A 71221-nucleotide genomic window follows, 5' to 3' on the forward strand; every position below is an offset into this window, starting at 1 on the left:
ACCCCGTAGAGGTCTAGTAGTCGTCTACTTTTAGACCTAGCCCTAAAGTCTCAACTTATCCCTGGGTTAGACGTCTATTATCCCACCATGTGCTACATGGGCAGTAACCGAAAGCCACGTTGTTCTCGAAGGTCATGTCAATCCGTAGTACGCGCGCTAGTGAACGCCATGTCAGGAACCCTCTTATTTTGTACCGAATCCCAAGAAAAGGAAGAATTGTTAATCCTCAACTTCGTAAAGTGTAGAGATACCTTGTCTCCCTTGCGTTTATTATCAATAGCACTCCTCCACAGCTTCTTCCGAATAAACCTCACTTTCTTTGAATAATCTTCGGATACAGAAATGTGAGAACCTTTAAGTGTGGAGCAGTTCCTTAATACACCAGATTTTTCACAGTAATTAAAAAGTTTAAGAATCACTGGGCGATTTTCAGACTCTCTACGTCGGCCAAGCCTGTGTATGCGTTTAATAGACGTCAGGTTCACACCAGTCGATCCGACAACATGCCAGTGACCGTCTTCTTCAAGCCTTGTACTGCTTCGTCAGCGTTCTCCGAAATCTCGTAGATGACAAGATTATTCCTGCGGGAACTTTGGGTCACCGATAAAGGAATGCGGGATTTTACTTGACCTGCCGCTTTAGTGATACTCTTGCCTATGACTTTCACCTATCACAGTTATTGTTTTGTCTAATGTAGTGCACTTGTTTTCATCAACGAGATTTATCGCGTATTTTCCGTGATGGCAGCGCGTGGGCTTTGTGTGCGTCTGCCCATCTCGAATTTCGTGTAACAAACACAGTTGAGTCACGGTTGCACAGGAGTGTAACCTGCTTTTATCTTCCATTTTCGACATTAAACTGTTCGTAGTCCAGCGTGTGTGTCGTCACTCACTCCTCGTCCGTGTCTTTTCACCGCTGGTTTATATCGATAACACCATGTACCAACAGGATTAAGTCCATTCCATTCTGTAATATAATATCTGGAATGCCCCTTATGATGTAGTCATGATCATTATCTGGGACTGCACATAAATCAGTGCAATACCAGTCAATTTTGGAGCGAGTTGATATGGATGCCTTTTGCATCCAAAGTTAGTAAACATTCAGTTCTGAAATCATTTTCTCTTACTGTCCTTCCTGCCTCCACAGAAAGTCTAAGGTATTGCGGTGTGGCCTCAACAAGAAAATGACTGCCGGAAGGAAGACAGGTGTCTCGAGCACTCAACCAAATGTGAACGCTTAATTTTTGAGTGTACCAAGTTTGTTAAACCTTGTAACATTTCAGGTTTTGTTACAAGGAACATTCTTGTTTCCTTGGACAAGCTCCTTATCAGTGAACACAGTAACTGTATGTCATGCTTTTACCTGGTGGCGGCGACAAATAAAAGCGTACTCAGTGTTGGCATGCATTGCCCAACAATTACTCAGTGCAAGAGGAAAATTTTTGCAAAGCTCGTCTACTTTAAATTGAATACACTGCAACTTTACTGCAAGTGAAATGACTTAAGAATACATGTCTAAGCAACAAATATGTATGTTCACAGAGTAATTGATACACTTTTCTAGTTTGCCACCTGTCACTATGTACTTTACTAGAAGCGTTTCGTGGATAATTTTGCATATTAATTTCGCTTGAAAGATTTGTGGCACGTCATGTTAGGGTTGACATTTTGATAGACATAGTTCATTGCATCACGTACACGTTGTATTACACACTAGAGTATTGAGGAAAAAATATGTTTCTACTTGGTCATACTTGGCGAAATTAAGCCCTTGAATACATGTACCCATCGGCTCTGATATCAAAGCTTTAGTCATTACCATTGATAGTCAGTAAGCGCGCATCTCACTGGCGGGATCCGGACAAAATGTCCCCGGACAAAACGTCCCCGGACGAAATGTCCCCGGACAAATGGTCCCCGGACAAAACGTCCCCGAAAATGTCCCCGGACAAAATGTCCCCAGATGCCGTCAGGTTGCACAGCCGTTGGTACCTCAAATGTGACAAATGTTTTTCATGCTATTATGTGCAGGGTTGATTGATTTAAATCAGCCAGATTTCAATCACCGATTTTAATCGCGATTTAAGTCATGAATATTAATCAAGATTTAAATCACCTCTTTCATGCTTGAATTCGAATAGTAACATAAAACTGGAGACGCTGGGGAAGATGAGACTGAGCCTGGAAATGAACCACAGCCTGAAATATATTATACTTCAGTGACTTTTAGCGCAAACACCGTCACGTGACCCCTTCAGTGGCTCTCCGGCACACTGGCAAACAATTTGGTTACACATGGCGGGTGGTCATTCCACGAGCGTAGAACTTTTCCAGTTATTTCTTTTTCCTATTACTATTCGGTGTAATTCATAATATATAGTTTTCAAATAGATCTCCATTTGCATTAGCTAGTAACTGTTAGCCGCACTGTGAGAAGTCTAGACACCCTTCTTTGTATGTGCTCAAAAAGTGATTTCGCTACTACGAGGTGGCACACGGAAGCCATGAGGTGAAGATCTGTCTTAGAAGACAAAAATCAACTCAGTGATTTAATAAATATTCATCATATTTAAATGAAAAAAACCTGAATAATTTGACTTTTTAATCACGATTTTTTACAACCCTGATCGTGTGAAGGTTGCGCATCCCATAGGCCGTCAGGGCAATTTGACTTCTTATTTACGACGTACTGCTCTACGTGCGGTTGGGCCCATGTAGTTAAAGCTCCCTCTAAAGCCAGCCTGGGGACTCAAGCAATGAAGCGTATGTCAAAAGTAGGAGCTTACCAGTTATTGCGACAATGAGTTTGGAACTGAACTAACCAAAGCATTTATTTACAAGTATTTACATCGCTAAACGAATCTCTCCAAAGTGGGGATGCTGGCTAGGGACCCATACAATGGAGCATCTCTCAAAAGTAGGACCTTAGCAATTATTTACAGTTATTTACAATACCGAACGTCTCGAATTACTCAGCTTGCGATCTAGAAACGGATCGTCCGGGCAACACCTCGTAGAAATTCAATGGTTTTTTCATTGTTGACGGCTGCAAAGGTTCCGCAGCCGTGCTTGCAGCTCTACGGTTGCTGGTTTCAGTGACGGCAGCTGGGGACATTTTGTCCGGGGCCTTTTCGGGGGACATTTTGTCCGGGGACGTTTCGTCCGGGGACATTTTGTCCGGGGACATTTCGTCCGGGGACATTTTGTCCTACACCCCTCACTGGCAGAAGCGCTTACTTTGAGTCGTTTACGGCAGGGTCGTCCAAAAGTGGGGGAAGAAGGGGCGGACGCCCCTGTCATGTTCAATGTGGACACGTGTGCGTAATATTCCCCCGCTAAAATCTATAGCTTTGTGGTTCTGCTTTGCCTTTGTTGGGGCTGTTTGCGTGGCTTTCTGGCACGGCGATGGCCCGCGGCTACGAAGCAGCAGTTCCAGGAAGAGCGACGGTCACAAAGAGGCACGTTGAAGGTCGCCACCGGATTTCGTCCAGTTGGGAAACAAAGCCCAAAGTAATCCCCCTCTGGACAGAAAAGCGAAAGGGCTGAAATCGAGGGCAGCTGGCCTTGGAAAGTGGAACGGAGACACCGTGAATAGAGAGGACTGCGTGGGAGCGTCGTCGCTTCTCACGTAGGGAAAAAGGGACGCATCCTTTAAAAGCGGCGCGTGACCTGGATAAGGGAGAGCGTCTGGAGGAGTGAAAGTCGACGGTTCTGCGACAGGGGAGACGGACAGCGGTGACCAAGCCTCACCCTGCAGCCCAGCCTCGGAGACCGACCGGCAGCTCCCGCATCCTGAACCTCCCGAGCCCGACCAGACAGTGTACCTGAATCAGCGTACCACCGGCAGCGGACCCACCTCAGTGAAAGCAGCGTGCGGAACGGCCCCGACACAGTTCAAGAGCCACTCTACGATCACCATCGTGGGACGTCGCCCGCTGGATGTAAGTCCAAACGCACGCAGTTCCCAACATAAGGTTAGGTAGTACCGTAAGGCTAGACAGTGTTTGTAGAAATAAATTGTTGTCAACCCTGTACCTCTCGTCTGGACTCTTCGTCTCACTCAAAAGCGAACCCGATTTTGTGCGACTACCTCTCCGGAGGCCGCGGTCGTCACATTGGTGGCAGCGGTGGGATCCTCGCTTTTGAGTAGTGGTAGAGACAACTATTTCCCTCTACTGCGAGAGACGGGAGTAAGGCGTGCGGCCCTCGGTGACGAGCTTAGCGACTGAGCGAAACAGTGTACCAGACATGGCAGAGTCTAGCGGGCCTCCCCCTCAGGGAGCGAGCCACAGTATTTTGGCACTGAGCAACCTAATCCCGCAGTTCTCCGGTGATGGACAGGGCCCTAAGATCGGTGATGTTCTAGAAATGATAGAACAGGTCTCCAAAATGGGGGGTTGGAAAGACACAGAAGTACTGTGCATGACAAAATTTAAAATGGCAGGCGCTGCGCAGGAATTTGTGTGGCATGATGAGACGGCGAAGGCAGCCGACACCTTTGCGAGACTGAAGGAAATACTTCTGAAGCGGTTTGACGTTGAGCCGTTCAGCTCAAAAATGCAAAAATTCATGAATGCTAGGCAAAACGCTGATGAAGATGTGCGATCATACGCAACGAGAGTGCAGATGTTGGCGCACGCAACACTTAGTGACATTAATGGCGACACGAGTGTAGAAAAACAGGCAATGAGGAAAGAGCTACTACAGGATCAGATGTGCTCACAATTCATAAATGGCTTGAGAGATCCTGTTCGCAGATTCGTCTTGTCCCGCTGCCCTAAAGACTTTGCCGGAGCGGTTGATGTCGCCGCGCAAGAAGAAGCCAACGAGGCTTTGAGCTCGGCCGTAGCCCGCGTCCGAATCGTTGAGGATCGCAGAGTAAACGAGGTCAATGAAATAGAAGGTCTAAAAGCGAGGCTGGTCGAGCTAGAAAGGCTATTGGTAGCGCAAGAGCGACCGACACAGTATCGTCCGCGTAGGTATCGAGAATCAGACAGCCGGAGATGCTTCAGGTGTGGGCGGTCGGCCATATAGGCAGCGCGCGCTAAAACTTGTCCCGACACTATCGCCCCCGCTCGACGGAATGCGCCAAAACGGCGTGGTACTATCTATGCCGTAGGCAGTGCAGGAGTGCCGGGCCTCGCTTCGCTTGCTTGCATGGAATCGCAAAGACCACGAAAAAACGGCAGCTATTGCTGCGTGGTAGGGTGCCACAACAGTAAGGTGAACGTGAGGGGTAAACAGCCTCGTGTGAAGTTTTATAAATTTCCGAACAAGTGGTTCGAACAAGGGCGTCGGCGACAATGGATAGCGGCTGTACGAAGAGTGAAGTAAGTCTAAAACTGTTGTGGTTGAGTTTTTCCGTTCTAAGATGGTTTGTACTTTTTTGTGATTGCTTCGTGTAGCCCGGATGGCACTCCTTGGGAGCCAAGCCAGACGACTGTCATCTGCAGTTGCCACTTCGTCGGCAACGAAAAAAGCGCTGACCAGACGCATCCTTCCTACGTCCCCTCAGTATTTCCAGCGATGTACAAAGCCAAATCCGTCGTGGGATTGGCGCCTGTTGAGCGTTATGAAAGGTAAGCAACCTTCGACATTTCCATTAGCACATTAGCGATGACACAACGCACGAAGTTGTTCGCATTTGTGTGTTTGCTGCTACATCCGCTAACGGTAGCTTTACCTGGCTTTACGGACACAGACTCAAGCGGCGATCTCAACGTAATGGCAACACCACGGCTTCAGTGACACTTTGTGTTAGTAAGGAAGATGGTGTGCCTGGACTGCATAGAGATTTGCAAGATGAGGAATTCCAGGATGAAACATACAATGAGCCTCCTTCCTCAGATTCTAGTGGAGCGTTGGAACCACCTTCATCATCATCTGTGGTAGGCATTGTACTTGCAGAAGCAATATTGTGTATTACTTAAGTGCGCATGTAAAATTGCCATTTATTCTTTTTGTTTATTTATATTTTATTTTTTGACAGGGCACACAGACAGATGCAGCCAATGAAGGTAGTGGCAGACCGTTCTCCGTCTTCATGTGTACCATTCTGGAAACGACCGGCAGCACCCAGATTACTCACACACCTTGTGTTGAAAGTGAAGTGCAGGCTGTGCCCGAGACACAATCACGCTACTCTGGACGTTCTTCACGTACGTGCATATTTCAGGGTTACGAGACTCTTCGTGATCAGACTGCTACCCTGCATGATTTATGTGGCACCACGCCAGAAGTGTTTGCACTTCTACTCAGCCTCCTTACAAACTTCCGCGTAAGAGAGGTCGACGTCACTATCCCTAACAAGCTCTTGATATTTCTGATGAAGTTGAAGCTGGGAATTACTTTCACCGGCCTTGGCGCTCTGTTTGGAATTCATCGTTCCACTGCTAGCAGAATATTTTTCTGTATGTTAACAAACTTGGTTCAGGCCACAAGCAAGTGGTTGTTCACACCATCAAGAGAGACAATCCGAGCGACTCTTCCAGAATGCTTCAGAGAGCACTATCATTCATGCAGATACATAATCGACTGCACTGAAGTGAGGACGGAAACTCCAGCTCCTGTTGAAAGGCAACGAAATCTGTACTCAAACTATAAAGGCGGCATGACTGTGAAGTTCCTGGTTGCAATTGTCCCCAATGGACAGATTGCTTTTGTGTCAAAAGCGTACGGGGGAAGAGAAAGCGACACAGCAATAACAACGGATTCTGGATTCCTAGACCTTGTCGAGGCAGGTGATTTAATTCTGGCTGACAAGGGATTCCCTGGCATCAGCTCCCACCTCGGACAGAAAGGTGCACTACTAGTGATGCCCCCATTCTCATCAGGAAATGCACAGTTCACCAGCAGTGAAATGGACACAACGTATTACATCGCACAAGTTAGGGTGCATGTAGAGAGAGTGATTCAGCGGATCAAGACCTTCGACATCCTGAATTCCACCGTACCAGCTGAGCTTGTGCCATACATGACTGACATTTTTCATATGTGCGCAGTACTTGCAAATCTTCAGCCACCCATTTTCAAGACGCAGCAATGATTTCAGCGTACTTCATTTTGGCATTTGGCCTGCTGTGTTGAAGTGCAATGGGGACCAGTGTGAAAATTAAATATGTTGAGTGCTAATGCAGTTGCTAAAAAAAAGTGTCCTGTTGCAAAATGGCTGTCACACTGTTTCTCATTTATTGCTTCAACACGATTTGAAATATCATACAGAGCACCAGGTCCCAACTTACAGAAATTGAACTGACTAGAATACGTGGACTAACCAAAAAAATTGAACCAGAAAACTTAAGGTCTAATTACATATTCATTTAGACCTGGGAGCCATTCTTGGCAGCATGTGAGTAAAATAGAATGTCTCTAGTTTTGGAACAAGTTCACTAAGCAGATCATCGTCACGCTCTACCATCACATTCACTGACTGCGCATCAGAATATACAAAAAAGAATGCCTCTGTTACATTCATGACATACATTGCAATTTGCACTTGTGTATAGTATTGATGCGACTTTTTAAGCACCAGCTTCCCTCCTTCATACTGTAGGTACTGAACGTAGCTTGTTTCAGATTTGCAATCAATGATTGGCTGTCCTTTCCGGCCAAATGGGCATTTGATTTCAAGCAAATAAAGGCCATCAGCCAGCCGCACTACCCCATCCGGGCTTGCACATAGCCATCTTTGTTCAGGGTGCACCAAGAGCCCAGCCTGAAAAATTTGGAAAAGGCATGAGATTAACCGTTTGAAAGTAACAGTTCTGATTCTAGTACCTGATACACTATTGTTGGGAACTTCCTCTGGAACTCCTTTGCAGCAACTCCCTCCATCTGCGTGCCTTTCAGCGAATGTGCATTTTGTGTTAAATCACAAAAACACACTAATGTTTGATGAAGATCACTGATAGGAATACTCACCGTATGCTGTGGCCGCTGTTCTCAGTGGCCTGGTGGTTTTCAGTGCTTCAGCAAGTTTTTCGAAGTCTGCTACCCTTGTTCTGACTCTGTGGCACTCTGTGCTTGTTAGACGTAATGCCCTTTCCTGGAACCACCTGTGCACATGTACACGTTCTTTGCAGGTGGCAGGTGGCAAGTGAACATGTAGACAAATGGCACTCACAGCAAATGCATACTAAAACACAAGCCAGCTTGATTTCGGCCTCGAAGAAGCATGCAGCATGCTCAACTGAAGCGGTGTGTTTTATGCACTTTACCTCACATTTGTTCGTTGCCCACGTGTTTCCATGCCAATGTCAATTGGACAGCGGGAGCCAATAGCAAATTTGTAAAAGCTTGCGGTGTCATGGCCCACTTCCTTTAACCAGTCTTTCCTTGTGAACCGATGCCCCATTAGCAGATCGACCCTCACAACACTCATTGTGTGAAATACTGATCTCCTTGAGCTACTGCTCAGAAGCAGCTCAGCTACTAGCTCCTGATCATGCATGTTAGCTGCAGCATCAACAAGTGATGCTAAAACACTCCTGCACCCCTTTTCAACTGGGTCCTGATATTCATATTTCAAGTTGTGGACTAAAGGAGAGCCAATGCCTGGGAAGTGGTCAAAGATGTAGGACGGTGAGACTGACTGGCAGCTTGGCTTGGGTGCATTGCATGGCTCTTGAAGGGTAGAAGAATGGATGGTGGATGTTAGGGCACTATAAGCGAAGCTACTTATATCTACGGTACGCAAAACGCACATACTAACCTCAATTCTAAAGTAGATATCGAACACTGGCGATCAACATGCCACATTATCGTCACAGCTGACAGAGTTTCGGCTGATTACTTACTTGGATAAAGCTCTTCGAAAGGAAGCCGGACGTAGCTGCCTGACGCTTGACTTCCAGGCCTGCCCCACGCTTGGGGCACACTAGTGCAGGAGTCGTCTTCGGGGTTGTTTATGGCAGTAACAACGGCGGCTACATGTTTACAACGGCCAGCCACACCTCCCTTACAAGTACAATGTGCTTCGAGAATTGCACGTGGTCTAGGTGACTGAAGCTGCAAATGTGTCAAACGAACGTTAACAGCACGTCATCAACAACAAGTTAACAGACTTACCTGAACAGTTACGTTGTACGTGCGTGTGCTCGTTTGGGCAAGGCACTGCGCACTTATCTTTGACGTCCCGTCCGTGAAAACATCTTCGCGAACGCATTTCACATGTTTCGCCTTCTGAAGAAGGTGCCCTTTCTTCAGATTACCGCCTCGAAAGTGGTCTCGCGTGTCAACAGGCGCGAAGCCGGCGTATAAAACACGTGAAATCGTCATACTAGCATGCGTCGTACACAAAAAGTGACAGGCAATGCATATGCGAACGCCCCGCTGGTACCACGCCGTTTTGCGGCCGATTGCCACGGGGGTCGCTTTCAGCGGATCGATCGCAGCTCCCTCAAACAAGCGCGCGCTGCCTATAGCTCGGAACTGTGTGGTTCGTGAAGAAACCGAGAATACAGGAGCAAACGTGTTTCCAAAAAACGCGTAAAGCCCCCCTCGGGCGCTTTGCGAGAGGGGGAGAAACAAGCGGGAAGGCAAAAAGGGAAGCATCGAAAGAGACGCCGTAGGCGGAAGACCCAAAAAGAGGCCATGCCGGGAGACAGTGGTATTGCCATTATCCGTTATTCGACAGAGAGTAGCCCTGTTGTACCTGCGAAAATTGAGGGACACTGCTTTAAACTTTTAGTGGACACAGGATCTAGAGTCAGTTTGTTGCGAGAAAGTGCACTAGGCCAAATGAAAGATGCTGAGGGCAACATTACCCTGCAGTCGGGAAAGCCGAAGTATCACAAATTTGTTGGCGTGACGGGGCATGACATAGATGTAAGAGGGTGTTTTGTGATGACTGTTTCGTTGGGGTCATTTAGATTTCGACACCCTTTCTACGTCGTTGCGGATAATCAGTACCTCCCCGTCGACGGAATTCTAGGTCAGGATATCCTTTCGAGCAAGAATATAGATGTTCTGACGACAAAGGGTATTCTCAGGGCAGACAATGAGGATATCCCGATCCTAAATTGGAGTAATCGTCAAGTCACTGAGTCGCAAAATGAAGCTGGAGAGGAAACCGTTATCGCGACCGTGCGGCTGGATGCGATGTGCAAGATTCCGCCCTTGTCGCAAGCAGTTTGCTGGGCTAAATTAACAACGCCAGTTAAGGAAGGAGACATGGGTGTAATCGAAACATCAAATCTTAGTGTGCACGGCCTCCACGGTGTTGATGTTTTGGTCAGGGTTTCTGCAAATTCCCGTGTGCCCGTCTGCTTTACAAACTTCACGTTACAAGAGTTAACGTTACCTCGGAACAAGAACGTGGCTACCTACACGAAGGCGCGAGATGACATAGTGCGGAGGTCAGGACGGTGGGAGAAAGTCCACCGTGTATGACAGATGAAACGATAGATTCCTTGTTCTCAATGTCCCACATTTTCGGCCAGGAACTAGTGCGCCTGCGTGAACTGATCCGAAAACATAGCTCAGCCTTTGCAAAGCACGACCTCGACTTGGGAAAATGCGATACCATCAAGCATAGGATAGATACCAGTAGCGCCTCCCCAATATACCAACGAGCTTATAGAATTCCATATTCCCAGCGTGGAGAAATGGACAAACAAGTGAACGAGATGTTGAAGAACGGCATCATAGAGAATTCAAAGTCGCCATGGGGAGCGCCTGCTCTTTTAGTTGAAAAGCCTGACGGATCATTTCGATTTGTTGTTGATTACCGTAAGTTAAACAGCGCGACCAAAATAGATCCCTATCCACTGCCGAATATACAGGAAACCTTATCGCAGCTCGGAGCAGCTAAGTATTTCTCGGTAGTGGATATGGCATCGGGGTTCTGGCAAATCGAAATGGATCCACGCGATAAAGAAAAGACGGCGTTCAATACCACGAGTGGACACTACCAATGGACTCGCATGCCTATGGGCCTGGTGAACAGCCCATCCGTATGGCAGCGGACAGCCGATGTCGTATTGGATGGGTTAATGGGCCAACTTTGCCATGTGTACATGGATGACATTATTATCTACAGTCCTACTTTCGAACAGCACTTAGAAGACGTCGAGCGGGTATTGCGACGGCTATCGGGTGCCGGTCTAAAACTGAAGCCAAAGAAGTGCCAGTTCCTAAAAGCGGAGGTTAAATATCTGGGACACGTCGTTTCCGCCGACGGCGTACGCCCAGATCCCGAGAAAGAGAAAGCAGTAAAGGAGTTTCCGGTGCCCCAGAGTATTAGGGAAGTGAGAGAATTTTTGGGCCTGATTGGGTATTACCGTAGGCACATTGAAAACTTTGCTAAAATTGCTAAGCCGCTCACTCGGCTTACATCGAAAAACACGAAATTCGAGTGGAGCAAAGAGGCTCAATCTGCATTTGAGGATCTAAAGGAACGACTCGTTCTTGCACCATTGCTAAAATATCCAGACTTTACGAAGCCGTTCATTCTTGCAACAGATGCTTCTCAGTATGCGTTAGGAGCAGTGCTCTCTCAGCGACACGGCAATATGGAACACCCAGTAGCATTCGCGAGTCGCCAGCTAAATAAAGCAGAGCAGAACTACAGCGCCACTGAAAAAGAGTGTTTGGCTGCGATTTGGGGAGTGAAACATTTCAGGTGTTACCTGTACGGGAGAAAGTTCAAAATAGTTACAGATTGTCGGCCATTGAACTGGTTAATGAATATTCGTGATCCAAACTCGCGGTTGGCAAGGTGGAACCTACAAATGCAGGAGTACGATTTTGAAATAGAACATAAGTCAGGAAAATTGCACTGTAACGCTGATGCCCTAAGTCGTGCCCATACGGCTAATGTGAATTTAGTGAACGATTATGTACCTGTGATTGAATCATTTAGGGTCAAGGAGGAACAAAGGAAGGATACCAGTCTTAACGACATCATTCGTGAACTTGAGCGCGACCCTTCCCTGTCCGAAAATTACTTGATTGATGACAGCGGTTTGCTACATAGAAAAGGGAGGCAAAACGGGACGTTCTATCGGAAGAGAGATGAATGCCAGGTAGTGGTCCCCAGCGCTATGGTGCCAGACGTACTAAAGGCTTTTCACAGTGCACCATATTCAGGGCACTTTGGAACAAAGAAAACGCGCCAAAGAATCGAGCGGAGATATTGGTGGGCGGGTATGAGAAAAGACATTGGAAATTATTGTTCTACTTGCCAGGAGTGTCAACTCAGGAAAACACCGAAGAATCGAAAAAAGGCTCCCCTTCAGATCTTTGGGGAGGTCAGTAAGCCATTTGAAAGAAGTGGAATGGATATTGTGGGACCACTACCCGTGACCACTGAAGGGAACCGGTACATTTTGGTCTTCGTTGACCATCTGACGAGGTTCGCAGAGGCTTACCCAATGAGGGACCAGAAGGCACCTACAGTAGCTAGGATATTCGTAGAGAATATCGTTATGAGGCATGGCACCCCGCGACAGCTTTTGACAGATCAAGGAACCAATTTCACGTCCAAATTACTCAATGAGGTGTACCATTTACTTAAAATTGAGAAGCTACAAACAACTGCATACCATCCAGAAACGAACGGTGCTGTTGAACGTCTCAATCAAACGATTAAGGGGCTTTTAACTCAAATGGTGTCGCATGACCAACGTGATTGGGATCTATGGCTCCCATACGCCATTTTTGCGTACAACACCGCGGTTCACGAAACCACGAACGAGACCCCCTTTTTCCTGTTCTATGGCCGAGACCCTGATTTACCCCACGAATTGTTAGCATCTCCCCCAGTCTCCCATTATGGAGCTCTGGATGACTATAGGACTGAGCTAGCGCTTCGTATGCAGAAGTCTCATGAGATTGCCAAAGAAGCCCTCGCAAAATCCGCTAAGACACAAAAGAAAACGTTCGACCGAAAGGCTTCCAGTTGCGCATTCAAAGTAGGAGATCGTGTCTACCTACAAGTAGCAAGTGCGACACCCGGCCTTTCGCGAAAGCTACAACCTCGTTGGAAGGGACCATACCGAGTTGTGGAAGCCTTGTCACCCGTCACCTTCCGAATACGCGAGCTCTGCAACGGTAGCATGCAAGTAGTGCACGCAAACAGGTTAAAAATTGGTCAGCAGGAAGACCCGTATCCTGTTTGCAGTGGCTCCGACATCCGCAGCCAGAGCAACGTCATGCCAAATCCACCAGTGTCGTTGTCGCGAGTAGTTACTGATTCTCAGCGGAGAAGTCGATCAGCTTCAGACTTTGTCGCGTGGGAGGAGGCTGAGCGCCTTCGATCATTGCCACATGAGCTGCGCGAGCACAAGCACAGCGGCTGCTTCAGAGATAGCGGCTATACCGACCGCTAGCAATGACATACCTGAGGAAGTAGCTAATAACTGCGAAGTTATTGAATCTTCGTCATCAGAACCGATTGAGGGTGTCTCGTCTAGATATCCGCTGAGAAGCAGAGGGATTAAGGTTGACGGCGACGTGTGGAAATTCTCGTACCCAGAGAATGGGACAAAATCTAATACCCCCAGGTAAATCGGCCTGGCGTATTATGGATTCCACGTGATGTAAAAAGAGAGATGTTATAGCGTTGATTCTGTACATAGACTTCGTTATGGGATGGTACCTGTTTCTACAAACAGCTAGCATATTGAGGCCGTTTTGGCATTGTACATACTTACGTGCGTTTGGACTGAAAGTCTGTGATGTGTATATAGAATTACGACGGACCTCATCGAAGTGACGTGTTATTGTGAAAGAAAACTACTGAACGAAACTTTTGTCTAGCAGCGACAAAACCTCCGCTGGACCCGGACTTCGTTGAACAGAACATGCTTGTAAGATAGAATAGGTTTTGTTTTTTTCTTTGTTAAAGCAAAAACAAAACAAAAAAATGGTTGGCGAATGTCATGTTCAATGTGGACACGTGTGCGTAATATTCCCCCGCTAAAATCTATAGCTTTGTGGTTCTGCTTGGCCTTTGTTGGGGCTGTTTGCGGGGCTTTCTGGCACGGCGATGGCCCGCGGCTACGAAGCAGCAGTTCCAGGAAGAGCGACGGTCACAAAGAGGCACGTTGAAGGTCGCCACCGGATTTCGTCCAGTTGGGAAACAAAGCCCAAAGTAATCCCCCTCTGGACAGAAAAGCGAAAGGGCTGAAATCGAGGGCAGCTGGCCTTGGAAAGTGGAACGGAGACACCGTGAATAGAGAGGACTGCGTGGGAGCGTCGTCGCTTCTCACGTAGGGAAAAAGGGACGCATCCTTTAAAAGCGGCGCGTGACCTGGATAAGGGAGAGCGTCTGGAGGAGTGAAAGTCGACGGTTCTGCGACAGGGGAGACGGACAGCGGTGACCAAGCCTCACCCTGCAGCCCAGCCTCGGAGACCGACCGGCAGCTCCCGCATCCTGAACCTCCCGAGCCCGACCAGACAGTGTACCTGAATCAGCGTACCACCGGCAGCGGACCCACCTCAGTGAAAGCAGCGTGCGGAACGGCCCCGACACAGTTCAAGAGCCACTCTACGATCACCATCGTGGGACGTCGCCCGCTGGATGTAAGTCCAAACGCACGCAGTTCCCAACATAAGGTTAGGTAGTACCGTAAGGCTAGACAGTGTTTGTAGAAATAAATTGTTGTCAACCCTGTACCTCTCGTCTGGACTCTTCGTCTCACTCAAAAGCGAACCCGATTTTGTGCGACTACCTCTCCGGAGGCCGCGGTCGTCACACCCCCCTGAACTTTAGTTCTGAGGGTCCTGGCACCCCATTTTTCGAGTGTATGCGTCGTCCGAGACAGACTCGCTTTCAGCTCTGTTACTTGTAGGATGATTTTAGTCGGCTCATTCATATTCCCTCAGAACCGCTACCCTCCTGCTCGGCTGGACCACAAGGAAATTCTGACACAACGATGCTTCTTGCACTCTTCGAGCGTCAACAAGGTTGGTTCGCTGAACAGCAACAAGTCCTCGTCGAATTGGTCCGTAACATATCCGGCCGAGAGACACCGTGTCTCCCTTCGGTGAGGCATGATGAGTACGATGGTAGCGGTAGCGCAGAGTCATGGATGACCTTCTATGAATATGCCTGCCAACACAACTCGTGGTCCACGGATAACGCAAAAGTTGACAATTTAAGGCCCTTCCTCATTGGTGCTGCCAGGAAATGGTACGACTTACGCCTACTTAGTCACCGCCAAGCGCCATGGAACTCATGGAAACAAAGCTTCATTCTGTCATTCTGTGAGGACAAGGTTGCTCGCTGGGATGACGCAATAACGTATGTTGGTGGCTCGTTCATCGATTACCACCTCGAAAAGCTACGCCTCCTATAACTTGCTGTCTCCCTGACTCTTCGGTTGTCGCATTGCTGATACACGGTCTTCCTACGCATATACGGCAAATTGTGAAAATTAGAGGACCAACAGACTCAGACGCTCTCCTACAGTGTCTGCGGGATATCGGCGGAAGTAGAAGCGAACGTGGCGAACAACAAGCCCAACCTGCGCGTTATAACCCGCCAGCTTTCCACCCCGGCGCACCTCTCCATTGCACGTACCGCAAACGCAACACGGTAAACCGAGAACCGCGAGAACATCAGCCACAGTGGAGGACTACGTCGACGATATAACTACAAAAAACGAGTAAAAGAGGGTGTCAGTTTCCACCCGCAGAAAGAATTTGAAACTGTCTATCTCGTATCTATAGCAAACTGATCTACATTGATGTCATTCTAAACAACTCGCCTACCCGCGCACTAGTAGACAGCGGTTCGTCAGTTACGTTCGTGAAGAGCCGGCTTCTGAGTCCAGCGGCCATCCGCAGGGGAAAGCCCATACAAGTCAAGGAATTTGACGGTAGCTCGCAAATTTTCGATCACTGGACTCAAGCCACAGTAAGTGTATCAAATGAAACAATCACCACCAATGCTCTAGTGATCAGTGGAGTAGATTACGATGTTCTACTATCAAGGCCAGACATGAGGCGTCTGAAGCTCAACATCTATTGGGACGATACTGTGTCTGTCGCCGACGACCGCCTTGAGACTTCACTGCCAAAGTTACAAGCTACCGCTCCTCGTATTGATACGGCCATTGACATACCCAAACTGTACCCGGAATTGATCTCCTTGTCTGGATTTCCTTCCCCAACCTCCGCGCTGGAAGTCCCCTTCACTCTTCGGGACACAACACCTATCAGACGAAAGCCTTACAATTTGCCTCTTGGAAAAAAGAACTGTTTAAGACAGGAGCTCCAATCTATGCTAGACGCCGGTGTCATTCGTCCGTCAACCTCACCATTTGCCTCGCCCATCACAATCGCTTCCAAGGCTGACGGTTCCTTTCGTCTGTGCACCGACTACAGACTCCTCAATCGCCAGACAGATATATTCCCATTTCCCATGCCCAATGTCGATGACATCGGCAACGAAACTGATGGGAGCACTGTATTTTCGTGCATAGATCTCTGCAAGGGATTTTGGCAAATGCCATTAACGGAGGACACAAAAAATGCACGGCGTTTGTCACACCATTCGACTTGTATGAAATAGATACAATCGTCTTCCGTTCGGTTGGAAAAACTCGTCTGCCTGGTTTCAAAAGATGACAGCCGTACTCCAACCGTTCATTGGGAAATTTGTACATGTCTACATCGATGACATCCTCATTTACTCTAGGTCCATGGAAGAATACTGTCAACATCTTCACCTAGTCCTACAAGCGCTACGCGAGGCAAACCTCAAGATCAACGTGAAAAAAAAAAGCGTTTGTTTCCAGTCTTCCTAGGACGGCGCATTAACGGGAAGACAAAAACTACAAAAGAGGAGTCAGTAGACAAAATCAAACGTATGAAGACTCAGCACGATGTCCACTCATTGAGGGTATTTCTAGGACTCGCAGGCCACTTCCGTGCCTTTATACAAGGTTATGCTGCGAGAACAAAATGTTTAACAGCCCTACTTCGGAAAGAAACTCACTTCGTTTGGACACCAGAGTGCGAAAATGCTTACCAAGACATCTTGAACACAATTTCCTCCAACCCTGTTTTGGACCTGCCAGACTTCCGCTTACGCTTTGAGTTACATACTGATGCCTCCCAGTACGGTGCGGGTGCTGTCCTCTACCAGCGAGACATCACGAGACCAACACCTCAACAACTCACCGTTATTTGGTACCACTCGTATACCTTCAACAATACGGAGCTTAATTACAGCACTACGGAAAAAGAACTACTTGCCGTAATCAAGGCAACTAGATATTTCTGCACCTTCCTGGATGGAAGAACATTCAAGCTGTTCACAGACCATCAGCCCATTACTCACATCCTCGGATCTGCTGACCTCAAGGGCCGCCTTGCTAGATGGACTTCTGAATTACAGCACTTCAATATGCAAGTACATGACAAGCCAGGAACAGCTCTCCCAGACGCAGACGCCATGTCCCGACTGGGTCTCAAAGACCTCGCTGCTGCTTCCTTTTGTGATTCGTAGTTATGGGAAGGTACGCAACCCCTAACACAGGAAGACAGCAGATACAAAGTACCTCCCACCATGACACGAAGAATCCTCCAGCTCTACCACGACAGCCAGAGTCAGGTGGGCATCATGGCATATTAAGAACACACCGCAAGCTATGTAAGCGCTTCACGTGGCCACACATGAAACAACATGTCAAAGATTACATCAATTCCTGTGACGTGTGTCAAAGAACCAAGCTCAAGTATCGTCAAACGGCAGACCGAATGATATTGCCACAACACTCCTCAGTGCCCCTCGAGGTTATTCACCTCGGCTTCGCCGAACTTCAGAAGAAGTCTGGAAGAATACGAAAAACTCAGTCATTTCTGTTAGCTATCGACGAGCACACACGCATGGTCAACACACGCCCAAGTGGTGAAGATGCCACAAGCATAATTTCAATGCTCGAGCGGAATATCTTTAAAAATACCAAGACAATCGTCTGCGAAAATGGCCAAGGATTTACCAGCAAACGCTTAGCCACATGGGCCCAGAGCAAGAACATACGGCTCAAGTTTACAGCCCCATATCATCCCGCGGTAAACCGAATGGCTGAATGCGCTATTCGCGACATGAAACAATACATATACATGTACCCGGACTTCCCTGGAGGCTGGAAATCCTGCTTAGAAGCAGCCACGCACCATCACAATCGTTCCCACAACAAAGCCATAGGATGTACACCATACTTTTCTCTGCATGGTACACCACCCATTCTCCATGCCGACCAGTACCTCAACATTGCTGATCACATCACCTTACAAGAACAACGCAACACCACTGTTGAAATAGAAAAGTATAGGATGGCCATGAAGAAAGACTTTGACCGCCTTCACAGTCGCCAGATCCCAGACATCGCTATAGGAGATCTTATTCTCGTGCACAAACCTCTGTCTGGTACGCGAGGATACGCGAGGTCCTTACACCGTCATACAAACGGCATCAAAGAACGGTATCTTTAAGACTGTCGGATACGTTACACCAGACAATCATATGCACATCGCCGCTATAAGGAATGTCTCAAAATATCATCTCAGGAGGGATGAGCTTCGAAACCCGGGTCCTATGTAGGGTACCAGGGAAGACAATAAACAAGCCGAGGAACGGGGCACGAGCCTCATTCTGTTCGTAACCAAGGAACAGTGTACATTAGTGACCAAGGTGAAAACACAAATTTAAAAAGTAGAAGACGAAATTCGCTCGAATAGGTGTTATCCACCCGGTTACGCTATATATGGTACTGCATGTGCGGGCCTACTGCACAAAGAGCAGCGACACGGCATTCAGTTGCCTCGCTCAGACGATGGCAAGCCGGAGCAATGGGCAAGGCATGTAAACAACACAACGGGCTTACCTATCATGGAGTTTATCCACCAGTTAGCCTGCATCTACGACATTCTATCTAGGAAAACGCAGATTTCGCTCCAGCAAAGGACGTCTACTTGTTTTTTATCAACACAGGGAAATATTTGATGCTAGAGAGGGAAACTCTTATCATGTGGCGAAGAGCCTTTAGCCTATTTACTGGTGAGCTTGATGACACGTGTAGCATACCTGTGCTGTCTTTGTCCAAGCAAGGGGCCAGAACACTTGGCAGAACCTTTTTAGTGCAACATTGCACTTGCCGAGAACGAAAAGAAAAAATAAAGCAACACGTTACCGCTTGCTTACTTCTATTTATCTTATCGCACTTAATGGAACAATAAACCAAAATTTCACTTTGTGCTGCTCAAACGGCAATTTCCTTTTCACCTCACGTTAATCAAGAACGCGAGGTGGCCTTCCCATATGTGCTACGGCCTCCACAATCATTGGATTGCACTGGTCAAGTCGTTCAGCACATTAGTGGCTCCTCTAAGTCAGGTGAGGTCCCCCCCTCCCTTGCTACGAGGAACATCCGATGCCCCTGCCATGACCCGTCCGAAGAGCCAACATAGAACCTGTGTCCGAACCATGGTAGCTCAGTCCGGTCGCTTTTGTGTGAACTAGTACCGTCTAAATATGGTGCTGGCAGTGAATATCGAAACTGCTTGGGTTTCTATATTCTTGATGCCAGTGTCTGCGCGTGGATTACCCATGTAAGATTCCTGACAGCAAATTATCTCGAGCGTCCGTTCTCTTCACGGGCCATCCTGTCGAATACCACGTTATAGAGTGTAAAACTGTCAGTAGCAGTCTTAGAAATGCCAGTGATTGTGCCTCGTAGTCCCAGCGGCACAGTAATCCCTTCACGAACGTTAACCACACGGTTCCAACGTTAACCAGGCCTCAACGTAGGAGACTTGGTGCTCGTGAGGTATGGCTTGCCGGGTAACAAGAATTCATACCAAGGACCCTTCCGCATTACGCGACTCACGAAGTACGAACGAAGACACCAGAAAGGCCGTCGCCTACCGTGGTCCCAGGGGGCACGAAGAAAGGGCATCCATTGGAAATGTCATCAAATACCATCCGCGGGAGGATGGGTCCGAAAGGGAGGGGAGAATGTAGACGACGACGAGGAGGGCACGAGAGGAAGGAGAGGAAAATAAAGCAGTTTTGAAGGTGGCCCGTGAAGAGAACGGGATAATTTGCAGTCACGAATCTTACAACCCACTTTGCAGTAAAATTTGGAATACAGGATCACATTGGTACAAATAACTGCATCTTACAATTATCCGTAACAGCTTGAGATGAAGTGTTGCTACGTGTTTGGTATTTATTTCTGTCTTTGTACTTCAATGCTGCTTTACATTGCTGCAAAATCAGCTGTGACTGTAAAAATCAGAAATAATAGTACCATGCTCTTAAATATGTGTCTATGGCTGACGATAAGTGGGCTACAGAAGTGGAACCACCCCAAGAACACATTGATATCCTCAGGTCATCCCAAGGACGTTCCATTGGGACAGGAATAACATCCCTCGGATATCCCCGTATGGTCCTCAGTTTGTCAGAAAAGTGTTAAAATGCAACGCCTCGGGCCATCCCCAAAGACTCCCCAGGAAGTGTCCCAAAAACACCACCAGTAAGGTTTTAGGAGCAAAAGAGGATATCTTATAGTGATGATTTATTTATTATTTATTTATTTTGAGAAAGGTAGCCCATTTTGAGTACAAGGTCGTTTTTCTCATTCCGGCACTTGTTCAACCTTAGTCACCAGCTTTTTGTTTGCTCCTTTTTATTTGTTTAGCGTATTTCTCATAACGGACAAAGAGCGCGGCGGTTTAAAAAGCAAACAGAAAGAAATATCAAAGATTGTGAAAAAGTAGTTCCAGGAGCATTATGTCCGAGAAACTCACTTCGAAAGGTACTGGACTTTCCCTCCGAACAGAAACAGATACTATTTATTGCTTGTTACGCGTCCTCCCATAAATTCGAGAGCCTTTGTCGCTTCAGAATTAAAAACGAAGGGTGGACTCCTCAGTTTAATTCGATTATGCAAACAAATAATAAAACAAACGAGGAATTGCTTAGAGTATTAACTCCCCATCGATGCATATCCTGTGTTTCTTACTCCATTTGGTTTGAGACATTCGGTAGGACCTTGGGAGGTCAAAGATAGTGCAACAGAATCGCGCATTTCTGTCTTTTTCGCGGTAAATGCTCCATGTGTCATAGACAGTCACCTTTTTTTGGGAAGAGGGGGAATTCATTGGCAGAAAAATCTGACACAGGACCACACTTTGTTTACGACACATATGACATTCAGCCCGAGAGATCGACCCAAAAACAAAACAAATGTATCACTCATTATTTGGGGAATCTTGGCAGGTGAACTGTACAAAATAATATTTCTCATCCCGTCAGTTGCCCACAGGGACACGCACAGGACGTACTTGGATGACTCTTCGCGGACAGTCCGCGAGTATCGTCCTCAGGACGCTCTGCGGATTCATATCGAAGGACGAGGACACGATGACACTTTGGGGACATCCTCAGGGCCGCGTGTGTTCTTTGGGCACTTGCAAGTGGTTTTCCAAAGTGGAAATCTTTTCACAAACCACTTTGCAAGTGGGTGATTTCCAAGTGGTTCTTCAAAGTAGAAATCTTTTCATAAACCACTTGCAAGTGGTTCCGCTTGCAAAAATGTTCCGCCTGGGACGATTCTCCAAATCGTCAACTTTTGCTTCTAGGAAGTTTATTGTTGTCTTTAGGGACGAAATCTCATTTATGCATTCATCGACCTGCCCTGGCAACAGGAGTTATCTCTTCCAATTTTGTTTCGATAGCAGATAACCTCCCCTGGATGTCCCCTAACGCTCTGTCGGTACTTTCTCTGGCAGAGTTGATGCACTGAATATGCACTGAATATCAATTTGCTTGAGGGGATCATTTGAGGGACCAGGGTTTGATGCGACATCCCCAGATAAATATAGCAGCATGCGTACAACTTCTACAACTCCCAGCGACATAACAAATAACATGTGTGGGCGAGGCACAACAAACAGTGTAACATCATCGCATTTAACAGACTGTGAATATTTTTCACAAACCTGTACGGCAAACAGCAGTACTGTTAGGTGTCATCGTGCATTCCGAGCTCTCGCCTTAAGGACTGGAAGCTGGCAGACGCTGATATAGGGAATGGTGTCGACGTAGACCATTGATTCCGTTTCCGGTATCCCGGTGAGGCCAATGGTGATATGCTCAGACGTGGATCCAAGATAAGGCGGATGACATACGTGTCTTTCCGATGTTCTATGACAATAGGGCAGCTTGTAGTAGCTAGTACGCTCTTGACTCATGGAATGAGTATTCATCTGAGAACGACAATTCCGCTCTACTGGAGGCAGGTTGCGCGCACATTCTTCGTGACTACGTATTTCATGCATATTTGTATTTCTACTCTAAAGGAGAACAGAAGGGGGACGGATTCGAAACGTCAGCATGCTTGAACCGACGTGTAGTCGCCCATGCATCCACCGCTTCCAGTTGCCATGACTAAGTAGCAGCATATATCCCCGAGTGTGGGAAGAAAACAAGGGAACGAACAAAGAAACGTACAACACTAATCCTTTTAAGTTATGGGGCCTTCCAGCGTATATAGGAATGACATTATTTCACTAGCTCAACTCAGGAATGCGTGTGTTACTTTTGTATTCATACGAGTCGTCATCCAACTCTCAAACTGGATATTTCCATTTCCTCAACTATTACTGGAATAAATATAGTTAATTATGGAACAAATATGAATAGAGAAGTCAATATTGTGGATTTCGTGGAACAGAACGTAGTATCGCCGATAGACAAACGTACGGCAGATTTCCCCGCTAGGCCTAACTATAATTTATTTTGAAAGTGTTGATTTTAAGAGCGTGGTTTCTTTCAGCAGATGAATTTTGACGGGTGGAATATTAAGCGTGGATTTTTTAATGCTTTATTTTGAAGTGTTTATTTTAGCATACACCCCCTGTTACACCCACAATGACTTCGTCGCTCAGTTCTTCCCCCACCTCAGGTTCCTCGTCAGCATCCAGGGGCTGCTCAGCACCCGTTCCAGGGTCTGTCACTCTGGCGTCTCGTAAGTGCACTCTTGAAGTCATGCAATGGGAGGCGTACACAGAGGTGTTACAAATGGCTTAAAATGAAAACTTACGCGGCCGAAAGCACATATTCAGCGCTGCAAGCAAACAACCCTGAAATTTAGAGATTGCTCGCTTGAGGGTACCTTCGAAATCATGAAGTACCCTTTGATCATAAACACATTTTCACAGAAAATGAAAGTAACTCTTGCACAATACATGGCATTACATCGGACATCTCAAATAGAAATATAGAAACTAGTGGAAGTCTGAATATTTAAAAAAAATCAGGTCTCTTCGCAGCCCACGTGCGAAGAAGTAACAGCGATAGCTGTATCGTGAACGCGCAATAAGGGCTAGATGGGGCTCACGGCTGTACACTCTGAAAAAAAAAAAAAAAGGAGTCGTACCGACTCCTTTACAGGGGTAAAACGTCCTAACTCCGGGGTGCAAAATAACACCCCTTTTGAAGAGTATCTGCAACTCCGGGAACTACGGAGTAAAGTTTACTCCTATGGTACAGAGTAAAAGTTACTCCAATACAGCTCCCTATTTACTCCAGCATATCGGGTGTAAAAGTAACTCCGTTCATGAGGCTAGCGTAACTCCATTGGGGAGTTCTTGTTATGCTACATAAGGCATAAAAGTTATGCCCTTCACCTGGAGTGCACATTACTCTAGTCGTCGCCTCACCTTGAAGATCATGCAAATAAGTGTTGCAAAACAGTATCTCTAAATAACAAACATTTATTGTGTCTCTGATACAAATTGGTAAGAACAGAAAAAAGAAGCTTTCAGTGCTTAATATGATCCTATGAAAACAACTGGTAAGATGCCACAGTTACAAGTACATTCTTGCATTATAAGGTTGCCACACACCCAATGCAACTATCACCTGGCATATAAGTAGTAAGTACTGACCACGTTTATCCGGAAACGCACATCTGGCCTGGACGCCATTAATTAGCAATTAGAGCTAATTGGGACCCCCCACATTAATCAGCACCCTCCAGGGAGCCATCACACTAATTGGGGAATGTCTATCTTGCGTCCAGACCAAGATGTGCGTTTCCGGATAATCGTGGTCATAAAAATAAAAAAAAAATAGGCAGAAAATAAAATAAAAAGATAGAAATAGAGTGGAGAGAAACAATTTATTCGAAAATCAACGATGCCGCGGCGAAGAAGCCGCTCCGCAACACCCGAGTGACCAGCGTCCGCCATGTTGGTAGTTTGCACCCAGCAGTTGCAGAGATCGACGACAGGTGGCCACTTAGTTGCAAGGCATCACACCAGATGGCGCCACCATCATAGCTCTAGACGAGAAAGACAGAACAAGATACTAGCGGCGGGTAAAAATGACAGCACTGCTAAGCAAGTCTAGGCATGCGAGAGAAAAGGTCTAACCGCTACTGCTAAAACAGAAAACAGTACACATCGGGGAAAAAGGCTTACGGGAACGATCGCTTAGGCCCAACACTACGCAGCTAACACAAGGCGGGAACCACACATCGCTAAACATGCGAGAAAAGGCTTAACACGAGCGCGGTCACCGCTAAACACGGCAAACATACGAGGAAAGAGGCTTACGGGGGCGATCGCTTAGCCCTAACCACAACACTATGCAGCTAACACAAGGCGGGAACCACACATCGCTAAACATGCGTCAACAGGCTTGGACACCGCAAAACAAGTCTAAACATGCGAGAAAAGGCTTAACACGAGCGCGGTCACCGCTAAACACGGCAAACATACGAGAAAAGGAGCGCGTCAAATCACTCACTCACCTTTTCCCCCGCGGCAACTTCCAGGCAGAAACTGAGCGAGCGCGGAGAACATACGTCTGCTCCCTACGAGATCCAGCCAGCAACTGAGCGAGCGCGCGGAGCGCACGTCCGTCTTCCGCGACGGTCCGAGAGAAACTGAGAGAGGCGACGCGCGCGCGCCCTCTGCTCCACCCGTCCGCGCATGCGCGCGCGCGCGCTCCTAGCGCCCCCTGCGCCGGCCGCGGGTGTTTTCGGTTTCGGCTCTCTGCTGCTGCGCGCGCGCTCCTAGCGGCGACGGGTGGCTTTTCAGTTTCGCTTTCATTCTCCGTTCTTTGCGCGCGCGCGTTTATCTCTATAAAGGCAGCGCGCACCGCGCTCGCGTCATCATTCTGACCGATACGTGGAAAACGCCATGTGTGGTTTATTCTCCTGCGTTTCTCGTCGTCGCAAGGAAAAGACAAAAAACGAAGAACTTCGCGAATTTATACGCGGCATCGTGGAGGAAGCCTTTCAAGTCCACCGTCTGGAATGGTTGCAAGCACGTCAAGAAATGTGTCAGGACAAGATGAAGACGCTCGACCGCATCTTAGCGGCGGACAGACTGACGAAAAAGAAGTCCAACTTTAGCCTGGACAATCTGTATTGGGAACGCAGTTCCGATGTAGAGGACGACGACGACGAGGATGTGTAAATAAAAAGCGATGCATTTCTCTTCGAGTCTCAGTCTCTTCTTTCTCTTCGTGCAACGTGTACGCACGCAACATGTCTTCCCCCGAACCTTTTCGTTTCCGTCATCCCTTTCGCTGTATCTTAAGCGGCCCCTCCATGTGCGGCAAATCTACGTTCGTTGCTAACGTGTTGAGGAACCTGAACGACGTGGTGGACAAGCCCCCGTCACAAATATTCTACGTGCAGAAATATGCTTCGCCGAGCATGCAGGACGAATTCGGGGACTCCGTAAAATTTACCAAGGAGCTACCGCGAGAGTGGGACACGTCGCGCGCTACGCTGATCGTCGTCGACGATCACATGACCGACGCCGGTTCCTTGAAGGAGGTGACCGATCTTTTCATTCGGGGTTCTCACCACGCCAACGCGTCGATCTTCTTACTCGTTCAAAACATCTTTTTCGACAGTAGCCATTTTAGAACAATATCCTACAACGCCAGTTACGTCGTCCTGTGGCGCACCGTGCGCAGCGTGCACCAGATGGAACATTTCGGCCAACAGCTATTTGGCAGAAAAAGATTGGAGTATTTTCTGGACGCATATAAACAAGCAATGTCGTCGCCCCACGCATATTTACTCGTGGATCTTCACAACTATACGCACGAGGATCACAGGTTGCGTAGCAATATCTTCCCGGGAGAACGTCAATATATCTACGCTCCGAAATGAATCTCCGCCCTCACCTCACTTTACTCAAAGTACTCTCCACTCTACCCCCTCCACGCCGCCGCGACGTCTTGAGACGTTCGTCCTCGTCCGACATGAAACACCTCTCCGAAATTTGCCTCAATGTATTGAACGGAAAGGTGGCTCTAGCTCCAGATACGTTCGCGCGTTTGAAGAAGCACAAACGCTTTTTACGACGGCTCGCCTACAAAAAGATTCACAAGAATCCGCAACGTTTGAAGCGCTATCTGTCTCAGCAGCGAGGACAGGGCGTTCTTTCGTCGGTGGTTCCTCTCCTGCTTTCCGCCGTGTTGAACCTTTTCGCCAATGGCCAAGAGAATTGAAGTGACCACCTCCTCCATCGGAAACATTCTTTCCTCGAAGGAGAGTGACGACGTCAAAGTGAAACTCATACTGCAAGCACTGTATCGCATACTCAAGCAGTACGGATTTGACCCCTACGACAATAAAAACAAGGCGTCCGACGCTACAAATGACTTTGACTATTCGCTCCTCTCTCCAGAGGTGGACGAAGAGGAAGCGGAAAGGGTCGTCTCGGAATTAAAGAAGGTTCTTTCCTGGGATCGCGAGGGTTGTGTCTCCGTGTCGGGCAAGCCCATCAGACACTCCTCAGTTTACGAACTCGTCAATTATTTGTTGCAACGTAAGACGGGAAAGAAACCTTCCTGGTTCCCCAAAGTCTCGAAACTATTGCGTCTGATTTCTCTACCCAAATCTCGCGAGCCTCAACAGCAGCAGCAGCAGCAGCAGGCCTCCATTGCGTGGACGACTTATGGAGGGATATGAGAAACCAGAGGGTGGTTTGGGGGGTGTGGAACGCTATAGAAAAGCGCATCACTTGAGCAAAAAGAAGGCTCTCGCCATTCTCAGAAAGCTGGATGCCTACACGCTTCACCATCCGGTCAGAAGAAAGTTTAATAGGAGACACATCATCGCGCTCAAGATCAACGACGTGTGGCAAATGGACCTCGCCGATTTTTCAAAATACAAGAGATTCAACGGTGGCTACCGCTACATTCTCGTGGCAATCGATTCCCTCTCCCGCTTTCTGCGCACCCTCCCGCTAAAGACGAAGCGCCCCGCCGAAATGAAAAGGGCCATGATAAGACTTTTTCGGGGAGGTAACGTACCTACACACATCTTTTGCGACAGAGGCGGGGAATTCTACAACAAGACCGTCAAGGAGTATCTCCAAAACCATGTCGAACAGCACGTTCGGTAAGTCGATACAAAATGTGAGACGGATGAAAAAGTATGCCCTAGCCTACGACAAAGAAAGCGCGCTCCGAAAAGCTAGCTCCGTCGACTGTCAGCATTTTCACATTCTGAGTGATAAGTGCATCTTGTACGAGATGAAACAACGCCGCATCAAATGCACGCACCCCCTTTACGTGGGCTTTGCCATTCTTGAAATATCCAAAGTCCGAATGTACAGCTTCATCTACGAGTCGCTCTTTTCTCGCTTGACATGTCCAGTGCAATTGATCTATAGCGACACGGACAGCGTAATTTTTTCTCTCACGTGTGAAAGCCTGGAAGAGCAGCTGATGAAGATTGAGAGTGAGTTAGATCTGTCTTCCTATCCGACGGACCACCCACTTTTCAACGACGAGCACGCGAATCAGATGGGGTACTTCAAAGACGAGACGGGGGGCGGAGTTATTCAGGAAGTCGTAGCCATCCGAGCGAAAATGTACAGCATTCTCTTGGCTGGGACACACAAACAGATCGCGAGAGCCAAAGGAGTTAAGAAAGACGTGGTGAGGAAACATTTATTGCACGAAGTGTACCGAGATTCTCTGTTCAATGAAAAGGCGGTCTCTCAGAAGCAGTGCACCATCCAGAGTATAAAGCAAACGATGTACACCATTTCGAGACTCAAGAAGAGCTTGGTCCCCTACGACGACAAACGCTATCTCGTGGATGCCGTACACTCCTTCCCTTATGGGAGCTGCGAATACGGTAAGCTTTCCTAGTATTTTGACGCGTATAGGATTACGATAGTACTCCCTCTTTGTGCAGCACCGGAAAACCCGGAAGAGAGCCCGAGACCGTCGACGTCAGGCATCGAGTAACCGCGGAACAAAGAGCTGCACGCGCATGTAATCGAGAATAAAAGTTCTAGTCGAGACATCCCTCTCTCTCTCTCTCTCTCTCTCTCTCTCTCGCAGACAGGAGCAGCACGGGACATCGTGGCAGTGTGGTAGCGGAATGGGTGTACGAAAAGAATTACCATTCCGTCATCGTGCTGACGCAGTGACCCGCGCAATGACGACGCTGCGATGAAGATACCCCATATCCTTTCTCTTGAGGCAAGTCAGGGAGGGTGCAGGCATCTATCGACCAAGTCCTTTGTATGTATTCAATAAAGATGTTTCAGTGAAAGAACACACAGAGTCTCGTCAAAGTTATTCGGTCTGTTTAATGCGTTGCATGTCAATAACCAAGCGGTATTTCAATAAATCAGTGACAAAGTTGACGATGTAGACTGCTTGCAAATGTCGCTGCTTCCGCAGGGCGTGCTTAATATGAGCGATGGCACGAGCGAGAAGGTCCACGATGTCTGCAGCGATGTAGTTGAATTCTGCGTTGGCCAAGCTCACAAATTCGCTCATCAGTCCCAGGGGTCCGTCAGGAACCGTTATGCAGACGTTCTTGTAACGGGCGTAAATTCGACGCACCATCTCCTGCAGCGGCCCCGGCGAGATCTCTCCTATATTGCCAAAGCCTACCATGTCTATCACGTAGCGAAAAGCAGTGATGACGAGCTCGTTGCGGGGACTTTCGCCGTTGAAACATTCCTTCTCCACTTCTTCCCAAGAAGCGTGGGTACGGGAACAATTTTGTAAAGAGTGGTAGCTGAACATCTTCACGTAGTGATGACGCGAGCGCGGTGCGCGCTGCCTTTATAGAGATAAACGCGCGCGCGCAAAGAACGGAGAATGAAAGCGAAACTGAAAAGCCACCCGTCGCCGCTAGGAGCGCGCGCGCAGCAGCAGAGAGCCGAAACCGAAAACACCCGCGGCCGGCGCAGGGGGCGCTAGGAGCGCGCGCGCGCGCATGCGCGGACGGGTGGAGCAGAGGGCGCGCGCGCGTCGCCTCTCTCAGTTTCTCTCGGACCGTCGCGGAAGACGGACGTGCGCTCCGCGCGCTCGCTCAGTTGCTGGCTGGATCTCGTAGGGAGCAGACGTATGTTCTCCGCGCTCGCTCAGTTTCTGCCTGGAAGTTGCCGCGGGGGAAAAGGTGAGTGAGTGATTTGACGCGCTCCTTTTCTCGTATGTTTGCCGTGTTTAGCGGTGACCGCGCTCGTGTTAAGCCTTTTCTCGCATGTTTAGACTTGTTTTGCGGTGTCCAAGCCTGTTGACGCATGTTTAGCGATGTGTGGTTCCCGCCTTGTGTTAGCTGCATAGTGTTGTGGTTAGGGCTAAGCGATCGCCCCCGTAAGCCTCTTTCCTCGTATGTTTGCCGTGTTTAGCGGTGACCGCGCTCGTGTTAAGCCTTTTCTCGCATGTTTAGCGATGTGTGGTTCCCGCCTTGTGTTAGCTGCGTAGTGTTGGGCCTAAGCGATCGTTCCCGTAAGCCTTTTTCCCCGATGTGTACTGTTTTCTGTTTTAGCAGTAGCGGTTAGACCTTTTCTCTCGCATGCCTAGACTTGCTTAGCAGTGCTGTCATTTTTACCCGCCGCTAGTATCTTGTTCTGTCTTTCTCGTCTAGAGCTATGATGGTGGCGCCATCTGGTGTGATGCCTTGCAACTAAGTGGCCACCTGTCGTCGATCTCTGCAACTGCTGGGTGCAAACTACCAACATGGCGGACGCTGGTCACTCGGGTGTTGCGGAGCGGCTTCTTCGCCGCGGCATCGTTGATTTTCGAATAAATTGTTTCTCTCCACTCTATTTCTATCTTTTTATTTTATTTTCTGCCTATTTTTTTTTTATTTTTATGACCACGATTATCCGGAAACGCACATCTTGGTCTGGACGCAAGATAGACATTCCCCAATTAGTGTGATGGCTCCCTGGAGGGTGCTGATTAATGTGGGGGGTCCCAATTAGCTCTAATTGCTAATTAATGGCGTCCAGGCCAGATGTGCGTTTCCGGATAAACGTGGTCAGTACTTACTACGTGGTAGTAGTAATGTATCAGCTCAAGTATCCGGAAACTGACATCTTTGCCTGGACGCCATTAATTAGCAATTAGAGCTAATTGGGACCCCCCACATTAATCAGGACCCACCAGGGAGTCATTACACTAATTGGGGATCATCTAAGACACGTCCAGACGAAGATGTGAGTTTCCGGATACTTGAGCTGATAAAAAATAAAAAAAATAGGTAGAAAATAAAATGAAAAGATAGAAATAGAGTGGAGAGAAACAATTTATTCGAAAATCAACGATGCCGCGGCGAAGAAACGGCTCCGGGGTGACCAGTGCTTGTTGACGTCGGGTAGTTGCAGAGATCGACGACAGGTGGCCACTTAGTTGCAAGGCATCACACCAGATGGCGCCACCATCATAGCTCTAGAGGAGAGAGACAGAGAACAAGATACTAGCGGCAGGTAAAAATGACAGCACTGCTAAACAAGTCTAGGCATGCGAGAGAAAAGGTCTAACCGCTACTGCTAAACAGAAAACAGTACACATCGGGGGAAAAGGCTTACGGGGGGACGATCGGTTAGGCCTAACCACAACACTACGCAGCTAACACAAGGCGGGAACCACACATCGCTAAACATGCGAGAAAAGGCTTAACACGAGCGCGGTCACCGCTAAACACGGCAAACATACGAGAAAAGGAGCGCGCTTGGGCATAACCTCAACACTACGCAGCTAACACAAGGCGGGAACCACACATCGCTAAACATGCGTCAACAGGCTTGGACACCGCAAAACAAGTCTAAACATGCGAGAAAAGGCTTAGCACGAGCGCGGTCACCGCTAAACACGGCAAACATACGAGAAAAGGAGCGCGTCAAATCACTCACCTTTTCCCCCGCGGCAACTTCCAGGCAGAAACTGAGCGAGCGCGGAGAACAACACGTCTGCTCTCTACGAGATCCAGCCAGCAACTGAGCGAGCGCGCGGAGCGCACGTCCGTCTTCCGCGACGGTCCGAGAGAAACTGAGAGAGGCGACGCGCGCGCGCCCTCTGCTCCACCCGTCCGCGCATGCGCGCGCGCGCGCTCCTAGCGCCCCCTGCGCCGGCCGCGGGTGTTTTCGGTTTCGGCTCTCTGCTGCTGCGCGCGCGCTCCTAGCGGCGACGGGTGGCTTTTCAGTTTCGCTTTCATTCTCCGTTCTTTGCGCGCGCGCGTTTATCTCTATAAAGGCAGCGCGCACCGCGCTCGCGTCATCACTACGTGAAGATGTTCAGCTACCACTCTTTACAAAATTGTTCCCGTACCCACGCTTCTTGGGAAGAAGTGGAGAAGGAATGTTTCAACGGCGAAAGTCCCCGCAACGAGCTCGTCATCACTGCTTTTCGCTACGTGATAGACATGGTAGGCTTTGGCAATATAGGAGAGATCTCGCCGGGGCCGCTGCAGGAGATGGTGCGTCGAATTTACGCCCGTTACAAGAACGTCTGCATAACGGTTCCTGACGGACCCCTGGGACTGATGAGCGAATTTGTGAGCTTGGCCAACGCAGAATTCAACTACATCGCTGCAGACATCGTGGACCTTCTCGCTCGTGCCATCGCTCATATTAAGCACGCCCTGCGGAAGCAGCGACATTTGCAAGCAGTCTACATCGTCAACTTTGTCACTGATTTATTGAAATACCGCTTGGTTATTGACATGCAACGCATTAAACAGACCGAATAACTTTGACGAGACTCTGTGTGTTCTTTCACTGAAACATCTTTATTGAATACATACAAAGGACTTGGTCGATAGATGCCTGCACCCTCCCTGACTTGCCTCAAGAGAAAGGATATGGGGTATCTTCATCGCAGCGTCGTCATTGCGCGGGTCACTGCGTCAGCACGATGACGGAATGGTAATTCTTTTCGTACACCCATTCCGCTACCACACTGCCACGATGTCCCGTGCTGCTCCTGTCTGCGAGAGAGAGAGAGAGAGAGAGAGAGAGAGAGGGATGTCTCGACTAGAACTTTTATTCTCGATTACATGCGCGTGCAGCTCTTTGTTCCGCGGTTACTCGATGCCTGACGTCGACGGTCTCGGGCTCTCTTCCGGGTTTTCCGGTGCTGCACAAAGAGGGAGTACTATCGTAATCCTATACGCGTCAAAATACTAGGAAAGCTTACCGTATTCGCAGCTCCCATAAGGGAAGGAGTGTACGGCATCCACGAGATAGCGTTTGTCGTCGTAGGGGACCAAGCTCTTCTTGAGTCTCGAAATGGTGTACATCGTTTGCTTTATACTCTGGATGGTGCACTGCTTCTGAGAGACCGCCTTTTCATTGAACAGAGAATCTCGGTACACTTCGTGCAATAAATGTTTCCTCACCACGTCTTTCTTAACTCCTTTGGCTCTCGCGATCTGTTTGTGTGTCCCAGCCAAGAGAATGCTGTACATTTTCGCTCGGATGGCTACGACTTCCTGAATAACTCCGCCCCCCGTCTCGTCTTTGAAGTACCCCATCTGATTCGCGTGCTCGTCGTTGAAAAGTGGGTGGTCCGTCGGATAGGAAGACAGATCTAACTCACTCTCAATCTTCATCAGCTGCTCTTCCAGGCTTTCACACGTGAGAGAAAAAATTACGCTGTCCGTGTCGCTATAGATCAATTGCACTGGACATGTCAAGCGAGAAAAGAGCGACTCGTAGATGAAGCTGTACATTCGGACTTTGGATATTTCAAGAATGGCAAAGCCCACGTAAAGGGGGTGCGTGCATTTGATGCGGCGTTGTTTCATCTCGTACAAGATGCACTTATCACTCAGAATGTGAAAATGCTGACAGTCGACGGAGCTAGCTTTTCGGAGCGCGCTTTCTTTGTCGTAGGCTAGGGCATACTTTTTCATCCGTCTCACATTTTGTATCGACTTACCGAACGTGCTGTTCGACATGGTTTTGGAGATACTCCTTGACGGTCTTGTTGTAGAATTCCCCGCCTCTGTCGCAAAAGATGTGTGTAGGTACGTTACCTCCCCGAAAAAGTCTTATCATGGCCCTTTTCATTTCGGCGGGGCGCTTCGTCTTTAGCGGGAGGGTGCGCAGAAAGCGGGAGAGGGAATCGATTGCCACGAGAATGTAGCGGTAGCCACCGTTGAATCTCTTGTATTTTGAAAAATCGGCGAGGTCCATTTGCCACACGTCGTTGATCTTGAGCGCGATGATGTGTCTCCTATTAAACTTTCTTCTGACCGGATGGTGAAGCGTGTAGGCATCCAGCTTTCTGAGAATGGCGAGAGCCTTCTTTTTGCTCAAGTGATGCGCTTTTCTATAGCGTTCCACACCCCCCAAACCACCCTCTGGTTTCTCATATCCCTCCATAAGTCGTCCACGCAATGGAGGCCTGCTGCTGCTGCTGCTGCTGTTGAGGCTCGCGAGATTTGGGTAGAGAAATCAGACGCAATAGTTTCGAGACTTTGGGGAACCAGGAAGGTTTCTTTCCCGTCTTACGTTGCAACAAATAATTGACGAGTTCGTAAACTGAGGAGTGTCTGATGGGCTTGCCCGACACGGAGACACAACCCTCGCGATCCCAGGAAAGAACCTTCTTTAATTCCGAGACGACCCTTTCCGCTTCCTCTTCGTCCACCTCTGGAGAGAGGAGCGAATAGTCAAAGTCATTTGTAGCGTCGGACGCCTTGTTTTTATTGTCGTAGGGGTCAAATCCGTACTGCTTGAGTATGCGATACAGTGCTTGCAGTATGAGTTTCACTTTGACGTCGTCACTCTCCTTCGAGGAAAGAATGTTTCCGATGGAGGAGGTGGTCACTTCAATTCTCTTGGCCATTGGCGAAAAGGTTCAACACGGCGGAAAGCAGGAGAGGAACCACCGACGAAAGAACGCCCTGTCCTCGCTGCTGAGACAGATAGCGCTTCAAACGTTGCGGATTCTTGTGAATCTTTTTGTAGGCGAGCCGTCGTAAAAAGCGTTTGTGCTTCTTCAAACGCGCGAACGTATCTGGAGCTAGAGCCACCTTTCCGTTCAATACATTGAGGCAAATTTCGGAGAGGTGTTTCATGTCGGACGAGGACGAACGTCTCAAGACGTCGCGGCGGCGTGGAGGGGGTAGAGTGGAGAGTACTTTGAGTAAAGTGAGGTGAGGGCGGAGATTCATTTCGGAGCGTAGATATATTGACGTTCTCCCGGGAAGATATTGCTACGCAACCTGTGATCCTCGTGCGTATAGTTGTGAAGATCCACGAGTAAATATGCGTGGGGCGACGACATTGCTTGTTTATATGCGTCCAGAAAATACTCCAATCTTTTTCTGCCAAATAGCTGTTGGCCGAAATGTTCCATCTGGTGCACGCTGCGCACGGTGCGCCACAGGACGACGTAACTGGCGTTGTAGGATATTGTTCTAAAATGGCTACTGTCGAAAAAGATGTTTTGAACGAGTAAGAAGATCGACGCGTTGGCGTGGTGAGAACCCCGAATGAAAAGATCGGTCACCTCCTTCAAGGAACCGGCGTCGGTCATGTGATCGTCGACGACGATCAGCGTAGCGCGCGACGTGTCCCACTCTCGCGGTAGCTCCTTGGTAAATTTTACGGAGTCCCCGAATTCGTCCTGCATGCTCGGCGAAGCATATTTCTGCACGTAGAATATTTGTGACGGGGGCTTGTCCACCACGTCGTTCAGGTTCCTCAACACGTTAGCAACGAACGTAGATTTGCCGCACATGGAGGGGCCGCTTAAGATACAGCGAAAGGGATGACGGAAACGAAAAGGTTCGGGGGAAGACATGTTGCGTGCGTACACGTTGCACGAAGAGAAAGAAGAGACTGAGACTCGAAGAGAAATGCATCGCTTTTTATTTACACATCCTCGTCGTCGTCGTCCTCTACATCGGAACTGCGTTCCCAATACAGATTGTCCAGGCTAAAGTTGGACTTCTTTTTCGTCAGTCTGTCCGCCGCTAAGATGCGGTCGAGCGTCTTCATCTTGTCCTGACACATTTCTTGACGTGCTTGCAACCATTCCAGACGGTGGACTTGAAAGGCTTCCTCCACGATGCCGCGTATAAATTCGCGAAGTTCTTCGTTTTTTGTCTTTTCCTTGCGACGACGAGAAACGCAGGAGAATAAACCACACATGGCGTTTTCCACGTATCGGTCAGAATGATGACGCGAGCGCGGTGCGCGCTGCCTTTATAGAGATAAACGCGCGCGCGCAAAGAACGGAGAATGAAAGCGAAACTGAAAAGCCACCCGTCGCCGCTAGGAGCGCGCGCGCAGCAGCAGAGAGCCGAAACCGAAAACACCCGCGGCCGGCGCAGGGGGCGCTAGGAGCGCGCGCGCGCGCATGCGCGGACGGGTGGAGCAGAGGGCGCGCGCGCGTCGCCTCTCTCAGTTTCTCTCGGACCGTCGCGGAAGACGGACGTGCGCTCCGCGCGCTCGCTCAGTTGCTGGCTGGATCTCGTAGGGAGCAGACGTATGTTCTCCGCGCTCGCTCAGTTTCTGCCTGGAAGTTGCCGCGGGGGAAAAGGTGAGTGAGTGATTTGACGCGCTCCTTTTCTCGTATGTTTGCCGTGTTTAGCGGTGACCGCGCTCGTGTTAAGCCTTTTCTCGCATGTTTAGACTTGTTTTGCGGTGTCCAAGCCTGTTGACGCATGTTTAGCGATGTGTGGTTCCCGCCTTGTGTTAGCTGCATAGTGTTGTGGTTAGGGCTAAGCGATCGCCCCCGTAAGCCTCTTTCCTCGTATGTTTGCCGTGTTTAGCGGTGACCGCGCTCGTGTTAAGCCTTTTCTCGCATGTTTAGCGATGTGTGGTTCCCGCCTTGTGTTAGCTGCGTAGTGTTGGGCCTAAGCGATCGTTCCCGTAAGCCTTTTTCCCCGATGTGTACTGTTTTCTGTTTTAGCAGTAGCGGTTAGACCTTTTCTCTCGCATGCCTAGACTTGCTTAGCAGTGCTGTCATTTTTACCCGCCGCTAGTATCTTGTTCTGTCTTTCTCGTCTAGAGCTATGATGGTGGCGCCATCTGGTGTGATGCCTTGCAACTAAGTGGCCACCTGTCGTCGATCTCTGCAACTGCTGGGTGCAAACTACCAACATGGCGGACGCTGGTCACTCGGGTGTTGCGGAGCGGCTTCTTCGCCGCGGCATCGTTGATTTTCGAATAAATTGTTTCTCTCCACTCTATTTCTATCTTTTTATTTTATTTTCTGCCTATTTTTTTTTTATTTTTATGACCACGATTATCCGGAAACGCACATCTTGGTCTGGACGCAAGATAGACATTCCCCAATTAGTGTGATGGCTCCCTGGAGGGTGCTGATTAATGTGGGGGGTCCCAATTAGCTCTAATTGCTAATTAATGGCGTCCAGGCCAGATGTGCGTTTCCGGATAAACGTGGTCAGTACTTACTACTCATATATTTCCAACTCCTACAAACAGGAAACAAAACAGCTATTCGAAGTTAATCTGTCACTATACATAAACATATCAGTGCACAGGAATTTGGCATATCGGCACCCACTTTTCTGCTTTTTCATGACAAAGCAGGGGGAGACGCGCCTTTTGAAGTGCATCTGGCTGAGGCATAAAGTGCAGTGCATGTACTTTAGATTTTTCTTTTTTCTTGGCAGAAGGGTAGTTGCCTTATATGAGAAACTGCTGTCATGCAATTCACAATTTGAAGCTACAAGATATATCTTGCCTAAAATAGATGTGTGTATACACTTCCCAATATATCTATTATAAAACACCTGTAATAAGATGAGCACTTACACAAGTGCATAGGTCAGATGCACCTCCTTCAGGACATGAGCTAGGCCATGAATTACTCATGCTGGGTAATAATCTGCAACATAAATATAGGTAATGGAGTCCGAGCAATGGCGATATGTTATGTTATCATAAGTCAAATACTTTCATAACTAACAATTTCTTGTGCCAAACAAACTATGCTAGGAAAATGAATGGTTTGAATCATGTCTGTGCGTGCAAAAAGTGATTGGTGCTATGTGGGCTACTTACTCTCTTGTTCATCAATAATATGCTCATTTATGAGCTGATCATTACTCTAACTAGTCCCTTTCTCCTCCTTGGAATGTGCATCCATCCTTTGTGGAGGTGGAGCAGCACTTTCTTTTCTGTGTCTGTCCAATGCGCCGTGCAAACGACTCGTAAATCTGAAACAGTAACAACAGCATTAGAACTCAACACTGATGCAGTGGCGGATCCGGGGTAGGGACGGTTGGGCGATCTCCCCCCCCCCCCCCCGCTCAAAACAGTAGGTTTAGCAGTGGTGTCCCCCACTCCCCTACCCACTTAGGGGCTTCGACAAACATACCCCCCGCCCCAAACAACAACAACAAAAGCGACACGGACTGGATCCGCCCCTGCACTGACACCACTTGTCGTCGGCAGGATACACGTGAATGATAATACAGAACGGCGGTAATACCTACCCCATTGGAACTTACCAGTGCAGGGTACCTCCTTACCACAACCTGCACAGATGGCTTCTCATTCCAGAGCCATGCCGAGTGATGCTAGCCTTTAGGTAACTTGCCACCTTCGTCATCTGCAGTGCGTTCCATCAAAGCCAGACTATTCTGCAATGCTGTTAACACTAATTAACAAAGTGTCCTATCCAAAATACGATTTCACTTATCGTCAATTTGAAGTTCCTGTTCTTCAAAGAAGTTCGACTTCTTAGGACACAAAGGTCCACTTACGAAAAGAAACTCTCTTGAAGAAGCATAACTGTGAACAGCTACCACATTTTGATAATTGTAAGCAGTATCCACAACTGAACGGACCTTCCCTTCGAAGCAATGTCCTATACGTGTACGTAACACAGGACGCATACTTACCTGAAGTACATACAGGACGACACTCAGCTACATGATTTGTAGTTGTGGCATTCATTGCACTTCATTGCTAGAAATGATCCCATTGAAGATTTCCCGAAAAACTCATTGAATTCAATTGGACGTCTTTCAGACAAACACCATTAAAAAAAACCCCCTAAAATTCCAAATCCCAATAGATGATTTGGAACAAATATTATATTGGACACAACTGGTGTTTTAATTGGTCTCAATGAAAATTATCTGTAGAAATCAATGGGGCCCAATTCGAGACACATTGAATAGAACCCATGCAAACTCATTCGAGGTCAGTCTTGCGTCCCATTGAGCCAACGTGTTGCACTAAGAAATTTCCCACTGAAGTCAGCCTGATATTCTCCCTGCCAATGCACTTTTTTAATGAGTAGTAACATTCAAAACCGTTGCTCCTAATGAAAGTTACGTTGAAGAATCAAAGAAGTTGTGGCTGCAAAAAGAAATACACTCTGTGTGGTTTCTTCGTGAAAATTTATTGTTCACATAACAATACAGTAGGTGTGAAAATATGACAAATAGCAAGACACAAAAACGAAAAGTTGTTTCAAATGACTTGCACATGTGTGAGTATTCATGGAACTGAGAAACCACACGAAACAATAAATAGCAGGAACAAATACTCAATTCAGCACTTACGTGTCTTTGAAGGCGTACCGTTCATCACCTACACACACTACCGTAATCCATGGAGGCTCGTTCTCGCAACGTCCAAACAACGAACAGCGCACAACGCCAGGAGGAAAAATTTCTTAAAGCACTGAGTTCTTCGACGACCATGTTCTTCACTGTCTTGTACACCTGCCACCTCACGATTTACGGTCTAGCCTGTCGTTCTTGAGTGAAAATTAACACATCTCCAACTTGGGCGAGACTGCGTTCCCACGACGTGGTCATAGCCACATCGCGACAAAGACTCCCTTGCCTGCCGCCTCGTACAGGCTCAACCTGCACGAAATACCATTTCAGATACACTTCATATAATATTTCGAATACCATTTCAAATGACGTTGCTATAATGTCAGAAGGCAACAACGCATATTACATACCGCTTCACACAGCGCGGTTGGTAACAGTCACTACAACACTCCATTTCATCTTCCTATCTTTCCGTCAGCGCTCATAATGCCTGCAGGGGTAAAGTCATACAAAGAACAGGGACGCCTTACACGTCAACTACGTACCTTAAAACGGCAAAAACTCACAAAGATAAAGGGCGAATTGATGCAGATGCGCGGCCGCCATCCTCACACTTGGACGATTCATAAGAGACTGACTATTCCGCTGGCGACTGGCGGACGCTTCCACTTCTGTGCAGTGCAATATTGCATGAATTGCAACACAATAGCTTCAAGCGTGAGGCGCAGCAGTAGGTTGTACCACGGATCCTGTACCTTTGAGGGAATATTCAAAAACATTTGAAATCACGCGAACTATTTTGGAGCGCGGATGGGGATACGTGCTACGGCGCCGAAAAGGTTGCATCTCATTCCTTCAGTTGGGAATGATCGTGTCTCATTCGTTCACCATTGGGCCAATTCATTCAATTGACTTCGCATTCCTTGTATTGGTGGAGTATCTCATCAAATCAATTGGAAGTCAGCGTTTCTCATTGATACTCATTAGACCAATTCCTTGAATTGGTTCTTTATTCCCTGTGAGCAGCCTTCGCCACACAACATGGTAGAACACGTTGTCGCGAAGGCCGCTCCCCTGCAAAACTCCCAATTCTCTCAATGAGAAATACTCCTCTTATGCACATTGAATGAATTGGTCGTCTGATTTCACATTGAATCTCATTGGAACTGCGGGAGAATTCATTGAGATCATGCCGCCGACGTTCTTCTTCGAAGATAATCTTATTCGGCTTTGAGAACATCGTTAATAGATACAGTTCCCGCACGACAACGGCCAACCGCTAAACGACCGCGGTGTCAGTGTTGCTAGACTACGCAATGAAAAGAACGAAAACGGTCCAAAAATATGCAGACGCCTCGGGCTCAACTCTTACCACGGAGTAAAGCGCTGGTTGAATGAAGTTATTAGAGCATGAAAACATAGAAACGCAGAAACAGGGAGTTGCAATGGTGTTTGGTGAGAGTTAAACTGCATCAAGGGGTGTAAAATTGCTTAATTCTCTCGTTCGACTCCTTTTTTTTTTCTCAGAGTTGCGCACGCATATGTAGAGAAGTTTTTTTTTTCTTAAAGTTTTCCACCCATTCTGCCGTCAACTCCCTGGCCAACAGTCGGCGGTGTTGCACGCGTGCGGTCGCCACGTCGGTACGAAACCATAGCCTATCGCAAACGTCACAAACTTGTACGCTTCCTTCAGGAAGGCTGCCCTTCCCTACCCCATGTTAAGCAAACAAGCAAGCATGTCCAAACTCGTTCAAAAACTTCTCTGCAAAATCCGCGTCGGCCAGTGCAAACTCGGACGGATGCGCACTCGTTTCAGGTGCACACGTCTGGGACAGTTTACGTCAGGCCCCCACAGCTCCCCCTCTTCGCGGCTCTAAAATGTTTGCACGTCATAGACACGTGGTATTACTCCGTCAGGCATCATAGTTGATACCCATTGGCCGAAAGACATTGCGCGCTCCGCTATTGGTTGGCAAAGTTTCAAAAGAGCATTCTTTCGCGGGCTGCCTGTCTGGCGGGCAGTTACGAGAAGAGAAGGGAGAGAAGTGGCAGCGGCGTCTCGGTCTCGCGTCTCGACGATGTCAGTTGACACCACGATATGATGGCATTGTTCAAAGAGAAGTCCCAGATTTGTTCGTGTGTCAAAGTGACTCAGCGCGTGTTGTGATGTTTCCCCGACACAAGTATCCTACGTACGAACAGTCTCTCGAGTTCAGAACTGGAATGCAGTGGTGAGCTGACGCCTGAGGAACACTTGTGAGCGCCGTCGCATTTTCAAATGCAGTCACAACGGAGACAGGATTCGGCGTCCGTGCGACAAGCATTGCCCGCTTCGTTGAAACCTTCGCACTGCAACCAACGAAAGGAGATGCTAACCGTGAAATAGCGTGCACTCGTGTGAGCGTTGCTCACTTCTGGGAGTAGAGTGCGTGTGTGTGTGTTTTTCGAGTTCGAACTTGGTCAACGAACGCAACGATTTGGACTCTGTAGGCACGGTGAATATTTGTGTCAGACTATTGAATCAGTACGATGTTTCAAATAAATGTGTATTTTGTCAAAAATTTGCCTAGTTGTTCTGGAATACGGAATAACAAGCGTCGGGCATGAAAACCAGTAAAAGTAAAAGCCGATGGTAGCCAGTACTGGCCAGTACCGGGCCGAAAGGCGAGCCAAACTGAGAGACTCCTGATTGGCCGAAAGGTAGGCATCATAGTTCATTTTCATTGGTTGCATGTCCAGTGTTGCCTGAATTATCTCAAACTATGGGCTCTATGGGGAGCTGTGGGAGCCTGGTTTACGTCTGTTGGCCTCGGCCTCGCGTTCCCTAACTGTCGGGTCTTCTCGCCTTCGTCTCATCGCAGCCGCTTTGTGTTCCCTCACTGCTGGTTCATGTTGTCGTCATGCAGCCAATGCGCGTCTGGTTGCTTGTCTCCTCGGTGTGCTTACCGCTTGCGTTCTACAGCGGCGTGCTGAGCCCTCCACTCCCTATCTACAGACACCGTACACACTCTTCGTGGCCGCCAGTAGTGTGTGATACACTGACGGCGCTTGCACTTGTATCCCGCACGGTTGGAGTTTTTTGGCAAGGACGCAACTTTTGTCAACGACGCAGCGTGGCTCCTGACATATATAATGTGCTCTCCGATTTGCTGCTGCGGCAACCAATGGCGCGCCAAGTAAGGAGTCAGGACCTACGTCGTCCTAGACAAACGAGTTCCTCCTTACAGCTTTCGCTGTAAACTGTGCAGTGACCAACTGTTGGATGCCATTAGCACAGTGAGTGCAACACACACATGACTAGTATTTGTGACATGACTAGCACATTTCTCCTCGAAGGAGAAGAAATACAGGGCTTGCTGCATCGTTTCTCTCTTCTATTCGTTCTGTCTTCCGTTGTACAAATTAAAACATCTTAGGCTTTCTGCACCCGAAATGGGCGCCGGAAAGCCGGTGTGCAGCTTCGCGCCGGCGGTCACCGGTGTCGGGTCGTCACAAGTGAAGGCACGAAAAACACGCAAGCAGTTGGAGGGAGTTGCCTCAGGACAGAAGCCGCCTGGTGGCGGCTTCTGTCCTGAGGCAACTCCCTTCCTACATCTCTACCGGTTCGCTGGATTTCTACCCATCTACGCAAGCAGTTGGGTGTGTTTAAAAGCTATCTATTTACTGCAAAGGTCGGAGGTCTACTGGCCTGTATTTACAGCTTTTCAGCCACAGAGCGCGGCAAGGGAAAAAGGGAAGCGAAGGGAAGAGAAGAAAGAACGAGAGCGCAGTTTTTTTTTCTGAGAAGGAGAAGGGAGAAATTAAAGATAAAAAAAAAACGTTGTACATCTGGCACTGCGACCGCGCTTGGCGAGTCGCTACACCGGCTTGCGTGCGACGCGGAAAGTGCGCAAATTCAAGCCGACCAATCAGCTCTCTCATATTAGCACGTGCCTTCTTCAAAAAGTCAGTGAGAGTGACGTTTCGTGAGGTGAAAAACATGCAGCGCCTCACTTTATCCCACACCGGAACTCGCGAGTTTCGTACCCTTGAATCAAGGGAAGAAGCGGAGGAAGAAGTTCTGGGAGCAGCTGCAGAGCAGCAGGTCAAAATTGCTATGTTGGAATAGCTATGAGGGGTATTTCGAAATTATTGTTGTTCTTCCTTGCTGAGTTGCTCCTGGTAAGCGCTGAAGGGAAGCCAATTCGCTACAAGTGCCAGTACCTGAGAAGCCACAACCGCACTGGTCTGGTTTGCACTCCCATCTTTGACGCAACTTCAGAAATAACTGGACCTAGGCCACGGTCGTTTACAGCCCCAGAAACATTCAATGGCAACACCATCAGGCACAGTAGGTACCCGTGATAAGTTGTTTTGTGCTGGTACGAGTCTGTACTGTCACACATATTTTCTGATATACAGGGTGTGTGCAGAAAAACGTGACCCGCATTTTTACATGTAACTTGATTTGATTTGATTTGGGTTTTTCTGGCGCATTAGCTACTAAGGCCATAATGCGCCAAATACCAGCGTAAGTTTTATCTGTGTAAAATTTGTGTATTTACTAAAACAGTGTTGAGTGCTGGGTTAGTAGTTAAAATCACAGATCCTTTAAAAACCCGGTATCTCTAAAAAACATATAGATCTTTTCAAAGGGTATGAAACTTTCATCGCCCAGCAAAAGCGCCGGGTGCAGTGGTAAGAAGTTTCTATAGAATAAAACAAAATGACGTTCACGAAGATGCTGATACGCTGGGCATACAATGAGGGTATGGAGGACTGAGAGTTGTTCCCCACAGTGATTGCACTCGGGAGGGTCTTCTTCCCGTAAGAGATATCCATGTGTTAAGTATGTGTGTCTCAAACGGAGCCGACAAGATAGCACCTCATACAGTCGATTTGATGCAGATGGGGAAGGGCCTATCTTGGGTTTTATAGCATGTAATTTGTTGCTTGTCTGTTGGTCCCAAAAGCTCTGCCAGTGTCTGTTAATGCTGCTTTTTAAACATAGCCTGAGATCTTTTGATGGAATGTCGAAAGCCGTAATGTCGTTTGTTAGGGCAGCAGCAGCTGCTCGATCGGCCTTTTCATTTCCAGGTATCCCAACATGGCTGGGTACCCAGCAGAACAGTAACCGATAAGCCCTGTTAGCTATAGTGCTTGCAATGCGCCTTGCACGATGGACAATGGGGTCTTTTGTGCAATGAATGCTACAGATAGTCTGTAAGGAACTCAAAGAGTCTGTGTATATGACTGATGATTTTACATGTAACTCGTTGTCTACTTAGCCGAGGAGCTTCCGGTGGCGCACGACGGCGTATTTATGCGTGCGAAAGCTGCAAAAAAAATCCTGGAAGCCATACTCAGTGTAAAAAAATAAACAGAGCGCGAAAACATGGGCTTCCATGCATTAGAATAGGGCGGTCATGACAGTGCATAGTAGTGCATTTCGGTCTCAGGAGAGTTATGTGCAGGCACCGCTAGGGGTACTGCCGATGAGCATCCATGTGGGACATCGTTTCGATTTATGCACCGATAGCTCCCCTAGCGGTACTTGAACACAACTCTCCTACGTCCACCGTGTTGCCCTTTCACATACACCCTGTTGTCCACCATGTTGCCCTATTCTGATGCACGGAAGCCGACGTTTTCGTTGTTCCGTTTATTTTTTAAGCTGAGTATGGCTTCCACAATTTTTCTGCAGATTTCGCACGCATAAATGCGCCATCGTGCGCCACCGGAAGTTCGTTAGTTAGGTAGGCAACAAGCTATGTGCCTAAATGCGAGTCATGTTTCTCTGCACACACCCTGTATATACAGGGCGTACCAACTAAATGCGAACATACATTTTTAAAATATATACGTCACTGTTTCCGAGATGAAATCAATTGCAATATAGCATATGCTGAAGGGCACTTCTTAGCAAACTCCTAAGTAAATTCCATTAGCAAACTCCTAAGGCAATGTCTTAATTAACTTTCAATAATTAAGTTTTTAATTATAAAAGCTACGAAGTTGTCCCAATGAGAACATCTGATACCGGTGCCGTTTTCAGAACAAAAATCCGTTCGATAGATCGCCCACAAAAAGATCGTGAAGGAACACCATTTTTTCTTTTTGTTCATTGTTCGTCTCTAGAGACGCGTCTTTCCTTCACCCCCAGTGTGAGAGGGGAAGAGCACACTATCGCCTCTTGCGTCCTGGAAAAAGATTAAACGAAAACAGAAAATGCAACCCAAGATAAGGGCAGTTCCGATAGAGTCACCCGATACATTTGTTTTTGTTTTGTTTCCGCCAGTTAAAACTCATCTTCGACGCATGAGGCGGCACTGTGCTACTTCAGCCTCTCACACGGGGGGTGAATGAAAGACGCGTCTTTGAAGATGCGCAACGAACAAAATAAAGAAAAAAAGGTGTACCTTCATGCACGTGTTCATTAAACATGCGCGTTTCTGCACAGTAATGAGATACTGTGGGACTGCCAATCGAAATTACTATATTGTGGTACTATTCCCATGTCAATGGGTATTATCTATGCTTCTCATTAAAAACGCGGGTTTCTGTATCCTAATGGGATACTGTGGGACTGTGTATCTGGACTACGTTATTGTGGGACTATTTTTATGTCTACGGGTATTACCCATGCTTTTCATTCAAAATGCGGGTTTCTCCACTCTAGTGGAATACTGTGGGGCTGTCTATCTGGATTACGACATAGTGGGACTATGCCGCTGTCTACGCGTATTACCCATGCTTCTCATTAAAAACGGGGGTTTCTGCACTGTAATGGGATACTCTGGGCTGTCAATCTGGGTTGCGATGTTGTGGTCTACGGGCATTACCTATGCTTTTATTAAAAACGCGTGTTTCTACATTGTAATTGCACTGTAATGGGATACTGTGGTACCGTCGATCTTGAATACGATATCCTGGGTCTATAAGGGCGTCTACGGGTATTCCGCATGTTTTTCATTAAACATGCGGGTTTCTGTAGTGTAACGGGATACTGTGGGACTGTCAATCGCAATTACGATATTGTGGGACTATTCCCATTTGTGCGGGTATGACCCATGCTTTTCATTAAATATGCGGGTTTCTGCACTGTAACGGTGTACTGTGGGACTGTCGATCTTGATTACTATATCCTGGGACTATAAGCATGTCTACGGGTATTCCCCGTGCTTTTCATTAAAAACGCGGGTTTTTGCTCTCTAATGGGATACTGCGGATCTGTCAACCTGGATTACGATAGTGTGGGAGTATTTCCACGTCTACTGGTCTTACCCATGCTTTTCATTCAAAATACGGGTTTCTGCACTGTAAGGGATACTGTGGGACTGTCTATGTGGATCACTGTATCCCAATAGAGGGCAAAACCAGCATATTTAATGAAAAGCTTGGGTAATACCCGCACACATAGGAATAGTCCCACAATATCCTAAACCAGATAGAGTGTCCCACAGTATCCGGCTATGCTGCAGAACACCGCATTTTGAATAAAAAGCATGGGTAATAACTATAGACAGTGCCACAATATCGTAGTCCAGATTGACGGACCCGCAATATCCTATTACAGTGCAAGGAACCGCGTTTTTAATGGATAGCGAGGGGAATATCCGTATACATGCATATAGTCCCAGGATATCGTAATCAAGATCGACAGTCATGCAGTATCCCATTACGGAGCAGAAGCCCACACATTTTATGAAAAGCATGGGTAATACCCTCACACATGGTAGTGGTCCCACAATATCGTTCTCAAGGTTGACGGTCCCACAGTATCCCATTACGATACAGAAACCCATATTTTGAATGAAGAACATGCTTAATACCCGTAGACATGGGAATAGTGCCAGAATATGGTAATCGACATTCACAGTCCAACCGTATCCCATTATAGTACAGAAACCCGCACTTTGAATGAAAAGCATGATTAATACCCGTAGACATGGGTATAGTTGCAGAATATCGTAATCCAGGTAGACAGTCCCTTAGTATCCCATTACAGTGCAGAAATCCGCATTTTTCACAAAAAGCATGGATAATACCCGAAGACATGGGTTTCTGGGTTTCCCAGAATACCATAATCCATATTGATAGTCCCACAGTATCCCATTATGGTGGAGAAACCAACATTAATAACGAAAAACATGTGCAACACCCGAAGACATGGGAATAGTCCCACAATATCGTAATCCCGATAGACGGTCCCACAGTATCCTATTACAGAGCAGAAACCCGCATTTTAATGGCAAGCATGGGTAATACCCGTAGTCATGGGAGTAGTGCCACTATATCGTAATCAAGGTTGACAGTCCCACAGTATTACATTAAAGTGCAGAAACCCGCATTTTGAATGAAAAGCATGGGTAATACCCGTAAAACATGGAAATAGTTCCACAATAACGTAGTCTAGATACACAGTCCCACAGCATCCCATTAGAGTACAGAAACCCGCGTTTTTAATGAGAATCATGGGTAATACCCATGGACATGGGAATAGTCCCACAATATTGTATTCAACATACACAGACCCACAGTATCCCATTACAATGTAGAAACCCGCGTTTTTAATGAAAAGCACGGGAATACCCGTAGACATGCTTATAGTCCAAGGATATAGTAATCAAGATAGACAGTCCCACAGTACACCGTTACAGTGCAGAAACCTGCATATTTAATGAAAAGCATGGGTAATACCTGCACACATGGGAATAGCCCCACAATAACGTAGTCCAGATATACAGTCCCACAGTATCGCATTAGATACAGAAACCCGCGTTTTTAATTAGAACCATGGGTAATACCCATTGACATGGGAATAGTACCGCAATATCGTGATTGCGATTGACAGTCCCACAGTATCCCATTACAACGCAGAAACCTGCATATCTAATGAAAAGCATGGGTAATACCCGCCCACATGGAAATAGTCCCACAATATCATAAACCAGATTGGCAGTCCCGGAGTACCCATTACAGGTTAGAGACCCGCGTTTGTAATAAAAACCATGGGTAAAACTCGTAGACATGGGAATAGTCCCACAATACCATAATCCAGATTAACACTCCCACAGTATCCCATTATGGTGCAGAAACCCACATTAATAATGAAAAACATGTGCAATACCCGTAGACATGTGAATTGTCCCAAAATACAAAAAAAAAGTCACGTAGCCCACACATAGTCACGTGGATTAAATTGCGTACGCAATTTAATCCAATGCAAATGGGTAATTGAATCCATTTCTCACGTGAGAAATGGATTCAATTTTGTGAAATGAGGATTAAAATTTATGAAAGCAGGATTAATTCGGATGGCAAAAGGATTAAATGTCATGGTATAAGGATTAAAATGTACGACAAGAGGATTAATAACGGCGGGAAAAGCTGTAGATCGGGTGGATACTGACGGCCGACAAGGGTTTGCTGCAGTTGTTTTAAATTTCTGTCCAGATCGTCGTCATTCGAGCAGATTCTCCTATACCGGAGAGCTTGACTGTAGAGAATGACCAGTTTCGTGTGTCGAGGATGACAACTATGGAATGCCAAGTATAGTTGAGAGTCTGCGGGTTTACGGAACAGATCAGACGTTAAAATCCCATTGGTTAGCTTATTCTGAAGAAAGCTAAGACTGACGGGCGTTTATGTGTGAGTGAAGTTAATAGAGATGTGGAACCTCTTGTGGATCTTGTAGTAGACTGGATAGGAGAGATGGATCACAAGAAGAATCACAGTACTTTGAAAAAGCAAAAAAAAAAAAAAGCTTTGAAAAGCTTTTTCAAAGTACGCTGATTATGTGCATGACCTTGAGTGCGCCGGACTAGGCTATCTCCGTGTTTAATAGATGGCGTTGGATGTGGACGACAGCAGTTGGGGGACACCGCACGAACGACGCGCGCTTGTCGGTCTCATCTCCGACCGGTATTGGTCCTTTGTGCTACCCACGTATGTTTGTTTTGGCATACGTCGAGTGCACTTCGCTGGAGGGCCGCTAGGATACGATGCGCATATGAAAAAGGTTCATTGGGGAAGATTCCAATTATAAGCAGATATGCAATCGGCTACGACTGATGTCTAAATAAGGAACGCACTTCACACTTCATTTACACTTCAGGAGAGTCTGCATGCGCAAATTTGCTCCGACTTGCTGAAAAGATGAAATCATTTGAGGGAGGCGCCTGGAAATACTGCGACCCGGCCACATGTCTACGTGAAGTAAGTAATTCCTACACCTTTTGCGACTGTTTTCTTTTTAATTGGGGCTACATCAAAGTCAAGTATACGGAGTTCAACGTATTCATAATAAAGCTCACGTAAGACTATTCTTAAAGGGGTCCAGCAGGTAACGTTTTGTTCTTCACAGAGTCCGCACTGCAGCAATAATGTGGTGAGCGACAAGTGCCGTCTTTGCTTTGGACGTTGCTGGCTCATGTATGGATTCCCCGACGTCCCCGAAAAAGCTCAAGAATCAATGCCCAGAAAAAGCTTCCCTTGCGACCCCAGCTTGTGTGGCATACACGTTTTCTGTAAGTCTTATGCCTTGCACGGTGGCGCATCATAACTCCTGTGCTTACTTTATCTAGGTGGCGGCTACAAGTTCGTTGACGGTGATGATCAAGAACCTCCGAAGCTTGTAGTCTAGAAAGCAAAATTACCCTTCTGCAGTCGAAGATCTGCACGGAACATAAGAGGTCTCAAAAAGTTGGCTTGTAGTCCTTGTCGTGGTTTTATTGATATTTGCTGCCACATCCACCCGAATTGCTAATAGCGTTCATAACAAGTTCAGTGCTTTACAAATGACCAGTTAATACAGAAAATGCAATGGAATGGATATCTTGCCAACTGGACATTTTTTATCCCACCGCCTAAGTTCAAAAGCTTATGATTTAATATCCGTTAAGTTAAGGTGGCATGCGGACAGCAGTCCAAGCGTTTCAAATTCGAATCGTTGTTGCGTATGGTGCATGTTCTGCTGAGACGCTGCTCCAAAGGCACGATGGCTGTCCATGCGCTTTGCGCGGCGTTCTAAGGATCAAGAATCGGGCGAAAGTGCTTTTCATTGGAGATTCAATGTGCCCATTGGTAGGTATTGACGAGATAATCGAACGCAACACATGTGAAGGGTCCCCGTATTTCTGTAATGGCTTCCTCGTGAAGAGGTACCTCAGTACTATCGCGTCCTGGATGATTCAAATACACCAGCGGCATTGTCGAGTAGGTAAAAGCATCCACTCATTGGTGGTAGCCAAGGTCATGTTGAACACTGGAAGGTCATGGGCTCGAATCCTACCTCCGGCTGTGCTGTCGGAGGTTTTTCCCTAGGCTTTTCTGCGGACTTTCCGGACAACAGTTCCCCCTGAAGTCGACCAAGTACGTGTACTAAATCCCACTCCTTCCTGCTGTGCTCTCTTGATCTGTCCGCGTCTGTACACAGCCCATGGCCGCAGTTCCTTAAAGGTTAGAATACCGCTCCGAATTATGTTGCGCGTGGAAGGAAGGATGTTAAAGGAGCACTTAGTTGATGTTTGACATCGCTCGAAATCCTGCCTCGTCTGTCAAGCTGTCCACCAGGAGGCACAATGCAAATATTTTCGCTCTGTGGTGCGTTATACCCGAATTTACAAACACACGCACACACACACACACACACACAAACGGTCGGAGAAAGCAGCCGCGGACAGCCGACACGATGCTCCTGGACGTGGTTATGGGATGGTATGCTGAGCGAATGATGAAGTCGGGTCGGGACGACGGGCCAGCCGACAGGTGGATACCACGGGCTCCTTGCGCTAGGGTGCCTCGCGCTGTCGCTTCCAGCGCCCGTCACGTGATACGGTATGCGAACAGCATCTGAGCGCGCTCCGGGGTACAGTGAATGAAAAAAATAGAAGGAACTGCCCTAAATAGAAAGTAAATAAAACCAAAGTGTGCGCGTGCTGATAGTTGTCGTAAACGCACGTGCTCTGAGTCAACACAAACCGCAACAAACATACCGACGTACAGCGCTTTGCTCCACAGCACTGCACCACAGCACTGCAAAACAGCGCTGTATTTCCACTGTGGGGTTCGCACTTGCAGCGCTTGTCCCAGCGCTGTACTTGGTGATCTCACGTGATCGAAAAAAAAAAGGCAGCCCCGTCACGTGAACGCGCCGCCGCGTTCTCATTGGTTCAGGGAGCCTATCGCTGGGAGACAGCGAATGGGAAAGTTCACCGAAGCTCAACTTCGCCAAGCGCTGTTTTCCATCGAGTCGCGGCCGGGAGAGGAGGGAAAAACAGCGCTGTTTTCCAGTGCTCTGGTGCAAAGCGCTGTATGTCGGAACGGGCCTGTACATCGTGTTTTCTTCAAAATGTATGCTACAAGTATTGACAGAAACGGTAACATGCGAACATAATCTGCGCTGCTGTTGAAGCGCACAAATGGAAACTTTTGGATTGTCGCTCGACTTTGCACACCTAAGAAATGATGATGCGCATCAATTAAGTGAATCAGTATCGATGTGCACTGTGATGGGCTGCCTGACATTTGCAGTTGATGGAATGGTGTGTATCCCAAAGCCGTGCGGCATATTGCCCTGTTTCAAACACAATTTTGGTGCAGTATCTTCGCGGGCGACGAAACCAACACGAGCTGCCAAACAACTGGATAACGAAATGTATCCCATGCAGTACAACATCTCAAAGCATACCAAAATGAGATGGCTCGTGTAGAGTTTTCACGAAATGGCACGATTGGTACGGATTTTCCCGTCAAAGAGGATTGAGAGCCATGAAGAAGGATGACAAATATGACGAATCCTGGTGCCGGCTGTGCTGTCTGGGGTTTTTCCTGGGTTTTCCTCAGACGCTTTCAGACATATGTCGGCACAGTTCCCCTAGAAGTCGGCCCAGGACGCACATTTCCCCAAGGCGTCAGTCGTGACGTTGCCCACATACGTGAGGCCGACAACGGCAAGCCCTTTCACCACCATCACCACCATCACCACCATGACAAATATTATGTCCTGGCCTAACGTGCACAGAGACATGCAGGTGTGTGGTAGACACACGGGTTATTGCACTGTTTCAGAATGTTGTTTCCGTATATTCAGGACAGGTGCTACAAACTGCTTGGTAGAGAGTTTCTTTACGAATGCGGCGACGACCGCCATGGGTGGCTTTCAAGTTGCCGTTCGGGTGCCGTTCAAGTTCGGGTGCCGCAACGCATGCTGGGTCTTTGAACTTCCGGTCCGAAATTTCGCTCATTGGACCTTTTCACAATGGCCTATGCGCATGCGTATGACTGATCCCGAGATCGCGGGTTCGAACCCGGCCGAGGACGCCAGCAACTTGGTGGCAGGGTACAAGTTGCTTAGACATGCCGCCTTCCGCGAGGGACGTTAAATACGGAGTGCCGTGTGGTGAGCTTTCATCGCACGTTAATGAACCCTCAGGTGGGCATAAGCAATCCACAGACTGACCGCTGTGGCGTCGCTCATGATCTCAGTTGTCTCGCGACGTCAACCCCCAATTATTATTATTATATATTTTGCTGTGCGAAATGTTCTGTTACAACGCAGTCAATTTGACGCTTCAGATAACAAAGATAACAACCAACATTTCAGATATGTAACAACAAAAGCATTTTACGCAACAATCTTGTGCACTCTGAGGATAATACGCATGTAGTCGTTTACTTTGGTATATTCTTTTCACATTATGAGTTGATAACGTTATCACAGCCACGCCATTTGGTGGTGAAAGGGCTCGCCGTTGTCGGCCTCACAGAGATTGGCAACGTCACGACTGACGCCCTGGGGGAACGTGAGTCCTGGGCTGACTTCTAAGGGACCTGCGCCGACATATGTCTGAAAGCGTCTGAGGAAAACCCAGGAAGAACCCCAGAGAGCACAGCCGGCACCGGGATTCGAACCCGGGTACCTCCCTGTCTCGACGTGACATGGCCAGCACGCTATCCACTGAGCCACGGGAGCTGGTCAGCACGGCATTTGGGGACAAGTGCCTACACCCCTTGGTTCAATTTTCGTTTACGCTGATAATATTTTTCCAAAGGTGCAGGATCCAAGGGTACGCGATACATTTTATGTCCTTTTTTTTGCAGAATTAGTGCAGTTAAGCGCTGAACGTCCGCTTATTTTTGTGTTTAAAGGCCCGTTCCGACATACAGCGCTTTGCTCCAGAGCACTCAAAACAGCGCTGTTTTTCCCTCCTCTCCCGGTTGCGACTCGATGGAAAACAGCGCTTGGCGAAGTTGAGCTTCGGTGAACTTTCCCATCGCTGTCTCCCGGCGATAGGCTCCCTGAACCAATGAGAACGCGGCGCCGCGTTCACGTGACGGGGCTGCCTTTTTTTTCCCCGCTTCTTGTCGCCGTGACTGCACGTGATCGCCGATCACGTGAGATCACCAAGTACAGCGCTGGGACAAGCGCTGCAAGTACGAACCCCACAGTGGAAATACAGCGCTGGTTTGCAGCGCTGTGGCGCAAAGCGCTGTATGTCGGAACGGGCCTTAAGACACGCTGACGCTATACGACTACAGCAGAACTTCGGACCGGAAGCGTAAATCCACGTGACATTACAACTTCCCGAACGTCATTTTGACAGGAAGTTGCAAACCACCCATTGACCGCTGCGTGCGACGTTTAAACACAGTGCAATGAAGAAAAGCTGCTTCTAGGCTTTCGTGGTTAACCTGCAATAGCTAGCTTCTGCCTGGTTTCATCAACACCGATTAATTTTCAACAGAGATAAAGGTTGCATTAATCTTGAGTTTAACGGTGAAATCTTTCCCCCCATGTTAGTTGGTGATGTAACACGAACTCCTCAACGATAACTAGCGTTTGGAAGACATGATTGAGTGCTAATTCAAACTTGAGGAACCTTTGAAGCAGGGTGTCGAACCGCAAAAATTACGGGTTCGGTTCGGGTTCGGGTTCGCGTTGCTTGGAGTTTGTTCCTTTTCAGTTCCGGTTCGGCCGCGCCAAAAATCGAACCGGTTCGTAATCCCGAACCGGTTCGCAAACCGTGTCAACGCTTCCGTTTCATATCTCCCATAAAACTGCTTTTATTAGGAAATGCGTGGCTAATAGCTTACTGCTGTTGTCTGCATTGACGTGTTTAGCGGCCGCGTACTACCTTTAGCGAGAGAAAGGAGAAATGGATGAACACTTGAATGGATGAACATAATGTCCACGCTGATGAAGCGGTGTGGTCCTGCTACTGTCTTCCCAAAATCTTACGCACAGTGCTAGCAAGATACACTTAAAGGAAGCCAAATAAGATAGACAGCATTTTACATAGACGACGGTACTGATCTGAAAATCGCCATGACACCGTACTGAAGCATGTCGAATATAACTCTGCCAGCCTTGCTCTATCCGAGTTCACACCAGTGTACCAGTTAATTACAACACAAAGGCAATGTGTCACAACACTACTGCACTACCAGTAAGCAGGACTACATGAATTCTTCAAACCACCACCAACCATACAGGCACCGTTCTACGTATGCTTCTTCTTCACTTCTTAAGTTTCTGACTTATTTAATTTTTACTGCTTCATTTTAATTTTTACTGCTTTCATGTGTAAAGGGCAATGTTGGGCGCTTGCTTAATCACATATTCGTCTTATAGAGCTACACAACTGGCCTACTCCATCCCTGCTTCACTCGGTGGAAGATGGCAGGCCGCTCACGTTTCAGAAAATACAGGATTTGCTAGCTTCAACGTGTTAAAAAAGACGCTGAAAGCGTACTTACTCTACGTCCTCGTTTTGACTGCTAGGTGAAAATTTGCTAAATCTACGATATGGAGATCAGTGTGTCCTCGTTCGGAATTGAGAGGCACTTGAAATCTTATGCTGACTTCTTTATGTTTGAACCGTTTCGTTGCGAACCTGTTGCCGCTATTATTTTTCCGGTTCTGCTCCGGTTCGGGTTCAACAGTGTTGTGAAAATTCCGGTTCGAGTTCGGTTCCGGCAAAAATAATGGTTCGGGTTCGGTTCGACACCCTGCTTTGAAGTGTAAAGCGAAGTGTAAAGCACTGCATCTTTCTTTCTTAGTTGGTCCTCTTTGTTTCTATCTAGTATTTCTGTTACAGACATTGAGCGTGAAGTTTTAAAAAGCAAAAAAAGGTCTTAGAACCATGAACTTAGAAAGGCAGTGGCATACCTTTCCAAAGCGAAAACAGATACTAAAAGTCTATTAAAGTCTATAAAAGTCTATTAAATAGACTTAATAGTAAAAATGAAAACCAATAAAAAATACCATTTAAAGTCGGTGATCAGGTGCATGTTCTCATGAATAGATCAATTTTTGACAAGGGGTACATTGGACACTGGTACTTAGCTGTCTACACAGTCACGCGATACAAGAACTCCACCCCACCAGTGTTTTACATAGCAGGACCGGACGGGGTCGAAGACAATGCAACTTACTATCCAAAGAATTGCAACGTGTAGTGAATGGGGCAAACGACCCATATCCAATCGAACGCATAGTAAGTCAAAAGAAAATAAATGGTGTCACTCATTATAAAGTCAAATAGCTAGGTTATGATTATTCATTTAATTCCTGGGTTCCCGTTCAATGTGTCGCGAAGTTCTGATTTCTACATGTATTTCCTGTCCAATGATGGTATTGATATGTATCCGAACAATAGCCTCAATGACTTTACAATTTATCTGAATGCACCACTGCAATTGAATGAACAATATGAAGTCGGCCTGCATGAACTTTCCATCTCTAATATATCCTACAACGTTCCACGCATTAACGATGGTACTACACAGGTTACTTCCAGAGGTATTATTCAGCTGCGCAAGGAAGTTGTTCTGATATCGACCTTGGAATATGCACTGCAGGATTTGTTTAAAGAACTCAATGTCTCATTTGGTTATGTTGATGGAAGATACACATTCGAACTACCTCAAATGCTTCAACCTATTAAATTTTTGGATGAAGGGCTGCAACAAGCCATTGATGTGTCCACTATAGAAGGCTTGCAAGTTGTAGGTGCTAAAGTATCGTGTCAGAACACGTACCTGCGAGAGGAAGCTATCTCAAGGATGTTTTTGAAGGAAGGTGGTGGTGGTGGTGATGGTGAAAGGGGTGAAAGAGCTGACTATCATCACACAATATGGCCCAATCATATTCCCTCCAGGTCGCTCTATCAGTGTCACACTAAATCGCTTCTTTAAAAGATATGATATCGATGCAAAGATACTATTCCAAAACAATATCTATACATTATTGGCCCCACGTGTCTTTGTTATCATGGAACAACTCAAGAGGCTCCTCAAATTAAACACCAGTAAATTGATAGAAAATACAACACAATACATTGCAGATGCACTTTCATTCACTTTTGGTGTTGTTATAGAAAAAGTAATACTTGCATCGGACGAAGTCCAAGTTCCACCAAATTATTAGAGACACCACGTTCGCTTCTACTAGTTATCTGAGACGTGCTAGGTAGCAATGCTATGCTCACATACAATGAAGATACACGACTGCTTACTTTCAGTCCCCCTGATGGGGTAACTATAAATCTTTCTGAATATTTTGAGAAACATGCTGGGTTTTGCACCAATTCAATCTATTGCAAAGAGCACAACAGGAACCACATCACTCAATCTTAAACCATTGTTTCATAATTTCATGATTTATTGCGACATTATCGAGTCATCTCATATAGGCGCAAAAAAGGTTCTCATTTTGAAACTCGTCCCATATTTACATAAAAATGATCCTAAAATTCATTACAGCTTCCATAACATGCAATATTTCAAGCTGTTACAGAATGAAATGACGTCAATTTCGATTAAGCTGTATAATGAGACAGGTCGTCGACATGACACTGGCACCAAAATACAAGAAAGAATTCTGCGAAAATGCTACTGATTACATTTCACATATTTCTTTATTTATTAATTATACCTACAACGCCCGGGGGCATTACAGTAGGGGGGAACAATGAAAAGTACAAATACAACAAAGAGCAATTTTAGAAACACGACTGCACACATATCTCATAGCTAACCGCATACAGGGTTACATAGTATACAAGAGCTGATAAAAGCGCTTAGAGTCACGTTCGTCAACCAGATGGGCAGGCAATGTATTCCATTGAGAAACCGTCCAGGGGAAAAAAGAGTATTTAAAGACATCAGTTCTGCACACATATTCAGCAACTTTTTTGGTATGATCCAACCTGGATAATACATAAGTAGGCGAATGTATATACCGGGATGGCTCTAATGCAGACTTACAATTATAAATGGTATGAAAAAATTTGAGCTAAGGAACCTTCTCCGATCACTCAGTGAGTCCCACCCCAACATGGCCTTCATTTCAGTGACGCTTTCACCAAACCCATAGCGACAGGAAACAAATCTGGCCGCATCATTTTGAACTTTTTCAATGGTGTTAATGCACCCCGAAGCCGAGGTATCCCATACAACTGCGGCGTACTCCAAGATCGGTCGAACAAATGTAAAGTACATCACTTCGCTCACGCTTTGGGGTGCACTCTTGAAATTCCTAACTTTATAAGACGTAACATGCGGTTGGCCTTTTCAGTGATGAACCGAATATGACTGTTCCACTTAAGTTCAGAAGAGAAGAATACACCGAGGTATTTAAAGTCATTAACAAGATCACAATTATTCAAAGTGTACGACATGGTAAACCGTTCCTTGTTCCGTGTGAATGGCATTACCTTACATTTCGTAAAGTTTAGCTGTAAGTGCCAATTAACCGACCAGTTATACAGCGTGTCAATATCAGATGAGTGCATCATGACTCCCATGAATTTCTCTATACAACAAACAATCATCCGCAAAAAGTTTGACTCTGGACTTGATACCTTCAGTTATATCATTTATATATATTATGAAAAGATGTGGACCTAGGACCGATCCCTGTGGAACGCTAGAGGTTACTTTTGCCGAAGCCGATTTCGAACCATTAATGACGACGCACTGGTTCCGATCGGAGAGGTAGGCCTCTATATCCATAGTATAACTTCTGGGGCAATTTTTAGCAAGGAAAGCTTTAGCAATAAAATATTATGTGGAACCACATCGAACGCTTTTCTGAAATCGAAAAATATTGCATTTTGTCTGTACACCAGCATCAAAGGATGACGACAAGTCATAATGGATGTCAAGTAGTTGGGTAACGGTGGACATACTGGAGCGAAAGCCATGTTGGGCCGGGGAAAAAAATCCATTACGATTCAAATGGTTCATTATATTCGCATAAATTATGATATTTCATATATTCGGCTATGGTCCCACTCATCACCCGAAAAGTGTCATTTTCAGTCAAAGGTTACACGGCTTCTCGGCAACTTACGTGAAATATGTTGGTACCGTTGGAAAGCTTGTTCTTTGGGCAAGCTAAGCAAAGAACTCGTTTTTTTTTTATGTGATGATCAGCTGTGGCGTTATAATGCGAGAAGGACGACCATATCTTCCATTTTTGGTGTTTTTCAGTCAAGGATGATGCAAGCACGAAAAGAGATAGCGCTGTCAATCTTTTTTCAAAGTGACGTTGCACAGTATGCAAAGGAAAGTCAAGAACGATTTTACTCGCGTAAAGCGTCATTAATTGATTATTGCCTATCAAATTTAAGAAAAAAACGCTACTTTTACACTTGCCATGAAAGGCTATTCTGTACTTATTCTCGGCTGAAAATATGATCAGCGGGCGGGTAATTATCAGCAGGAGTGATGTCCAAAGTTTTATCGCAAATGAAAGAATAATAAATAAACTAGCATGGTTCAAAATCGCACACCTAAATACACAGAAACGCAGAAAATGTGGTGACTAGCGCCATCTGCCGTACGCGTTTGAAACCAGCGGCAGCTTTGCGTTGTTAGTTAGTTAGGTCCAGTTCCTATTCCCTTTTGCGACAGGGCGGGCGTTCTTTTTAGAACGCCTCAGGAAAAAAAAACACGCACACACGATATAAAAAACACTACACTATCTTGAACGCTAACATATAGTCTTTGCAGTCCCAGTTCCTCTCTTCAAGGATTGTGTTGTTCTGTCCCACTCTCGCAGATGGCGCTTGGTGTGGTGGATGGGGTGAGTGGGGCGCTGAGGGGAAGGCAGCGCGCGGGGGCTCCGGTCTCCACAGCTTTCCAATGGCACTGTATCAGATTCGTTGTTCGTTATGCAAGGAGCGGCGTCCGTTACGATTGGGCGAAAGTCACTGAAGCCCAAAAGCATGGCTTTATTCTCCTGATGTTTGAGGAGTTCCCCTCGGGTGTCCAGGCTGTTTAATGCGTCGCATCGGAATAAGATATGGTCGATGTCTTCCTCCTCTTTGCCGCAGAGGAGGCACACAGGGTGTTCCTCTCCGAAGAGCTCAAAGATCCTCTTTTGGGTAAGGAGGGATCCTGTCCTTGCCTGGAAGAGCAGAGCGCTGTCCCTATCGCCTCTATATTCCGCTACTGGGGCCGGGATCTTCTTGCAAGCTGCGTAGTTGTCCAGGCTCTTTTTCTTCACCAGTGACTCGCGCCAGAGTATCTGTTCTTTTGCTCGTACTTCCTTCTTTACCTTCCGAGACCATTCCTTTTCGGACTTAGACAGGTGTCGCGTGGTGCCCGCGCTATAGGTTCTGTCCAGGGCGGCTATCCTTCGGACCCAGTTTGTCCTCACGCCGCGGTATCTTACGTGCCGGTGAATTCTGGTGGCATAGTTACGGTCTGGCAGGTGAGTCAGCCTGCCGAGATACGTCAGCTTCGACCGAGCGTCGCGCTCCCCGAATGTCGACCAACCCATCTCGCCCGTCACCGCCAGTCGAGCTGTCGCGAAATTGCCGCGAAGAACCCACCGGCCAAGCTCATACTGGTGTCCCCGCAAGACAGTCGACACGAGCACTGGCCTTATTACAACCAGCCGCCTGCGCTGTCGTTTAAAACTCCCGCCAAAGTCGGCGCCCATCGCAAGCACGTTCGCACGTCCGGTCACGTCGAACCTGATGGTAGGAATGTTGAAGGAAGCGTTGAAGAATGAAGGAAGCGTTGCAAGAGGTTGCCGCCAAGAACCCACCGGCCAAGCTCATACTGGTGTCTATCCAGAGCTTTCAGTGTTGGGGGCTGGTATACCAGCACGTCATTTGCGTGGGAGGCACCTGGGACGGCCACTGTCTTCCAGAGGGTGCGTCCAACCGTGTACGGGTTATAGGAATTTCTGGCCAGGTGTCCAGGTGTACCCTTTCAATTGATTTGACTTAAGTACTAAATTCCTCTCATGGGAGTCTGAGTATTGCGGTTCATTCGTGATCGTGACCCCGAGGTACTTGTACGAAGTGCACGTTACAACGGTCTTTTCTTGTAGTGGCAAGGTTGGTTGGTCAACAACGTTGAAACCCATCCATTGGGACTTCTCCTGGCTGAATCGAAATCCATCCTCCCCGGCTACAGTTGTGCAGATGTCTAACAGCTCTTGCATGTTTCTTTCTGTGCTCGAGAGAAGTACGATATCGTCTGCGAACGCTAGACATGGTATCCTTGTCGTCTCGAGCTTGTTGTCTTTGGTAACTGGGCCGGTTGTTTCGAGCGCCGTTAACAGGTCGTTGATGTATATATTAAACAGCGTCGGTGAAAGGGGGCAGCCCTGCCTCAGTCCTGCGGTAATAGGCAGTTCCTTTGTGGTGTAATCTCCTAAGCAGTAAATACCCGTGTAGTCAGAATAAACATTCCGTAGCAAGTCGACGGTGTTGCGGTCGGTGTTGCGGTGCAAGAGGAGATGGCACGGGTTCCTATGTGCTGATCACGTGATCACGTAGCGGTTCTCTGACCTCCCTGACTTACGAAACGTTGGCCCCGTGCGTGATTCCGTATACGCAGGTTCCTGCCGCGTGTATTTTTGTTGATCGTACGGTTATATTGTGTCCGTTTGGCTGAATTTCGTGCTGAGGAGTTGCATTATTCTCCGTTGGGTGTGTAGACAGCACCCAGAAAAGAAGGAAAATGCCGTGTCCAAGTACGAACCCCTGAGGAAAATTCACTTTGGTATGCGTGGACTCGCTGACTTCGGACGTTAACTTTTTACTATATAGGACGGTGTGAATGTTTGGATTTTTGAGCACCGAAGCGAGTAATCGTATATCCTATTCCATTTCCTAATCAAATATGGAATTCAATGTTCGAATTCCAAATCGAATTGATGCTTCTACTAAACTGAATATATTTGAAGAGACCCGGAACATGGAGAAGAAAAAAAAGAGTAAGCGCTATACTTACGCATACATATACGTACCGTAGATGTTTGTATTCAAATATATGTTGTATATGTATCCAATTATGGTTATTCAACCAGTAGCTTAATTTATTCGCATTCAATTCCATTTTAAAATGACTATAGGCCTGTTGCGCTGGGCCAGGTGGCGCAGCAAACCTTGTGTGTCAGCGCCGCTAGTGGCGACCTTTTCAACACACGGCCGCACTCTAGCAGACGACACTCAGTCTACGCTGGCTAACTTGGTGTGGCGTTATCGTTTATCATCTGTTTTCCGGATAGAAAAAAAAGTCAAAAGGATCGACAAATTCTTTCTAAAAAAGTCGCTGAAACATGTGTACAATGTCCGCGGCACGATGTACATATGCCGAACGCGTGTATGTCGCGAATGACGCTGTATGTTAGGGTGTTTAGTGTGCTTCTCTGGTGCACCCCCAGTGCACCAGAATATAAAAGTAAAATTTATAAAAGTATAAATTTCATTCTGAGAAAAATCAGGCTTTTCAAGTACGTGGCAAAGATTAATTCGCAGGGTGCTCATCGAATTCAATGGGGACTTAACAAAACGCTCGCCGTTATAATTGAAGATAGTTGAACAATATTAACGGGACATCTACAAGAAACATAGACTGTTTTGTGGTTCAACACTAAAATAGTTGCTCTTTCCTGGGACCTCTGAGCTAAGTTCTCGACTATTTAGATGTGGAATCACCAATCATATGTCCGCCTCGTTCAAACGGACGTCTAACGTTTTCTTAATACGTACGGAAACAAAGGTTGTGCACATATACACGAGGCTATATATTGTATATGTATATGTTTGTAAGAGCTCGAAAGAGCTCCGGCTATATTTTTTCCTTGTATATGTATACATATGGAGTTTCTGGTGACGACGACCCAGTGAAAGAATTGATAAGAACAAGTCAGCTGGTGAGTGTAATTCATGACAGTAAGACCCGGAGACTAGGGACGAGGAAAACAGACACATACAGATGTCTCCGAATTCTGTCTGTGTGTGTCTGCTTTCGTCGTCCCTAGACGTTATCTTACTCATGCCCAAGAATTAGGGACAAAACGTAAAGCAGGCTTCGCCTAAAACGTCTCCCATAGAGCCCGTGTATTCTGGAACGAAAAGCGCGTGCTACATATTCTGCTGGCAGCGCTTTGCATTCGTTCTCTAATAGCATCTTGCCTCTGCCAGGAGAGAACTTTTGAGCAATTTTTTGGGCATGAATAGTGGCATCTTCAAGGTTCCATTCGGGTTCCAAATTTTGAACCTGTAAAGGAGCCTTCAATCGCCGCACGAACGCGTAGCGGCGAAGCCTACGTTCAAGGCCACGCTCAACCACAGGTTTGGGAAATGGCTCGCCGCAGAAGAGACTACAACAGATAAAGAAGACAAACAAGAAATAACAATACGAGGAGCAAAGATTTGTGTGTTACCTCACGTGGTAAGGGTATAGGATATAAACAACTAAAAACTTGACAGCAGCTAGGAGAACTAACATCGTTGAGGTTGTAATAAAGAGCAAACGTGTATACATTATGGCTGTTGCGAAGTCTGTTGGTATCATCTGCTAAACTGTGAGCAATCAAACGAAACATAAAATAAAGGTGTGGGCGGAGTGAACGGCACAACAAAGACAACAATAAATGATGACGATGAGATGGGGTGTTTCACCGCGGAGGTGCGTACCCTACCCCACTGCACGTTGAACATTATGTGAAGATGATGAAGGAAGGATGAAAACACAAGAAAGAACTAAAATGAACGGCAGAAAATGGACCAACGACAGCTTAAGACGACATGTCCTACTCTGCACAGGAAAATGTGATATCTGAGGTTCTACTATGTGCTAGGGTTGTCAAACCAGGTTTATCGAGAATAGGTTCATAATTATAGACACCAATGTGTCGGTCATAAAGAATGTCAATGACTCCAAGGGATTCAATGTTGTAATTCGGTCAATCTCTTATCTTTGAACAATTAGTGAAGCTAATTAAGTATACCATTTTAGTTAGCCATCGAACACTGATGAGACCGGCTAGGAAAGATATCCGAGAGGCCAGGTATGTTAGGCGCCCATACGGCACGTCCGGGGCTCTCATAAATTTTTAATAACAACTGTGGCACCTAACAAAGGAAAACCTGTATATCCTCATGTGTTTCCATACTGACTCCCGGAAGAATTCGAGGCTCGTTCGTGTAGACCGAATGTACAATCGTATTTATGAAATAGCGCACAAAAAAAAAGGAAACTAAAAAAAAATGACATGGTTGCAAAATTTTAGACATACACAAATAAAAGATTTGACTAAAATTGACTAACGAACCAACATTCAGTTTGATTGTAGAAACAACGTATTTTGAGGCACGATAGGTCTATAAGTTGAGTGAATGTTTGCGTGGATATGTCGCGGTGACGTAGATGGTGTCGTCTAGACGAAAAAAATGCTGAAGGCTCGGCAGTGCAGAGAACCTACGGATACGCATGTAAAAGGGGGGAAGTAGGACAACCATGCACACACGCGCATGACGCTGAACTATAAAACCGATCTATATATTCCGAAACTCCAAGTGGCACCGTTTGTATAGACTGCCGGTTTCGTTTCTTCTTTCTCGCTCTCTCCTTTTTTCCTTTTTCTTTTCCTTTTTTCTTTTTTTTTGGGGGGGGGGTCTTATTAATACCTGAAGAGAATTTATGATACAGCTATAGGATGTCAGGGTGCTCGCTAACGCAGGAGCCTCTCTAGCGAGGAAAGCGCAAAGGCGGGCACGTGGTCGGTTTGTATTACAACACATTACTCTGCTCTCTTTTGACCACAATAATGCTCGTTGCCTTGTCAATGTCATCTGCATTTTTTAGACACTGTAGATATGTCGTTCACCTCGAAATTACAAAAAAAGTTAAGAAATCACGACTTTCTGCTGTTTTTGTTTGGTTTGCGATTATCTGGCGACTTTCTGTTGTCGTCATCTCTCAAAATCTCTCAAAATAAGCACAATTTCAGACAACGAAAAAAAAATAGAAAAGTAAAGGAAATATATCGTTCTGCTTTCCTGTCTTTTATTTTCCATACAGCTAAATTTGGTCAACTACTACAGCTAACGCCGTAGTGGCTCAAATCTATCCCTATTGCAGCCTAATGCCGCGTGCTTTTCGACAGCCGTACTCCTGGCTTTTCTTTTCGTCAGTGGAGAGGGTTCTAGAAGGTGTGCTGTCTTATCAGCGTAGTTCTTCTGAAGATATGCAATCTTGATCCAGACGTACATGCTCGCGCTTTCAGCAGACTGCTTGGGACTGTGTTGTTCGCTATCGCGTCTTTTTTCATTCGATCATCTTTGTTTCTGTAGGTGTGAAGAAAAGTTTATTGACCGGTTGATAAGCAACTGCGTGCACCACGTAAAAGTAAGTTGTGTAGCATCGATTGCTATTACGTATGAGTTGAATAAAGACGAATGAAGCACGATGAACATTTGATTTACACATAAGAGTTAGTGACGTCTTCATGTTGGGAAAAACCTCGCATGGCTACATATGCGATCACAATGTCTTCCTTTTATCGTTGAAGCCAAAATAATCGGGGGCACTCCAAACCACGTTACTCAAGCTGTGACGCAGCGTTTGCCTCAGCTTGCCGTCGTCTGGATCTTTGGACGTCGTTCCCGATTTCCGTTCTAGCATGCGTGACACGCGCTGGTTGAGTTCGACACTTATACGTGGCCTGTTTCCTCTTGGATGCCATCTTCTTCCCAGTACATGACGTCACGTTTCTGATATCTCCTAGCCTGTAGCGCAGATGAATTTTCTTCTCTCTTTTAACATATTTTAGCCCATCCCATGCTGCGTCCCATTTGTTTGTTCGCCGATGATGTAGGTTCTCTAAGACACAATTTTTCTTTTCTAGTCCTTGGCTAGAAGGCCATCCTAGTCAGCGCTGCTGCATGTGGCTCATCGCGGCATGATGCGAAAAAACATGTATATACGGGGTCACGCTCTCCTGTCCGTACCCCTTGCATTTGTTTCCCAGATCTAGAAACATAGTTAGTACGTTTAACGTCTCCTGACGCAGATCTTTCCCTGCAGTATCTTGCTCAAATTCATTTACCACACGTCTAAAAAGATCCCATAAGTGTACTAGTTCATCTCTGGTGTCTGAGGAAAGGACTGGAGTCCCAAGGCGTGGTAGATTATCAAGAAGTAAATCGACATCCTTTCCTGTTAATGATGTGAATTTAGCAACTTCCGTTTTGCTGTCAGTGAGCAGTCTGACGTTCGCGCCAGTTTCCTTTATAATGTCCACCAGTTTTCTCACGGACGTGTCTTTTCCTTTTGGATCGCGCACTGTATTAGCAGTGTCTACGTCCTGCATTTCCAGAGCAGGTTTTCAAGAAGCTGCTCGACTATTCGTATCTTCATGTGCAAAACATCAGGGACAATGAAGCGGGGTTCGATAGAGAACAATGGGGGGTGCTGCACTGAGTTTTTCATGTTGCCGTACATCTGCGTCTGCGTTCCACTGGCCGAATAATAACTTGTGAGTGTTTGTTTCACAAAATTGATTATCATAATAATACCTAAGAGGATCGTTAATTCAAGAGCTTATATGCATTCCATTACCGATGCCAAACAATTTAAGAAATGCTTATGCGACCATTGCGGGCGGAGGGGTGACGTGGAGATTGGAGCGATCTGCATGCCTACACTAGCGGCACTTTGCCTGGGGAAGGGATGAAGAGGGGGAGATGAAGGAGGAAGGCTCACGCGTCTGGCTGGCATGACCATTGCGCTGCATTGCCGTTTTTAAATTTTCACTTTGTACGTGTTGTCATTGTTTGCTCCAGTTGACCAAAATGTTTCATGTACTTGTTTATTTACCACCACGTATCTGCACATTTTTTTCATGTGGTTGTATGCTGCTATGTTAACATTATGCTACGAAATGCTTTGCCGTTTGTATTGCCTCCATGGCCGCCAGGGGAAATAAATACATGAGTCTGGAGGTCTCACAGCAAAACAACCGTCCACCTTCTGCGTACATGCTTTGAGAGCGATAAGAGATAAGAGCGATAATCAGCTTCTTTTCCGGGACTCGCCGATGCCACTCGACTACTGAAGTTTCTCTCTCTCTCTTTTTTTTCTTTTCTTTTTTTTCTTACAGCGGTTGCAGACCGGCCACTGCTGCACGGCTCATGATGTACTCGTACCGGGGCATCAAGCGCGGAATTATTATTTTATCTGTATCTTGTTGAGTTGCCCGCTTCTGCATTAACCACACGACAGACAGAAAGGCGAGGGCGATTAGAGCAGCTATCAACGAAACCCGTGCACAAAAGTAACGACCGACTTATTGTTTTCTTTGATTTTAGTGACTTTTTTTCCCCTTCCGTATTTCATCTAATGAAATCATTCCTTGTTCATCAATATATCTACTGGACCTGATAGCACTGCGGTCTTGTCTTGAGTAGGAAGTATGCTAGGACGTTGCCATATGTGATGTGATGTGATGTGATGTGAATAAAGAAAAAAATGGGGATGTGAGTTTCGACGAAGTCAAACTGGCTACCCCAGTACACTTAATACAGAAAGTTCAATCCGATGATGAGATGATGAAAACGCAAAAGGATGATGCCATAGCTTATTCGCTCTGCGCGCGTTCTTGCTATTGTTCCTGTATGCAAGAGCTTTTGTGCCCCTATTTTCTGCGGCTGAGAATTCTGGGAGTCTGCGACGGGAGTACGAACAGATGGGCCTTCCTATATGTCTTCAGACTGCCTGTACGCCATAGAACGAATTGCTAAAGGGTATTCGATAATCTGTATGGGAATATACAAGGAATATATTACACGTGCGTGAGAAAGCTGGCAGAGATTATAAAGGGATCTGGTGCGAACGTCAGACTGCTCACTGACAGCAAAACGGAAGTTGCTAAATACACATCATTAACCGGGAAGAATGACGATTTACTTCTTGAGAATCTACCACGCCTTGCGCCCCCAGCCCTGTCCTCGGACACCAGAGATGAACTAGCACAGTTATGGGGTCTTTTCAGAGGTGTGGTAAAAGAATTGGGCAAGATACTGCAGGGAAAGATCTGCGTCAGGAGACGTTCAACGTCCTAACTATGTTTCTAGATCTGGGAAACAAATGCAAGGGGTATGGACAGTAGAGCGTGATCCCGTATATACATGTTTTTTCGCATCACGCCGCGATGAGCCACATGCAGCAGCGCTGACTAGAATGGCCTTCTAGTCAAGGACTAAAAAAGAAAAAATGTGTCTACATCATTGGCGAACAAACAAATGGGACGCAGCATGGGATGGGCTAAAATATGTTAAAGGATAGAAGAAAATTCATCTGCGCTACAGGCTAGGAGATATCAGGAACGTGACGTCACGTGCTGGGAAGAAGGTGGCACCCAAGAGGAAAGAGGCCAGGCTTAAGTGTCGAACTCAACCAGCGCGTGTCACTATGTGGACTCTATGACGCGAGGTGAGCTAAGAACGGAAATCGGGTACGACGTCCAAAGATCCAGACGACGGCAAGCTGAGGCAAATGTTGCGTCACAGCTTGAGTAACGTGGTTTGAAGTGCCCCCCATTATTTTGGCTTCAACGTTAAAAGGAGGACATTGTAGTCGCATATGCAGCCATGCGAAGTTTTTCCCAACATGAAGACGTCACTAACTCTTATGTGTAAATCAAATGTTCATCGTGCTTCGTTCATATTTATTCAACTCATACCTACTAGCAATCGATGCTACACAACTGACTTGTACGTGGTGCACGCAGTTGCTTATCAACTAGTCAATAAATTTTTCTTCACACCTACAGAAACAAAGATGATCGAATGAAAAAAGACGCGACAGCGAACAACACAGTCCCAAGCAGTCTGCTGAAAGCGTGAGCATGTACGACGGCTAGATCAAGATAGTAAATCTTCAGAAGAAATACGCTGATGAGACAGCAACCTGCTAGAACCCTCTCCACTGACGAAAAGAAAAGAAAGGAGTACGCCCAAGCAGCACAATGTACTGACCCAAGCAGCAAAATGTACTGAAAGTCGAGTGCAATAGGGGTGGACGGGTAGGTGGATGGCCTTGAACAGGCTCGTGAAACTGAAGTACTCTGATAAGACGAATACCGACCACCCCTATTGCACTCGACTTTCAGTACATTGTGCTGCTTGGGGAAAGTCGAGTGCATTAGGGGTGGACGGGTAGGTGGAAGACCTTGAACAGACTCTTGAAACTAAGGAACATTGATAAGACACACACCGTCCACCCCTATTGCACTCGACTTTCAGTACATTGTGCTGCTTGGGCGGCTGTCGAAAAGCACGCGACATTAGGCTGCAATAGGGATAGATTTGAGCCACTACGGCGTTAGCTGTATTAAGTATGGAAAATAAAAGACAGCAACGTAGCACGATACGTTTTTTTTTTTGTTGTTGTCTGAAATTGCGCTTATTTTGATAGACTTTGATAGATAGAACAGAAAGTCGCCACAAAATCACAAATGAAACTCAAACAACAGAAGTCGTGACTTCTTAACTTTTTTTGCAGTTTCGAGGTGAACGACTTATCTACAGTATCTAAAAAATGCAGATGACATTGACAAGGCAACGAGCGTTATTGTGATGTGTTATTGTGATGTGTGTGTGTGTGTGAGCGTTATTGTGAGTTTTCCTATTCGACAAATCGAATAGATCGGTTTTATAGTTCAGCGTCATGCGCGTGTGTGCATGGTTGTCCTACTTCCCTCATCTTACATGCGTATCCGTAGGTTCTCTGCACTGCCGAGCCTTCAAGCCTCCAGCATTTTTTTCGTCTAGACGACACCACACGGTGACACCACACGCGGTGACGTAGATACGTCACCGCGACATATCCACGCCAACATTCACTCTATTGCGCTATTTCATAAATACGATTGTATAATCGGTCTACTCGAACGAGCCTCGAATTCTTCCGGGAGTCAGTATGGAAACACATGAGGATATACAGGTTGTCCTTTGTTAGGTGCCACAGTTGTTATTAAAAAATTTATGAGAGCCCCGGACGTGCCATTTGAGCGCCTAACATAGCTGGCCTCTCGGATATCTTTCCTAGCCGGTCGCATCAGTGTTCGATGGCTAAATGAAATGGTATACGTAATTAGCTTCACTAATTTTCAAAGATAAGAGATTGACCGAATAACAGCATCGAATCCCTTGGAGTCATTGTCATATGATCGACGCATTGGTGTCTATAATTATTAACCTATCCTCGATAAACTTGGTTTGACAACCCTAGCACATCGTAGAACCTCAGATATCACATTTTCCAATGCAAAGTAGTACATGTCTCGTCTTAAGCTGTCGTTGGTCTATTTTCTGCCGTTCATTTTAGTTCTTTCTTGTGTTCTCATCCTTCCTTCATCATCTTCACATAATGTTCCACGTGCAGTGGGGTAGGGTGCGCACCCCCGCGGTGAAACACCCCATCTCATCGTCATCATTTATTATTGTTTTTGTTGTGCCGTTCACTCCAACCACACCTTTATTTTATGTTTTGTTTGATTTCTCACAGTTTTGAAGATACCAACGGACTTCGTAACAGCCATAATGTACACACGTTTGCTCTTTATAACCTCAAAGATGTTAGTTCTCCTAACAGCTGTAAAGTTTTTAGCTTTTTATATCCTATACCATTACCACGTGAAGTAACACACAAATCTATGCTCCTCCTATTGTTATTTCTTGTTTGTCTTCTTTATCTGTTGTAGTCTTTTCTGCGGCGAGCCATTTCCCAAACCTGTGGTTGCGCGTGGCCTTGAACGTAGGCTTCGCCGCTACGCGTTCGTGCGGCGATTGAAGGCTCCTTTACATGTTCAGAATTTGGAACCCGAATGGAACCTTGAAGATGCCACTATTCATGCCCCAAAAAATGCTCAAAAGTTTTGTCTTGGCAGAGGCAACATGCCGTTAGAGAACGAATGCAAAGCGCTGCCAGCAGAATATGTAGCACACGCTTTTCGTTCCAAAATACACAGGCTCTATGGGAGTCGTTTTAGGTGAAGCCTGCTTTACGTTTTGTCCCTAATTCTTGGGCATGCTGTCACACAGCGACAATTATCCGAAGCATCGGCTGCACAGTCGACTTTTAATATAAAAAGCAGAAAACTGCAAAGCAAATACAAGAAAACGAAAAGTATATCTAGTCAAAGTTTTTGTGTTCTATTTCATTAGAACGGACGCCGATATTTGTCTACTGCAATAATAAACCTGGATATTACATAGCCGCAATGTAAGTCTATGACTGAAAACGGTAAACGGCGGCAGCAGTCAGAAATAATTATTTCAGGGCTTCATATTTTAAGAAATAGCTAGTTCTGGAGTACAAAAGATAATACAGCCGCCTGAATAGCGCCGGCAGCCGGAATAGCGCTGCCAGTCGGGGATATTCCTTTCGGGGACGTCTTTTCCGGGGACTTTTCTTGGGCGGGCAAGTTTTTGCCGTAGCCATATTCTTGCTGCTATGCGTACGACACAACAGCAGTTCGCGATTTTTAGTAGAGTTCGATTCCATTCGAGTAGAGTTCGATTTCGGAAAAAAAGAGCGGCGCACTCTTTGACGCGTCCTACCCGTTGCTATCAGTTATGCATACGGGGCAAGAGCGGCCGCGTGTCGTAGCATTCCGACGGTAGGGGTTAGAGTGGCGCTTCAGTCGCCCTCCTCAAACTTTAGCGCAACAGCCCTATTCACATATAGCATTTCTTTGCCTAGGTAGTCGCTGTGGGTCAGTTTTGGTGAATTTACTTCCTTGTGCCTTGCAAGTGAGCCGATTTTCGTCAGGAAAGTCCGATGGAAAACGCAAGGAAAACCTCAGAGAGCACACCTGGTGACAGGATTCGAACCCGTGTCACGTTGTATCAACGAACGTGAAATTGATTGCAGTGTATTCCCTACGAGAAATCGCAAGTGAAAGTTGGTCGAGCTTTCAAAGTAAAAACCCTTAGTAAGTGGTTAGGAATTTTAGTATTTATTTTGAGCCGGAGGGCTTCAAGACCTCCAATATCGCAACCGGGGATTTCGCAAAAATTCCACGTGTACCAAAAGTGGATGTTTCTCGAGGGCACATTTTTTCCGGGGGACATATTTTCCAGGGGACATTTTTTCCGGGAACATTTTTCCGGGGACATTTTTTCCGGGAAC

The 71221-nt window shown here is 46.8% G+C and overlaps 3 protein-coding genes and 5 long non-coding RNA genes across 8 annotated transcripts; 5 read left to right on the top strand and 3 right to left on the bottom strand.

The window, feature by feature from the left end:
- Positions 1-5146: 5146 nt before the first annotated feature.
- Positions 5147-7280, top strand: LOC135393136 (uncharacterized). The gene is made up of 4 exons (XM_064623670.1): positions 5147-5332; positions 5408-5581; positions 5704-5890; positions 5992-7280. Exons 1-4 carry the CDS (start codon positions 5160-5162, stop codon positions 7045-7047), a joined length of 1590 nt encoding a protein of 529 aa, XP_064479740.1. The 5' UTR covers positions 5147-5159; the 3' UTR covers positions 7048-7280.
- Positions 7281-7296: 16 nt separating this feature from the next.
- LOC135393137 (uncharacterized) lies at positions 7297-9352 on the bottom strand. Its single transcript, XR_010422477.1, has 5 exons — positions 9069-9352; positions 8798-9008; positions 7923-8056; positions 7779-7843; positions 7297-7716 (listed from the first exon to the last, which is right to left on the bottom strand). It is a non-coding gene; the product is annotated as an uncharacterized LOC135393137 (long non-coding RNA).
- An 8272-nt stretch (positions 9353-17624) lies between these two features.
- On the top strand, positions 17625-18446 carry LOC135392411 (uncharacterized). The gene has a single exon (XM_064623125.1). The coding sequence runs from the start codon at positions 17625-17627 to the stop codon at positions 18444-18446; it is 822 nt and encodes a 273-aa protein (XP_064479195.1).
- A 5677-nt stretch (positions 18447-24123) lies between these two features.
- LOC135393138 (uncharacterized) lies at positions 24124-25087 on the bottom strand. Its single transcript, XR_010422478.1, has 2 exons — positions 24776-25087; positions 24124-24304 (listed from the first exon to the last, which is right to left on the bottom strand). It is a non-coding gene; the product is annotated as an uncharacterized LOC135393138 (long non-coding RNA).
- A 3930-nt stretch (positions 25088-29017) lies between these two features.
- On the top strand, positions 29018-30065 carry LOC135393139 (uncharacterized). Its single transcript, XR_010422479.1, has 2 exons — positions 29018-29413; positions 29885-30065. It is a non-coding gene; the product is annotated as an uncharacterized LOC135393139 (long non-coding RNA).
- A 464-nt stretch (positions 30066-30529) lies between these two features.
- Positions 30530-31467, bottom strand: LOC135393141 (uncharacterized). Its single transcript, XR_010422480.1, has 2 exons — positions 31155-31467; positions 30530-30690 (listed from the first exon to the last, which is right to left on the bottom strand). It is a non-coding gene; the product is annotated as an uncharacterized LOC135393141 (long non-coding RNA).
- Positions 31468-35481: 4014 nt separating this feature from the next.
- On the top strand, positions 35482-36445 carry LOC135393142 (uncharacterized). The gene is made up of 2 exons (XR_010422481.1): positions 35482-35793; positions 36265-36445. It is a non-coding gene; the product is annotated as an uncharacterized LOC135393142 (long non-coding RNA).
- Positions 36446-42823: 6378 nt separating this feature from the next.
- Positions 42824-49607, top strand: LOC135393143 (uncharacterized). The gene is made up of 4 exons (XM_064623671.1): positions 42824-43124; positions 48891-48991; positions 49140-49302; positions 49360-49607. Exons 1-4 carry the CDS (start codon positions 42905-42907, stop codon positions 49416-49418), a joined length of 543 nt encoding a protein of 180 aa, XP_064479741.1. The 5' UTR covers positions 42824-42904; the 3' UTR covers positions 49419-49607.
- The last annotated feature ends 21614 nt before the right edge of the window (positions 49608-71221 follow it).

This window comes from Ornithodoros turicata, chromosome 4 (assembly GCF_037126465.1).
Source record: "Ornithodoros turicata isolate Travis chromosome 4, ASM3712646v1, whole genome shotgun sequence".
Classification (NCBI taxonomy): domain Eukaryota; kingdom Metazoa; phylum Arthropoda; class Arachnida; order Ixodida; family Argasidae; genus Ornithodoros; species Ornithodoros turicata.

Bases quoted from the DNA above. Each gene is read 5' to 3' on its own strand.
- LOC135393136 (XM_064623670.1), top strand. From the start codon at position 5,160: ATGGAATCGCAAAGACCACGAAAAAACGGCAGCTATTGCTGCGTGGTA. The intron at 5,582-5,703 runs GTAAGCAACCTT...TTACGGACACAG, and splicing joins CCTGTTGAGCGTTATGAAAG to ACTCAAGCGGCGATCTCAAC. The intron at 5,891-5,991 runs GTAGGCATTGTA...ATTTTTTGACAG, and splicing joins CACCTTCATCATCATCTGTG to GGCACACAGACAGATGCAGC.
- LOC135392411 (XM_064623125.1), top strand. From the start codon at position 17,625: ATGAAACAACATGTCAAAGATTACATCAATTCCTGTGACGTGTGTCAA.
- LOC135393143 (XM_064623671.1), top strand. From the start codon at position 42,905: ATGAGGGGTATTTCGAAATTATTGTTGTTCTTCCTTGCTGAGTTGCTC. The intron at 43,125-48,890 runs GTAGGTACCCGT...TTTACACTTCAG, and splicing joins TGGCAACACCATCAGGCACA to GAGAGTCTGCATGCGCAAAT. The intron at 48,992-49,139 runs GTAAGTAATTCC...TGTTCTTCACAG, and splicing joins CGGCCACATGTCTACGTGAA to AGTCCGCACTGCAGCAATAA.